The sequence below is a fragment of the Myodes glareolus genome, chromosome 23 (genome assembly GCF_982192425.1).
Source record: "Myodes glareolus chromosome 23, mMyoGla1.1, whole genome shotgun sequence".
NCBI lineage: Eukaryota > Metazoa > Chordata > Mammalia > Rodentia > Cricetidae > Myodes > Myodes glareolus.
Genome location: NC_142048.1, coordinates 32,172,475 through 32,233,422, shown reverse-complemented (window position 1 = coordinate 32,233,422; position 60,948 = coordinate 32,172,475). Strand labels below are relative to the sequence as shown.

General features: G+C 41.6%; 1 pseudogene; it reads right to left on the bottom strand.

Annotated features, from left to right (window-relative positions):
• Positions 1–22,631: 22,631 nt before the first annotated feature.
• LOC148118330 (CKLF-like MARVEL transmembrane domain-containing protein 6 pseudogene) lies at positions 22,632–28,009 on the bottom strand (annotated as a pseudogene).
• Between the last annotated feature and the right edge of the window lie 32,939 nt (positions 28,010–60,948).

Below are 60,948 nucleotides of genomic sequence, written 5' to 3'. Positions count from 1 at the left end.
ACAAAGACAGGATCACATATCAACACCTAGAAATCACAAGCATCCCAAGCCCGGATGCCTAGACACCAGCCCCAAAATACAAACATTAATAACCAAGACAATATGCCACCACCAGAACCTAGTGCCCCACTTCAGTAGACCCTTAGAAATGCAAAATAGCTGAAGTATAAGACAAAGACTTCAACATAGCAATCATGAATATGTTTAGGGATATCCCTACAGAGGATATGATTACATATATTAATGAAGTCTGTGAAAATGTAAGCAGTGGAATGAAATAATGAAAGCGGCTCAAGATATGGAAGTAGAAATGGAATCACCTAGGAAAACCCAAACAGAAGCCTTAGAGAGAAGCCTCACCAACAGAATCCAAGACAAGGAAGAGGAATATCAGCCAGTGAAGACAATGTGAGGAAATAGATACCCCAGTCAAAGAAAATGTTAAATCAAAAAAAAAAATCTCAGGCACAAAACATTCAGGAATCTGAGATTCTATGAAAAGTCCTACAGATAATAGAAAGAAATTAAAGACTTTATTGACTCCCCATGGGAGCCTTTACCCACTGGGAAGAGTAGATGGGAGGAGGAGGCAAGGGGAGGCATGAGGAAGGGTGGGAGAACTGTGGCTGGAGTGTAAGATGAAATAAAAAAATAAAAAATAAGAAAAGAATTGAAATTATTTTTACTTGTAGATGATATGATATATACATAAAGGAGCCTAAAAGTTCCACCAGGAAATTTCTACAGATGTTAAATTCTTTCAGTAAAATAGCAGGCTACATAAATCAGTAGCTATCCCCCACACAAATGGCATACTGAGACTAACAGTCTGCTACAGGACTTAGAGGACTGGGAAAGAGACTGGAGATATTGTAACGGAGGGCAGGAAGGACAGCGGAAATCATCTACTGGAGTACAGGTCCAGTGGGGCCTTTAGGGGTCCCTGACGGATGCAAAGGGATGGGAGCGGCGAGGACAGCTGGCTCTGCTGCAAGGTTTGGAAGAGTCCCCAAGGAACGGAGGTAGGCGGGGAGGAGAGGGACCTGTAATAGGTCTGGGGGACAGGGCTGGGGATGACATCCCAAAGGACTTCTCAGTCTCCCACTTTTAAATCCCTGAGCCCCACATCTGTCCTCCCCCCAGGCTTCTGCCTCTCAGTAAATGGCAACCATAGTGAACCTGTGGATCGAAGAGCCAGAAAACTCACCATGTCTCCTGTTTCTTATACTCCACAGCAACACATGATGTTGGGGATATTTGAACACCACCTCTTCTCACCATACTCACCCCATTCTCCCCGCTCAGGCAGTTGCTTCCCTGGACTATTGAAATAGTTTGTTAACTAACCTCCCATTTAATCAGCCCAGCTCCCTGAAACTTACTCTTCACTGAGTAGCCACGGTAGAATTTAAAGATGAACAAACGTGAGATAGGTAATGTTTTTTTATTCGCTTAAAATTCTTTAATGTTTTTCCAGATTGCAGTAAAGGCCCTTATATGTTGCTATGGCTAAACTATGTCTTAATCATCTTGCTCCTCAACACTTCTCTGGTCTGAAGTCCCATTGTGTCTCCATTTCCAAATGCAGCCCTCAGAGATGTTAGGCAAGATGCGCTTCTGCCCCAGGGCCTGTGCCTTTACCATGTCTTTTGTTTAGAGAGCTTTCCGCTAGCCATCAGTGCGACTCAGTGTCCTCTCTCTTTATCCAGGTCACAGCTTAATTATTCCCTTAAAGTGAGAGGGGTCATTCTTGACCTCTTGCAGGAATTGACCCTCTTCTTCCACCATGTGGTTCTGGGGACTGAGCTCAGGCCCTCGGGTTTGGTAGCAGGTACCCTTTTAGTTGTCCCACCAGCTCCCAGTGCATTGCTTTGATTTTATGTATGCGCTCCCTATTTTGAAGAAGAATTCAGCCATGTCCAACAAAGGTTTTTATACAAACTAAAACTGGCTTGATTAGGACTCGTTTTAGTTATTGCTGGAGACACACGAGAATGCAATAATTAGGATCATTTCATGTAGCTTTGGGCAAGAAAGTTGAGTTAAAATCAGATCCAAAGGAAAGAAAGAACCTATAGCTTTGAATTCTCTAGTTTGAATATTCTTTGTGCTGGATGATAAACTTTCTACACAGCTAAACCTTTTCTGTCTTGTTGGAAGTTGAATATGAAATTAACCTCAGCTTGGTATTAGAAGTTGGGTAAATCCTAGCTGACAAACATGAAGGAGTAAATGTCAACTATTCTGGTTTACTATTGATGCACTATATCATGCAGTACCAGGATAATACTGAATTTCTGGTCCTTCTACCTTTACCTCCAGAGTACCGTGATTATGGGCATGTGCCAGTACACCCCATTTACGAAGTTCTGAGAATCACATCTGGGTTTTTTTACATACTAGGAAGGACTGTACCAACTACATCCTCAATTCCAAATATTCCATTTTAGAGGTATAGATGGGAGTTTAAGTATTTCTCATACATTCCCAACCAAGGGTTGAGTCAATGGATGTTTAGAATAAGGACAAAGGATATGGCAGATATATCCTTAGTTATTTAGGGAAACTGGAACATTCATAAGTTATATCTTGTAACCACTCTTCCCTTATAATTCAAGTATTATAAGATCTTAGAGTTATCTCATGATGTACTTTGATATCCAAATATATACAAAAACATCATAAATTTCCCCAATATCATTTACTTTTTCAATCTCTTGTAGTCTTGTGTGTGTGTGTGTGTGTGTGTGTGTGTGTGTGTGTGACATATATGCAGCTAGGTGATCTCTTCAAAGTGACTATTTAGGCAAACCACGCAGGTCTGATTTTTTGCATCTTTCCATAATTACTTCAAGTCATTTGACTCTTACTGTTTTTCTGCTTCCTCAATGTATTTTAATTCTTGTGCCGGTTCCCCTTCTTCCACCAGTGGGTTCTGAGAGCTAAGTCTTACACTGTACGGAGTCCCTCATTTCTTCCTGAGGTTTCTGCTTCTCTTCCCGGAGGGACTAGGCGCCTTTTCTTTTTTTTTTTTCTTTTTTTTTATCTGTTTATTTATTTATTATGTATACAATATTCTATCTACATGTATGTCTGCAGGCCAGAAGAGGGCACCAGACCTCATTACAGATGGTTGTGAGCCACCATGTGGTTGCCGGGAATTGAACTCAGGACCTTTGGAAGAGCAGGCAATGCTCTTAACCACTGAGCCATCTCTCCAGCCCCAAGGCGCCTTTTCTTAGCACCCACCTACTTCAGCTGCTTCTCTTTTGGCTGTCAGTGCACGTAGTAAATCCTGTTTTACTTTCTTATAACAGTTCCGTGTCTCTTCTGCCATTATACCTTTACAAGGACCCTCCTTCTATTACATAAAGGTGTTTTATAACATTCCCCGCAGAGATATTAGTTTACTAGGCTGGATCTTATTTTTATTGCCTCTCTCCATTTCTAATCCGATCGTATGACTTGGTTTCGTTTCTCGGCTCTGAATGTTAACAGTGTGGTACAGATGGATGTTTTGATTTGCCTGCAGAAGTTATTAAGATATTATTTGCTTCTCATCCCCACAGTCATTAATAAAGACCGGGAAAGTGAGTTCAAAAGTATTCCCTGGATCATAGGAAATCTCCCTCGTCCCCAAACAAATTTAGTATGCCATTACTTAACCTTTCCTTCTGTTTTCAGTCATTCCATCCGTCAAAGCCCTTTCACCATGCTCGAGGCGAAAAGAAACGCGGCACCATGTTGCGAGTTGAATCCAATGAGCTTCCCTCTGCGCTGAAGTCAGAATTCAGGGTATTTTCTCTTTATGAATTAGCATTAACTGCTTCAAAAGAGCTTAATGAGATTCACCTGGCCCGCCTTGTGTGGCGATTACTTTCTCATAATTTACTGAAAAAGAAAAGCCCCTTGATTTGTTCCGGCTTTAAAGAGGGGAGAACAGCAGCTGGAAGAGGATGTTGACGAGGGTCACAGTGTGGCAAGGCATGGTGGAGTTCCTTTGTAACAGACTGGTCGGGAATGACTTTGCGTCCAAGTTTTACTGGTGTCAGCAGACTAGATGAGACCGCACACCGAAACACCGAATGGCCAGGCAAGGACTGGTCTCATCCAGTTAATAGCTGAGTGCCTAGCAACGTGTTCCTGAATTGTCACAGCTGACATCGCCTCTGTGGTGGAAGTGCCCTGCCCTCGCCTTCCCAGACCGGACAACGGAGGAATGCCTTCGATGCAGAGACAGGTATCTTCTCTATTTCAGGTTTCCAACACCTGAGCAACCAGTGATGAGCGGGCATAAGAGTCCAAGTTAGCACTCTCAATCTGGGGGTTGCATATCAGATATTTACATTATGATTCTTAACAGTAGCAAATTACAGTTATGAAGTAGTAACGGGATAGTTGTATGGGTTGGGGGGGTCACTACAACATGAGGAACTGTATGTATCAAAGGGTTGCAGCATTAGGAAGCGTGAGAATGGTCTAAGACAAAGGCTTGTTCCTTTCCTAAATTCTCTATTTTAATAATTTCCACTCTGCTCTTCCCGAGGACTGGGGTTTGATTTTCAGCGGGCCCAGGATGACTCACAACTCTCTGTAACTGCAATTCCAGTGGATACTTTTGGCATCCTCGGGAAACCAGGGCACAGGGTGTACAGGTAAAACACCCATTTATGTGAAAATAAGGTAAAAATGCTACTGTTCCCGAATCTTCCTTACTTAATGCAGGTGTCAGTACCTGGACTACCAATGGCAACATTGCCCTTCCCTCTTTTGATTACCTAGGTGCACAGTACCTATGAATCATCACTTGAAATTCTCCTGTTTTTAAGAAGATAATAGTTTTGACTTCGTTTACTTGTTAATATATCCTGTAATAAATACAGAAGGAGAAAGACAGAATAACACAGAAGTGGAGTTCAGAGCCATGGAAGCAAGGTCCAAACCAAAGACCCACATGGTCTTCAGCTACCCACTGTTTTGGGGACTCCAGCACTTGGCAAGCCTTGGGCACTAGTCCTGTCTCCATCTCATGAGCGTTGTGGTTCTCTCTGTACTCACAACGATGCCCAGCAAGTGTGAACTGCTGACAGCAAGCCTCTGATTTCAAACATTTGCCAATGTCGTTTGGATCCTCTTGACATGTCTGTTTATGAGACAGGGGTTCAGCAATGAAAGCCCTTTCTTAAAAACACATTTGGGTGATAACTGAATACCAGTCACTCATGTGACACTTCTTGTCACCTCAGTGTTGCCGGCCAAATAAAAAAATACCTTTTGAGGCATACTTGTGGCAATGCAACTGTTCACCATACTAACTGTGATGGTGAATGTATTTTGGTGATAAAGACGTGTAGCATCCAATATGAGCCCATGTGCATCCACACACAAATATTTGCACTTGCACACACAGGAGGGTTAATTCATTTCTTTGTTAACAGTTATGCTTTCTCTGGTTTTAGTTCCCACCACCCATGTTGAGAAGCTCCTGCTTACAACTGCCTTCAGCGTCATCTCCTGGGGATCTGACACTTCTGGCCTCCCTGGGTACCCACAGTGATGTGTGCATACCCACCTCACTACATACACACAGAATTGAAAATAATAAAAATTAAAAAAAAATACAACGTGTTATTCTAAGGTCATTGCTTGTCATGTGACTGTGAGCTTGTGTATGTATGTGTGAGATCTCGGAAGGCCACACATTAATTCTTAGTTTTCCGTGAGATAACCTCCCCCACACAAAACATTGGATTCTTACAGTATATTCACTTGGGTAGCATCTGGGGTGGGAAGCATTTGCTTTTTGAGGAGAGAGAGAGATAGTGAAAAACATCTGTCCCCTTAAGCTGCTGGACATGGCTGGGTGAGACAGAATCTACTAGGCCACAAACTGCACATTGTTGAAAAGCATCAGGGTTGCCTTCCCCCACCCCTGTGGCTACTAGCTGGCTCTGAAAAGGCAAGAAACATTAGCATTTATGATATTCATGGAATATTGCCATTCATTGTGAAGCCAGTGGCTGGTTTGATTTCCCTGTATACCCACTGCTCCTGACATTTTGGTTGAACATTTACTATATTCCTAGTGATGAAGGTGATGTGAGGTTCAAGAGTGTACCTCCAAAATATGTCACCTTGGGGATGGAGTGAAACTGGAGCAAATGGTAGGGAGTAGGCAACTTTTTAACTGGCTCCTACCTCTCTGTCTTGGTACCTGGAGTTAGGAAATAACTTGATTGCTGAAGACTATGACGGAAGGTTTTGTTAAATGCATTTCCACCCTAATTTATCATCAGACCATATACCCTATATTAGTTATTTTCTTTTTTCTGTAACATGGTATTTGAAAAAAAGCATCTTAAAGGAAGGATTCGTCTGTGTTCAAAGTCTGAGGGTATAATTTGCTATATGAGAAAATTATGGGAACAGGAACTTGCGGTGGCTGGTCATATTGTGTCCACAGTCAGAAAGCAGAGAGAGATGAATGCTGGTGCTCAGTTCACGTTCTCCTTTTTATTCAGACTGGTACTCCATGGGATGGTGCCACTCATATGAAGAGCAAGTCTTCCCTATTCCAGAATTATTCTTAGGTAAATCCTGTGGCCTGTTTCTAGGGCAATTCTAATTCAGTTGCCAATCAAGATTAACTGCAACACCCACTTTGTCCAGTTATATGTTTCTATGCCTGTCTATCTTCATCAAAACTGAAAGTAAAAATGGATGTGTTTCCCTTTCTCTGGTTCTCATTTCATTATGAAGCCTCCTATGCTATATAGGATAAAACAGTATGATTGCCTCTTATTAATCTTGTGATAAGCATTTGGACCTAGAAATAGGTGAGGCAAAGAAATCCTCCCTCCCCTGTGGAGGGATTAAGCATGTTGTGGCTATCTCAGCATCAGACAATTCCATTTTGTATGTCTTATTTACATCTGTGCTTAATTACTGATGGACATACTCACTGTTCTGACCCATTTCATTGAAAGAGTTGTATTTAATGCGTCTTCCCCCACCCCAGAGTCATGTCTTTATTGATTATTTGGGGATTTCATACAATACATTCCAGTTACATTCATGGCCCACTCCTCCCAGGCCTGCCCTCCTATCCATGTGTCCTCTCCCACAAAAGAAAAAAAAATACACCAAGGCCAATTTGTGCTGCTTATTTACTCACGGGAACATGGTCAAACTCCCAGTGGCTAGCCCTTAAAGATAGCTGCATTCATCACCCCAGAATTCACGACTGTGAAGGCCTGCACCTCAGTATCCCTATTACAGCCTTTTAGAACTCTCTTCCGTGGCTTCCTGCCTAGACTCCCCCCCCCCCCCCGTTTGTTACAAAATTCTCCAAAGTCTCCCATTCTCAACTTTGAATCATCTAGATTACTGCGAAAGAAGCTTCCATGCTCATAGCAGCCAGCCCAGCACAGATCGTGGACTTTCACATGGTTTCCATGGACCACATCAACATGGCCTGCGGCAGTAACAAGGACCACGTACATCAATGTGCCCACCTACAGCATCACGAATCATGGATATCCTCAGCCTTTGGTGGCAACACAAACCACAGGCATCAACAGGGTCCGCAGTGGCAGTGTGAACCATGGAGGTCTTTCTAGGAGGCTTAATCCAGAAAATGAACCACTCTTTATCTCAGAGATCTTGCTGTTGCTCAAAATCAGGATGATCTTGTCACTGGGCAGTGAGTTCGGGGCCAGAGCCTGTGAGCTCTGGGCTGCTGTACACCTCCCTGCTGGCCCTGCTCCACAATGACATGCTCCTTTGTCCACTGCAGCCATGCAGTAGACAAACCTGTAGCGGTGGCATCTCCAGTGCTGCCTCTCTCCACCGTGAGCCTGCGGCTCTGTTCAGCCATCTTTCCTACCTCTCCATCGCACATTCATCCATCAAAGTGACATTGCAAACTGCTGTGTGCCACCAAGTTCACATGTATATGCCCAAACAGCTTTACATGCAAATATTGCATGAGTCATTACTGCAATTATTATTGCAGTCATTATTGCAATGAGTCATTACTCTCGTTTGGTTTCTGGTTTCTGAAACACCATCAATATTGGACTATTGCTGAGACTCATCTTGGATGTACTGCTGTTACCCAGAGTTCAGGGTGATCTTGTGGATGGGGAGTGCTTCCAGGGTATCGGATCCGAGAGAGCTCCAGGCTGCTACACACCTCCATGTCTCGGCGCTGCTCACGGATATGACCTTTGTCTCGCTGGCACAACCATGGTGCTTGCCACTATGCTTGCTGTCTGTGGGCAGAGTCACGACCCCCGAGCTCTTCTCCCCACCATAGGGTGAGCAGCCGCTACTGCAGTACTGTCTGCTCCATGCTTTCCGCTGCCCAGGATGAACGTACTTGGCAATGGCTATGCTCCCATACCTGTTGCTGCCTTGCTTCTACCATTTTTTTTCCAATTTCATGAATCTTTTGTAGTTGTTCCAGAGATACTGCATGCTCAGCAGACTCATCCTCCACTATCTCATATCTCTTCAAAATCTCCGTGGGTCTCGCAGGTTCCTTGGAGCAGCTGGGTGCTGGCAGCCACCTCTATCTTGACTCATAACTGGGCTGTTAAATGCATCTTGCCTGTGTATCTGCAGGGCTATGTCTAATAGGTGAGTTTGAGACTGCAGTACAGTGGTCCAGAGCTTCTGATCCTGAAGACAATGAACAGAACCCATAAGAGGAGCTGATAGGGAATTTGGGAGGACACTTGCCCTGGACTCTCTGGGGAGATTTTTTTTTTTTTAGTTCATAGCATATGCTAAGTTCTTTATCTCTACCATGAGAAAATGTAGTCTCCTTTTTCTTGCTCAAGGGTATATATAAACAAGTTCTGTGCTTCCTCAAAGCTTAATCATGGTTTTATACCATGGTGAAGACATCAGGGTATTATCCAGAATTTTATGTGTTGTGAGACTCATTGAACCTGTAGACGCTAGGAATCTAAATCTTAGACACATAGCATCCTGGGGATTATTAAAAAGTTTCATTCTGGGCATAGAGATTATGAGCTATGATAGAGTTACTGAACATCTATATTGTTTCTGTAGCCTTTTACCCGAACACTGATGTTTTGTAAGGTTTCAAAGTGATTTTATCTTTTGTGTTTACTGATGGAAGAATCGTCTCCTTGGTATCCTAATGAATCGTTTGAAGCTACAATTTAACCATTGGCATTAGTTGCTTTCTTATTGCTGTTATGAAACATGGCCAAGGCAACTTACAGAAAGAATTTTGCAGAGTTAGAGTCTTTTAGTGGAGTTGGAGTGATGTCACAGTGGCTGGAGTTGGAAACTGAAAGTTTGCATATTGAACTATAAGCAGGAAACAGAGGGACCAAGCAAGAACTGGTGTGTATCTTTAAACTTTCAAAAACCCATTTTCCCCAGCAAGGTCACACCTCTGAACCTGAACCTACCCAAACCTACCAAAACAATACCAACTGGGGACTAATATTCAAATGCCTAAGCTTGTGGGGGACATTGCTGGTTCAAATCACTGTGCCATTCACCGAGGTCTAATAAAAATATAAAAATGTTCATAAAAATGAACAATTTCTTGCTATGAACTTTGTAGGTATAAAAGAAAAGCAATCCTTAATAGAAGTATTGGGTTTGTATTTGTTACACAGAAAGGGGAGGCTGATTTCCAGAAAGGGGATGAGGAAACATCAGATAACTGCATTTGTTAAGAAAGAGAAAACCAAATAATTGAAGTAGAAAATTATAATTCTTACGGCTCATATTTCTTTAGTGTTGGTTTTGTTCTTTGTGAGGGGGCTGAGATCTAGCTTCACCACAAATGTTTCCTCATACTTACTCTCCCAGAGAGCCTTGTAATGACGAAAAAATCAGAACTGGTCCCTCCTTGCTATGTTTTGTTGTCTTGTAAACACAATCTTGGATTCCATCCGTTGGAATTTGTAAAGCTTGTGTTCAGATAAAGCTTATGAGATGAAACAGGCTGTCTTTCCAATTTGCCTCACCAGATATCAAGATGAAATCAGCCAGAGCAGATACAAAGCTTGCTGCTCACACGAGAAAGAAAGCATTGTTTTCTGGCAAATGAATAGAAGCTGACGAAAGATGCGTCCCCAGAACCAACTTTTTATCTTGAGTTCCTGGGAGAGTCATGGTGCTAAGAGATGTTATCCACCCTTCTCCCAGATAGTTTAAGATCTCTGGGTCTCCCATGTGCTGGGAGGTGAGAGGGGATTTAGAGTCTTTTTGAAAATGATTCCTCACATTACTGTGGTTTTCTATTACTAATACAAATTCTTTCTCAACATCTGTGACACAGTTTTTTTTTCTTTTCCCTTTTTCTTCTTCAAGGTAATAACACAAGGTAACCCCTCTCAAGAAACAGATTAGTGAAGCATAAGGTAAATATGTTTACCTTTATAGATATGAGGTATGTATGCTTACACTTAGTTCTAAGAAATGTGATTATCTACATTCAGTTTTAAGGGATTAAATTATTTATCTTCTGATTTCCTCTTTGGTGTATTTATTAAGACTAGGAGCATGGTGTGGTGAGGCCTGCCTATAGTCTTAGCACTGGAAAGGCAGAGGCAGGAGGACAGAACGTTTGAAGCCAGCCTGGTCTACATAGGATGTCTGAGGCTAGCTTGCTACATAGTGAAACTTTTTCTTAAAAAGAGGGTCTTTTGCTTTCCAAGACTGGACATATTAGGGTTGGAGAAAGAACCGGACATGTGCACAGCTGCTGCCTGTGTTATTGGTTAGAAGCAGGAGCTTTAGGTATCACTCTCAGGCATCTATCTGTGTAGGGGGCACCACTGCCCCTCTTGATGCTGTGGGTGAAGAAACACCCGCTGAGTTCCAGGTTCCTGTGGTGGAAGAAGGCCTCTAAAGCCTGGGATGTAAACTGGATGCGAGGTTTTCTCTTTGTCTGTTATTTGTTGCTCTGTTCTGACAGTAACATAATGCTTGGTACAAAGTAGCATCCAGTAACTCCTGAAATGAAGTTAAACAGGATTATGGGTGCTTGACTGCCATTGATGTTTACATAGAGAGAAATACTCCTGGTGTTTGGCTTTACTGCCCTTCTATTCCCGTCCTGGGGAGATCTCATCTTACTTTCTTCTAGGCTAAGTAACTGAGGGAACAGAACTCTGTGCCCCAGGTTGCCAAATGCTACCTTCTTCTAAGGGATTACAGTTGAGAATGCAAAGGATCTGGGGTTGCAGCATCCACCCTGCAAAGAAATGCCCATCAGCAAGAGTATTCTCAGCGCCATATGGCTTGTCGGGCTGGGTGGGTCCTCGCCAGGTGTGGAAACCTTTTGGAGACTCAAACACTTCTTACTTTCATGATTTAATTTTCAAATGCTGCGGACTTGGTCAACAGAGGATAAAGGAGCGAGGAGGCATGATGTTGGAGAATTCTTATTTCATCAACCCCCCCCCCCCGCCCCTGCGTATGTGAAGATGGGCTGGAATGTGTAAAGAAAAGCTAAGAAAGCGGATTGGCGATAACCCCGGCATGTGGCTTGTGCACCCAGCGCTGAATTACAGACTGAAGGGGAAGACGCCGACAGCTCCTTCTTTCTTAGCTCTGATTGCTAGGGCTTTGTTTCTCCCCTTTAGTATATCATTTTTGAGCCAGTGTTAAGATGAGGACGTTCTTTAAGGAATTATGTTTGATGTGGAGCGTACTCTTTCTCTTGTTACCCGCTCCACTGATAAGGACAGATTTCCAGAGGTCTTAGGCTTTCTCAGGGCAGATTTCTCACACCAGGGTAGTTGGAGGCAACGACCACGATTTTGGGCTTAATAGTTTATGACAGGTAGACCAAAATAATTCCTTTTCAGCAAAGGAGTTGCTATAAATCTGTTTAGTTGGTCATCCAACGTGATGACATTTAAGATATAGTTGATACGCTGTTTATCTTAAAGAAACATTTTGAAATTAATTCTTCAGCGCTACGCAATATTTTATCTTTTCAGTTTAATAATATCCAAATGTGCTTTTGTGAAGCAAAAAAAACCCCACATGCGTGTTTCTTCATAAATCAGCCAGTTAGTTTTGAAAATAGAACACATTTCAAATCTGTAGCACATTATGGAAGCATTAGGGGGAGAAGGGGATGACTTTCCTGCAGTTTTGGATTTTTTTTTTAACAGACTTCACTGTTACAGTGTTGCACAGTGAAGACAGAAATACACCACAGAAGTCTCTGGTTAGGAGCCAGCGTCTTCCCTTTTGTATTATTTTCGATTCCATTGTTTTTTTTTTTATCTGATATCCAGAATGGAACGGACTCAGTCCATACTCTCATGTTAAAGATGTTAGAAAATGCGATAGACAAGCTTACCCTTTTGATATTTTAGGTGGCTCTGCCGGCAGCAGAACAGGCACTTCTAAGCTGACTCTGCAAGAATCGCTCATGCACCTCCGATGAAGATATTGCACTTTGTGTTCTTTGTGTAGGATTTATGAGAAAATTATGTGAGACCTTTACATTTGTGGAAATAAAACATGCAGCTTGGAAGTTATTTCAAAACGTGCATCAAATTCATCACTTTGTCCTGACAACTTTATCTTTAATAATTCTCATATTTCTTCATTTATTTTCGTTCTTATCTCCAGTTCAGATCACTACCATTCCTTCTTTTCTGACTAGTGGAATATCATCCCACCCCCTGCCGAGGAGCAGTTCATGACACAGGAAACACTCCATACAAGAAAATGAAGATTCGCTACATATACAGACAGGTCTTGACTAAGACACTCTAAAATGTGGACACTGGTCGAACCGCCACTTTTCAGCCATACTTTTAAATGTTTCCCAAATGTTCTATAACAAGCACGACTTTCCCATTTCTTTTTAAAGTAGTAGAAAAGTTAAAATGAGAACAAATGTTGAAAATATATTTTACAAATTATTTTATTTTATGTATATTGGCATATGTAGGTCTGTGCCCTGCATGTGTGCAGTGCCCATAGGGGCCGAGAGGGTTGTGAGCTGCCGTGTGGGTGCTGGGGAACAAACTCAGATCTTCTAAAGGAACGGCAAATGCTCTGAACCACCGAGTTAGTCCTCCAACCTCTAAATAGTTTTTTAGGGTCACAACTTTTTTTCTCTTTTTTCAGTATACAAAGACTTGGACAGTTGCTTTCATTGGATAGATGGTCTTGAATAATGTATTCAGGAAAGGCTGATTACTCCAATGTGGCCTATATTATGGGGATACCAACAGAAACACTGCCCTCATATGTGTAGTTGGTCTTTCCCATCAGACTACGATAGCTTAAGCAGGTGAGGCCAAAGAGAGAACCCTGGCCACATTTCCATGGGTGACCTAGTAGAACTGCTTGCTGATACTTGCTTGCCTTCGGACATCCAGTGAGTGACAAGGCCAAATACATTTTTTAAAAGTATTTAATTATGTGTCTGTGGGGGTGTGTAAACATGAGTGGAGGTTAAAAGAGTCCAGGGAACCTTCTGGAACTATGGTTACAGTCAGTTGTGAGACCCTGCGAGTTCAGGTAACACACTAGGGTCCTCTGTAAGAGCACTAGGCACCTTTAACCACTGAGCCCTCTCTCCAGCCTCCACACCTAACATCTATCCACTCAGACACACATACACAAACTCTGTGATGGGTTGTAGGAGGAGGCCGCCTGTTGGTTCCTGGCCACCCAGAACCGAAATAATCACGCAAATCTCTATAGCAAATCTCCTTTTAAATATAAGCAAACATTTATAGACAATATTTGGGAATATGGGCATAGTTATCTCCACGCTGCTTCCTGCTGATTGTTGGGCAAAGTAATTTTTGGGGTGTTCACAGTGACATTTTGGGGGATCTTGGTTCATCAAACCACATTAGCCTACATTTAATCCACAGGTTCTCATCTTCTACGGAAATAAAAGAAGAACCTCTTTTCCAATGCAATATATACTTAAACTCAAATTCTGAAATCAAGATACTGTTAAAATATATATGCTGGTTACTTACCTCTTTCATAGTCAAAAATTCAATGACAACATAATATACATAATCTAGTCTCTATGTGTATTTTCCATCTTTATGTGGCTTATTTTTACTCTATTACTTTTTAATATTTATTTTATTATCCTTTAATATATGACTGTCTGTACTGTCTCTTTAAAGGCTTTGCTTTTGTTTTTTAAAAAAACCATTTTTTTATAACTCTCTGTACTATTTTTCTTCTTTCTCCCAAGTCTATGTACATTTATTCAACACTGTGGTCCAATTAGAGGTCTTTTATATCTGAATCTGTCCTATTGTGTATCTATCTGTAATCTTTACTGTCCAGGAGCAATTCTTAAAATGCTAAACCCTTCTTATGAACTTAAGCAGCTGCATTACTAGGGGAAATACAGTACTTCCTGCTTGCCCCACCCAGTCCAGCATGGTGGAGCTGTTTGCTGCCTCTGAGAGCCACGCTTATAGCCCCCCTTTTAGACACACAGTCACTTTATGTCACCATTAAGCAAACTGTAGCAATCTGTTCACAGACCCCACTCAAATGCTCTGCAGCTGAACCTCCAGAAAGAGTCAGAGTTCGCTCTGGCAGCACAGCCCAGAAAGCCAGCATTTCAAAATGATGCAGCGTTTTTTTGTTTTTTTTTTTTTTTCTGCTACCACCGAATCAGGAAAACTTCTCTTAAAGGAGCCACTGCCATTTGGCTGTGGCTTACTGGGTAAAGTTCTGTCTGGCTCCAGCAGGTCTACATGGCTTCTCTCTGACTCCATGCTTCTTTCTCCTATCATTCAGTCCAGCCCTCTTCGCCCTGCTCTGCCATAGGCTCAAAGCAGTTCTTTATTCTTTAATGGTAATCATATCATGCAGAGGGAAATCCCACATCAATGGGAAGCTCAGCAGCTAGAGAGTCAGGCAAAAATAAAATGAATGTGGGATCAAACTATACATATTTAAAGGATTATAATTATATTAATTTAAAATTTTACCAAAAAACACTAAAGTCTTGCTCACTATGCAAATGCTCTGCCATTGCAACAGAGTTGCTGTACAAACAGAGATTTCCCCCACTGTGTATTTAGACCCACACTGCACCTGGCTCCTTTATTTTTTTTCTCTCTACTTTGCTCCAGTCATGTTTGGGACTTTCAAGAAAATAGCTGCCCCAGTGGTTTAGGGATAATAAGGCTTTTCAGGGGCCGGGTGACAGAAAGAATGCCCTTTCTGCTTGGAGATGGGTTCGTCTGTGTAGAATCATGACAATTTCCTACTCAGTTGTCCTGGAGATAATGCACATGCTGTCACCAGCCAATGAGCAGGTTGGTGTGTCTCTGCTTGGCTGGGCTAGTTACTAAACATCTTGAATTTATTCCAGAAACTTTTCTGAAGGAATAGATTTTTTTTAAAAAAAGAATAAAGTCTTAACTGTTTAAATTGTAAAGGCAACTGTAAAAAAACACAGAGAGTGATATAATTTTGAATGTAGTGTCCTGGGGGCTTATAGGTCAAAAAGTGAAAGCAGAGACATGGAGAACTGGCTAGCACCTAGTCATATTACAGCTACAATGGCCACTTATCAATCTGGGTTTAACTCTCCTTTTCTCTTTTTGCCCAGTACACATTTCTTCCTCACTATAATCAATTATATTGTCTTTATCTCAGCTGCATATTAAATTATTAGTAAATAGTTATTCAATATTTATATCTACTTTATATATTGGGAACTTTTCAGATCATCAATATTATACAATATTGTAAAATACAACATTACAAAAAATGAAATACACAATTGATTTTATGCCTTTCCAACCCATTTCCCATCCAATACTCAATAATAAAATATTAAAAAACAAACATGAATGTATCAGTCCACCCTTGTTTTGACCTGATTTGAATGCTTAAAATTACACATGTTTAAGTCCTCATGCTGGGTATCCATGACTGTGAATTTTTTGGAAATAGAATCTATTTGAAAATTAATGTAGTCAAGGTAAAATGAGGTTAACCTGGACTATGGTGGGCCATAATCCCACAACTGGTGGTTTTATAAAGAGGCATTTGGATTAAGAGACAGAGAGGAATGACAAGAAGGTGTATAGTGAAATCAGAGACTGGAGTTCATCTGCCGAGAGTACCAGGGATGGCCAACAAGCAGCAACAGCTAGGAGAAATATGGAGCACCTAACCCTCAGGTTTCTAAATGTGTGCCTCTTCTGGCTTCTACATCATAAGAGCATGGATTTCTGTTGCCTTACATGCTCGGTTTGAACTCCTTTGTCATGGTGGCTTCAGGAAACAGATGTACAGCTAAGCAGATGGACCAGTGAGAGCTAACACAGACCAGAGAAAATAAGACCCAAGTGTTTCCAGGACAAGTCGCAAGTGAGCTGAAAGACATCACTAAACAAATAATCCTTTCCTTATAATAAGTCCAAAACCAAAGATCATTAGTATGGATAATTATGTCTTTTTGATCTCTTCCTGTTTGCTAGCTTCATGTTGCTTCTGTGGTTTTCACTGGTCTTCTTTTAGCTTGCTGGAGGAGACTAGCTCTTGTCTGACTCAGAGGTTTCGTATACCCCAGCTCCTTTTTTTTTCACAAACTGTTCCCCTGGCATTTCATTTGAATAACTTCTTCTGATCTGTCATGTCTAGTGAGAGATTGCATCCTTCCTGGTCTTCATGATAGTTTACATCAATGAAATCTTAAGCTATGATTCTCAGCTGGATCTCAAGTACTTCATTTGCTCCATTGCATTTATCACAGATTATGAAATAATATGTATGTTATTTATATGATCATCATTATATGTCTTTCCCTCTAGATTACATGTCCCATCATGCAGTGAGCATGTATTTTTGTCTTTCCCTAGATATCAGCATAACATTTTCGAATGAGTTATAAAACGTATTTCTAGACTTTTGAAGGGCAGTGATGGACACAAAAATTAAACCATACATTTTTTCAAATTATTTTTGTAACAGGGTCAGAGAATTTGATAGACTGTTTCAATAACTTTTATTTAAGTAAATATTGTCAGATTAGTTTTGAATGCCATGGTATTAAAAAAGCAGTTACCCTTCATTTGTTTTGAGTCACATTAAAATTTTTAAAATATACTTTTAAAAAGACTTATTTATTTTTATTTTGTAAGCAATTGTTTGCATGGGCATTTATATGCCATGTGCATATAAATGTCCCTTGTAACCACGGAGACCGAAAGATATTGTCATATCCCCTGGAACCAGAGTTATGGATGGGTGTGAGCCACCATGCGGAAACCAGGAAACCAATCCTGGGTCCTCTGAAAGAACAGCAAATGCTCTTAACCACAGATCCATCTCTCCAGACCCTTAATATAATTTTAGGTAATTTTTGAGAATGTCACACATGTATAAAATGTATTTTGATCATATTCATTCCCATTACTGCTCCACCTCCTTCCAGATCTGCCTCCATTACAGACCCCTCCCAACTTTGGTCCTCATTTTAAAAAATAACTCACAGATTCCACTTCGTGTTGCTCATATACTCACAGGTATGGGGATCGTACTCTGGATAGGGTTGACCTACTATTAGGGCTCGTGCCCTTAAAGAAAAACCGAGTTTCCCTCCTCCGGAAGTCATCAACTGTCAATCACTCCTCGGCTCAGAGTCACATTTTGAAACGCATACATTTCAAATACTTCTTGTCAGTATAACCAGCTTTCTTTAACCAGTTGCTCATAACAAGTGATATTTGGACATTGGATGACTAAGTGGATCTGGTGTCCAAATTCAGTAGTCGGTTCCTTCTAAGGTAATAGAAACACACACTGACAAAATTATAAGCCATGTGCCCGAAACCAGTTAACATAAACTTCTTGTCATTTTGTGTTTAATCGTAGATAACTCAAGATTATCTGGGATTTTTCCACATAACAGTTCTTAAACATTTTTTTTTCTAGCTTATGACTTCTCAGACCCGCATCATGGAATTCTCCACCTGCCTTAGCTTGGCAGAAGGCCAGCTTATTGACCCTTAGAGCAGACTGCAAATTCGTCTTCTAAATTATGTATATTTCCTGACTGCTTGCTTGGTACTTGTGCCCTGAGAAAGTTAAATCATGAAGAGACAGTCTATAAATCCAAACATGTCACAGATGAGTGTGGCTCCAAGACCTGAGGAATTTGGACAGGATATAACAGAAGAAACGGTTGCTACATTTGGCACTGGCCTCTCACTTTTAAAATTACCCACTCGGGCTTATCTCACTTAGGAGGCAAAAGCACAGAGGAAATCTACGCGTGTCTTTGCTGAAAGGCACTGTAATCTGTTCTTTATGGAATATTGTATATGGTCTTTGTGTCTGTAGAACACGGATGACCTGATGGTGCTACATGTTTTCCAAATGCAGGAACCATTAGATATTGCATTTTCATCGAGCACAATTTCTGATTGTGATACAGAATGATACCAGCCAGATCCCACACTTCATTCATATTCACAAAAACTTCATCTGGGAGCTCCTCACATTTAGGAATACTTTGGCAAGACCCCTGAAACCTGGAAGTAACCCCGAGTCGCCAATGTGGGACACAGAATGGAATAGGAAATACAAGAAAGTGGCAAGAGAAACTATTTCTTTTTGATGGGATTACTGGTCAGTTTCCAAGTTGGCTTGAAGTTATGGAGAAAATACTTCCCTAGGGACTGCAGTTTCTATGGGGAGGAGGGCCAGGGTGGGGCAGAGAGAGAACCGCAGGTGCGTACATATCCACCTTCTCCCGTGTCCTGAGATACTTTGTAGAAGCTCATAATACCCTCATTTCATGGTGAAGGGGATGTGGCATTGGTTAGACCTCCTGGGTTAAGTATATGAAAGCACAGAGAAAGAACCCACAAGACCGGAAAGAACAGAAGATCTTGATGGTGGCTGTCTGCGTTGATACGCCAGCACTGGGGTGCAATCAGAGGTACTAGCTCACAACACTTGCAAAGCTGGAATGTCTTGTTCAGAAGCGTTGTGAAATTCTTTATGGTTTGAATCTCTGGTTGCCCGTCTCCAGGTCTAACTCTAGAACCCTACCTGGAATAATGTTAAAGATAGGAGACGATCGCGGTAGTGTATTTTAGGAAAAGAGAAAGGACCAGCCATGTCACAGCAGAAGTATCCACATCAATTATTCAGTTCAAAGCCCACTCTCCCTAGCTGAGACAGTTTTTTTTTACTATTTTATTTTTGAGTATTTATATATTATTGAGGTTTTTTTTTTTTAGTATTTATTATTTGGATTTTCATCACGTTTGATCTTCCCTTTCCCTTCCAGCTCATCCCATGTTCCTCCTACGTCCTCTGTCTTGGTCAGTGTTCTATTGCTGTGACAAGGTATCATGACCAAGTCAAAGAAAGCATTTAATTGGGGCTGGCTTACAGTTTCAGGGTTTAGTCTGTTTTTCTTTTTATCATGGCAGGAAGCATGGCAGCACACAGGTGGATATGGTGTTGGACAAATAGTTGAGAGTTCTACATCTGGATCTATAGGTAGTCAGAAGAGCAAGCCTGTTGTGGTCTGGTGCCAGCCTGGACCATAAATTATTTCTCTGGACCAGAGGGGAGGCATGGGAATAATTAAGACAACTTGCATGGCTTTATTTGGAGGGAGATTCTCAGTGAACCTCCTATGTGGCAGGTGCAAACTATGGCCTGGAAGTCTGGCTGCCATTCCATGTAGAAATATGGGCCTACACAAGCCACTGGGCCTAGACTGACTTTTGAAAACTGCAAATCCCAGCCCTAGTAACAGACTTTCTCCAACTAGGCCACACCTACTCCAACAAGGTTACAACTTCTTTTTTTAAATTTAATTTTGTTTATTGTTTTTAACTGAGCTATACATTTCCCTCTCTCCCCTTCCACCCTCCCTCCCTGCCCACCATGCTCCCAATTTACTAAAGAGATCTTGTCTTTTTCTCTTTCCTAGGTGGATCCATGTATGTCTTTCTTAGAGTCTTTGTTGTCTAGGTTCTCTGGGTTTGTGGACTGTAGGCTGGTTATACTTTGCTTGATGTCTAAAAGTCACTTATGAATGAGTAAATACTATGTTTGTCTTTCTGGGCCTTGGTTTCCCCACGAAGGATGCTTTTTTTTTTCTAGTGCCATCCATGTGACTGCAAATTTCAATATGTCATATTTTACTGCTGAGTAATACTCCATTGTGTAAATGTACCACATTTTTCTTACCCATTCTTCACCCGAGGGGCATCTAGTTGCTTCCAGGTTATGGCTTTTACAAATAATGCTACTATGATCGTAGTTGAGCAGGTGTTCATGATTTTGTGGCCTTTCTGCTATTACTGTTGTTGAAGCCATAGTGATCTGATAAGACAGGGGGTTATTCCATTTTTTTGGTATCTGTTGAGATTCTCTTTGTTATTGAGTATGTGGTTAGTTTTGGAGAATGATCCATGAGGTGCTGGCAAGAAGGTATATTCTTTTGTGTTTGGGTGAAATGTTCTGTAGATGTTTGCTAAGTCCATTTGATTCAGAATATTTGTTAGTTCTCTTATTTCTCTGTTAAGTTTCTGATGTGAGATTCCCCTCTGCATGCTGTGATTGTCATTAATGAACAAAGAAACTGCTTTGAACCTATAGCATGGTAGAACTTAGCTAGACAGGGAAAACTAAGCTGAATGCTAGGAGGAAGAAGGGCAGAGTCAGAGAGAAGCCATGGAGCCACCAGAGATAGACGCTGCAAATTTTACCCACATGGCAATACACAAATTACTAGCAATTAGTTAAATTAATATAAGAGTTAGTCAATAAGAAGCTAGAGCTAATGGGACAAGCAGTGATTTAATTCATACAGTTTCCGTGCGATTATTTTGGGTCTAAGCTAGTCAGGTAGCCGGGAACCAACAAGTGACCCCCTCCAAATTTCTGTCTGGTTGATCTGTTCATTGTGGAAAGTGGGATGTTGAAGTCTCCTACTATTAGTGTGTGGGATTTAATGTAAGATTGAAGCTTTAGTAATGTTTCTTTTACAAATGAGGGTGCCTTGTATTTGGGGCATAGGTGTTCAGAACTGAGACTTCATCTTGATGGATTTTTCCTGTGAAGAATATGAAATGATCTTCTTCATCTCTTTTGAATGATTTTAGTTTGAAGTCTATTTTGTTAGACAATAGGATAGTTACACCAACTTGTTTCTTGGTCTATTTGATTGGAAAATCTTTTTCCAACCCTTTACTCTGAAGTAATGTCTGTCTTGGAGATTGAGGTGTGTTTATTATTATTATTATTTTAAAGAAAACAAACTATTTTTTTTCATAATACATACCAATCTAAGTTCCCACTCCCTTCCCTCCTCCCATTCCCTCCACATACCCTTCTATTCCACCTCAATCCAATCCTCAGAGAGGGTAAGGCACATTGCTTGGAGGAAGGTCCCTTACTATATATAGGCTGAGCAAGGTATCATCCAAAGAGAATAGGTTCCCAAAAAGCCAGTACATTAAGTAGGGATAAATCCTGGTGCCACTGCCAGTGGCCTCCCTAGTCTGCTCTAGCCATGCAACCACATTGAGAGGGACTAATTTATTCCTGTGCTTGTTCCTGGAGTTGGTGAGCTTCCATTAGCTCAGGTATACTGTTTCAGTGAGTGTACCCATCATGGTTTTGACCTCTTTGCTCATATTCTCATTCTTCCCACTCTTCAACTGAACTTTGAGAGCTCAGACCAGTGCTTCAATGCAGGTCTCTGCCTCTGTCTCCATCAGTTGCTGGAAGAAGGTTCTATGGTGATATTTAAGATATTCATCAGTCTGACTACAGGGTAAGTCAAGATTGGGTCCCCTCTCCTCTATTGCTTAGGGTCTTAGCTGGGGTCATCCTTGTGGATTCCTGGGAATTTCTCTAAAGCTAGGTTTATTGTTAACTGTATAATGGCTCCCTCAATCAAGATATTTCTTTCCTTACTGTTTTTGATATTAGCCATTCTGACTGGTACAAGATGGTATCTCAGAGCTGTTTTGATTTGCACTTCCCTGATGACTAAGGATGTTGAATTTGTCCTTAAATATCTTTTGGCCATTTGAGATTCTTCTGTTGAGAATTCTCTGTTTAGTTCTGTACACCATTTTTCAATCAGGTTATTTAGACTTTTGATGTCTAATTTCTTGTGTTCTTTATCTATTTTGGAGATCAGTCCTTTGTCTGATGTGGGGTTGGTGAAGATCTTTTCTCATTCAGTAGGCTGCCTTTTTGTCTTATTGACTGTGTCCTTTGCTTTACAGAAGCTTCTCAGCTTCAGGAGGTTCCATTTATTTATTGTGCTAAATTCTTTTTCTTCAAAGACAACAAGGACTGTTGAAATAACAAATAACAAATAAACAAATAACAAAACCTTTGCCATTTGAGACAAGTTCCAACCTTTACTAAAAGCCCTCTTAGCTAACTGGCGGGGCTGCCACGCAATCTAGTACTGAGAAGCTTCCTTCCTGCCCCTTCCTTCTCTCCAAAAGAAGAGGTGCACACATGACACAGGTCACATGGAAGAAGAGCCGTCTTCTGGTCTGCAGCACCTGCTCCGTCTTTAAACGTTCAGTGGCCCAGTGAGGTTTTCTCAGCTGGCCCTCCTGCCCTCTCTTCTATAGCATGTCGACAAAGTCAGTTAGGAACAGACTCGCCATAAACGCAAACACAATTGCAGCAATTTCAGATGAGGTCCCAGCATGGGTAGAAACAAAAATGATAGACGTCAACAGAAACACGCGCCCTGTTCCCAGGGTGACGTAAAAATCCGACGACTTGACGTTTCCAGCATCCACTCTGCCATGCACTCCTGTGCAGTACACGATCAGCAGGAGCAGGCTCAGGAGAAAGGCGCTGCGGCTCACAAACTCAAAGAAGCGCAAGCCTCCACATAATGACACAGCCTCTTCACAGATGAAGGCCAGCAAAGACTGCAGCAGCTGCAAGCCTTTGAGAATGTGCTGAGACCACGGGAACCGGCTCAGGAATGGAGTAGGCGGCCAGACTGCTGCGCACACCACCGCCTCAGTGGTGGGGCTAAACCGCTGGGTTCTCCATCGTTGCTCGGGAGATTATTCTCAATGGTGGATTTTTAGTGAGCATAGTGGCCAATGTCATCCGTTCTGGTCAGCAACTCCACCTAACCTCAGGGTCATTCTTGAAAACCTCACCTGGTGAACTCAGATAGGTGTACCAGGTGACCAGGCACACACCCTAGAGTTTAACCTGATTTCAGGTGACTGCTGTATCTATTTAGTAGCAAAACTTGGATGCAGACTAAGTCAGTAGTCTTACAAGGCAGCAGAGCCCAGCCAGCTGTCCCATCTGAAGTCAGAGCAGAGGCACTAAGTATTCCAGCCATCTAGATAAATAAAAAGAAGGTTCCACCTGCCCATGGTTCTTACCAGTTAGGCCCTTCAGAACCACAGGCTTGAGCCAGCAGTGAGGGTCTATCCCTTCTCTGCTGAAGAGAAACCAACACAAGGACTAAGGGATTACAGAACTCAGGGAATCATGACACTTCCCAAAGCAGCTAACAAAGGTCCAACAACAGACACCAAACTACGGGAGATCTATGAAATGGGAAAGAATTCACAAGAATTCCCTCAAAGGAGTTTAGGGGGCTACAAGAACATGAAAGAAATGAGAAGCCTGGCAAAGAGAGGCAGTGAATGCTCAGGAGAAGCCCGTCGGTCTGCTGGAAGCAATGTCTCCAGGTGGCGGTGGGCCAGCACTAGAACTCATGTCTTCAGCCAGTCGGGAAGTCCAGTGCTCCTGCTTTGACTCCGCTGTCTCTGACAGATACCTTGTGTCTCAGGCTCCTACGAGAAGGCCAAATACAACCGACAAAACCCTTTCCTATTTAGAGACAGGTGGGTCCTATAAGTACTATTTGCTTTCAGCTTGTCTTTGAAGCATAGTAGATCATCTCTGGCAGGAGTAAGGTTCTTGAGATCTCTCTCTCTCTTTCTCTCTCTCTCTCTCTCTCTCTCTCTCTCTCTCTCTCTCTCTCTCTCTCTCTTTCTCTCTCTGTTCATGTTCATGAACATATGGGTGGGGGCCAGAAAGTGATCTCAAGTATGATCCCGCCCCATGTCCCATCTACCTTGTTTTTCTCCGGAAGCTATTACAGGGTCTCTCACTATTTGGGGACTCATGATTAAGGTTAGCTTGGTCATGGCCAGCATGCCTCCAGGGAGTCTGCAAGTCTCCCCCTCCTCAGTTTTAGAATTACAGGTGCAGAATTCTTCAGCACCCCCAACTTGTTCATGCAAACACTTGTTTGTGTTTGAACTTCAATCAAACATAGGTCTCTAGTATCACTCAACTCCCAGGTTTTAAATGCGGGTTCTGGGGATCCAGCTCAGGTATTCGTGATTCTGCAGCTAGCACTCCACCGTTTGTCTGTGTTACCTCCCCAGCCCAAGACAGTCTCTTTTTATCAACTTAATGGAGGTGGAATTTATGTAAAATAAAATGCATTAGTTTAAAAGTGGCAATTTTAACAAATGTTTGCGTTCCCTTAGCTAAGATATGAAGCATGGTTGTCACTCCATAAAGCTTCATAAAGCTTGCTCTTGTTTCTTGTCAGTCAACCTCGCCTCCTCCATCATTGCCAGCTCAGGAAACCATTGATCTGGTTTCTGTCACTACAGATTCATTTTGCTTAAATTGGAAACTTATATGAAAAGAGTCACATAACGTGAGCTAATGGTAAAGTGTAGCAGAGTTTGTTTTTTATTTTTATTCTTATTTTTTTTTTAGGGAGGGCTATTTCATTTACTGCATCCGCGAAATGCCAACTAACTGTTTTACTTTGCAAATAGTTTGAAAGCTGTCTCTAGTTGGCCTTCCCTAAGCCAGCTCTGACATGGTCCCTGCTGCTCCCTGCTGCTGTGCTGTAGGTTGTTACTGGAGTGAGAAGTCTAGAGGTTAAGGTCAACGCAGGACTTAAAAGGGTACTCTCTCCAGAGAACATCCCTACCCTTCTCATACGTGATGACGTCACAACTCCTGCAGCTCCAACTCTCTGAACAGCTAACATCCCATCCTTTTGTGCCTACTGGTCGCACTGAAATTTCCCAGGATGCCTTTGTCAACTTTGATGCTTTCGGTATGCCTAAAGTGGTCTCCCTAGGGAGATTCAAAACTGAAAAGTTGAGAAAATAGGTTTCAGCACTTCTCAATATTCTTGTTGGCTTACTTCCTTTTTATGATATCCATGTGGGCCCCTCAGTTGCCAGCAATCTCTTATTGTCACTTCTGACCAAGTGTGTCCTCTTTATCCTCTCTTGTTGATAAGATCCTTGTAATGTATTTATATTCCAGACAAGGCTGATAGCCCACTCCCATTTTTGACATGATCATTAGATCTTATCCATCTTAAGTTGTCCAGGCAGCGTTGTGTGGAGCACCATGCTAGGTTCTGAGGGTAAATAGCCTGCAGCCAAATCCCCAGTGAGTTCACAGCGGGTAGAGGATGTCCAGGTGACAACTCTAATCCAAAAATTCTCCTTTCTCTTCCGATGAGGGAGACCCTGTGTGTATTTGGGAACGAGAGGAAATGCAGGACACCATGTTTGAACTATTGTCTCAGTTATTTCCCTATATCACCTGCTCTGGAATGCATGGCCATGAGTCAGCGTTCACTGCACCGGTAGCTGTGATATGGCACTTGGCGTGGGACCTTTCCACAGTCATTGTTTCTGTGCTTCCTGAAAGGGGGTAGTGTTAAAATCAATATGGGGGGGGGACAGATCCCAATTCTTCTGGCAGACCTCAGCATCCATGTCTCAGAGTGGCAGTACAGAAGGGAGAGCTTAAAAACCGTCCCCTGGTTACAAGGTATCTTACTACCCAAGAAAATGTAACTAGGAGGTTAAATAAATAGTAAGGGTATACTTTTAATTGTCTAAAGAGTATTGCTAACTGAAGCTGTTATTCCTTAGGACCGCTTGTTAATATACATGGCTTGCTCAGAAGGTCTTTGAAGACCACGGGTCACCGTGTTCTGCTATCAATTGAACCCAAAGTGGTTTTCCACAAACTTAACTTTAAAACCAGCTTTCATAGACAGTTGTTTTAAAGGTAGCTTTCTGAAATTATAAAAGGTTTATTAGACAGCAAAACCAAAACCAAACTCAAGACAGTAACTTTTATTTCCAAGTTCTGAAAATTAATATAAGACTGCTATTGCCAATCAAAATCGGAGCAGGCGAAAGGCTATGGGCTAGAGCCAGAGTTCAAGTGATCTGAAATTACCTTGATATGATTTTAAGCTCACAGGATAGGAAGAGAGATTTGGAACTTAAGGATATATAGGGATATATTAACCTTTCCTCAGAGGTTACACAGCAGACGAGGAGTGTGTTGAAGAAGCCTCTGCCTTCAAAGCAGCGCGCAGACAAATCCCACCTCCGACAAAAGGTACCTGAGCAAATAGATAGGCCAGGAAATTAAGGCTGAAAATGAACAGCGCTGGAAATGATGGATTTGGAAAATGAATGTGTTTTCACAGAGATGTGAAGTGGGGTGGGGGAGGAGAAGGGAATGTGATTTATGAAGATTTAGTGGCCTAGTTCTAAGCAGTGTGGCCTGGTACCAGCGATTCAGCCTCTGGATAGATACTGTCGTATCATGATTTACCGCCCGGGATCTGGGAGGGGATGAAGGATGCTATTTGCATTGATCATGCAGTCTTATTTCATCAGAGTTTAGAGCTCCAGAATAAATGGGAGGCACTTGATAATATTTGTATAGTAAATGGCTGAGAATTGATTGTCAGTGATAAATAAAACGGGCTTGAAAACAAACGGACTGAAAAAAGACTTAAAAATTATAATTGCCTATGAATGTAAAATTGGTTTACTCAGCTCTGGATCCAGGCTCTATTTTCTTATGGGTTGACAGGCAATTTAAACCACAAAATTAAACAGTAAAGGATATGGTTTTAAAATAAATGAATCTGGAGTCTAGTCCTTTTTTATTTTTTATTTTTAATCTCAGAAGAAATCGAAACTTTCTGTGAAGTGCACTCTCTTGTCCCATCTTCCCTTTTCCTTAAACAAAGCTCCTGTTTGCAGCGGCTCTGTGGATTTATGGTCAGGGGCTGCCCCTGTAGGACAGCTTTCGTGAGATAGCTCATTATTTTAGTTTCAGATTTTTCCATCAGAAAGTTGTTCAACAGATTCCCTTGCAAAACCCACTTTAGGATTTGCATGTGTGGTATTAGATTTTTATTTGTGCGTTTGGAAAGAGCCACCGATTTTTTTCTCACCCGTGCCCAGTCTCCCAGAAGCAAACGAAAGGTGGATGGCCAGAATGTTTTCTTAATGATCACGAGAAGATTCCCTGGTGAGAAAGGTAAGATATACTTTTTTTTTTTTGTCACCAACCTGAGAGGCAGGATTGGTTTAGTTTTGTGGCTAGGACCTGGGGACTCACTCAGAACTAAGTACTTAGATGGGCCCCCTCAACTTGACTTAAAGTTCTGCAGTTGTGGCTGTATCTTCATCTTGTTTGGGGTCTCACACATGATCTAGTCTTTGACAGCTAAGTCCGTATCTGACATTTATTGTGTTCTTATTGTGTACCAGACATTGTTTTAAGCATGCCACCATAATTAATATTTGCACTAGTTACAGAGTTAGTTGTTTTGGGGTCCCACTTCACAGATGAGAAACTGAGCCAGACAGAGCCATCAGGCAACATCAGAAACTGATGGAACAGATCCGACCTGTATCCCTGGCGTCTGGAGCTCTAGCTCCCCGTCTGTAACTCTGCGATCCCTGCCTCCTTCCGTTACTTCCCTTGCTAGGCCTCATTCCGATTTCTTATTGGTTGTTAGTGGTATGGTCAATGGGAAAAACTTATGAACAGCTGTAACAGGCCTGCTTACTGAGAATGTGCTTGACAAACGCAAACATACGACCGGAAGTTGAGACGAAGTGCCTTAATTTCATTTAAATTAACTCACCGTGACTTCAGGCAACATTTTGACGCAATGGAAGAAAGAAGGGAAAGTGGTCCAGGAAACTGGACGCAGGATTCGCAGCCACAGGGGGTCCTGGATGCCAGCCTGTGTGGAGGGAAAAGACATGTTGGTCAGCTGGGCAGTCTGACAGATGAACGCAGAAAGGAGTACAAGCCTTGTCGCAATTTGATTGTGGCAGATGCTGGGGAACCAAATGTCTGAGGTTTAATTTGGTTTAGGGGAACTGAGTGGGAACAACTTCTTTTCTGATTTGCAGGTGGCGGAGATGATGGCTGGGGGGGAAGGGAGGGGGAGGGTGTGTGTGGCAGGAGACGGCTAACGCAGGACAAATGTTGAGCGGTGCTGCAAGACACTTGCGTGCAGGTGGGCAGGGTGAGGGGTTTACAAACTAATTGGTTTCAGACTCCTCAGGGAGGCCTTTGGGCTGCCACCTCCCTCAATTATCTAGCATACGGTGTATGCTGGACACTTGGTATTTGTGAGTAAAGAAGGAATCAAGCCATCGTCTACTCTATTTCAGTCAGGCTCAGTTGCTAAGACCTCTTTGTCTGCTTAGCAAATTTTAAGACACATTCAGTGCTACCCTTACAGCTTTTGATACCCAGAGCAGGGCTAAGACCCTGTGTCTTAGAATACTGTGAATTAGAATACTTAGAATACTTAGAATACTGTGTCTTAGATGGTGTTTCATCTCCAGTGCTCAACATAATGAATAAATGATTGAATGTTGTTAGCATGGGATAAAAGTCATACCCAATTCTTCAGGTCCTCATGTCCTTACTTGCCCTCATAAGCTAAATATGGAGTCTCTGTTCATTAAATTTTGATATCCTGATGCACTGTGCTCATTACTGATGGACTCAGTTGATGGCCTCTTACCTTCAATTCGCTGTAGTGCTGAATATTGATGTGATATGTGACATAAAAGTAAATATGTATTTGGTCTTCAGTTGTGTTTCCTAACATGGATATAAAACCCTTGTAATTTCTTGACTGATGGAATGAGAGGAACATCTTTATTTGTGATAAATCATTCTGAGCTGCACCTGCATCTAGGCTTAGATGTCTGTTTTGAACCCCTAGACGTCTTCATGGTAGCAGCCGACTGACAAGAGGAACTAACCATGTCATTACAAGGTAGAGACTCCTGTCTCCAGTCCATGATGTTTCCAGGAGGAGAGTGGCTAGAAGTTGAGCTAAACACCATTGCTTAATAGTTAAGTCAATCATGCTTATGCAAAACCCATAAACTATGGGGTTTTAAGACCATCCAGCTTGATTAATGCAGTCATGTGTGGGAAAAAAAACATCAATGCCATAGGGACACGCTTGTGCTCTGGATGCTTCTAGACCTTGCTCTATGTGTCTCTCATCTTATTGTTCATTTTTGTCTGTTGTTTTATCATTTATAATAAATCAGAAAAGTCAACCAACTGTTGTCCTGAGGTCTGCCAAATGAGTTTGTGAGAATTCTTGCTTTATAACTGTTTAGTTAGAAGTACGGGGAAACAGATTTGCAGTGGATGTCTGAAACAGAAGGCAGCCTTGTGGGACTGAACTGTTAGTCTGAGAATTTCTATTCAAATTTTGGGTAGTTAGTAGCAGAACTGATTGAACTGTCAGATATCTTGTTGATGTCTAGAGAGCCAGAATACTCGTTATTGGTGTGGGAAAAGCCATATACTTGGTATTGTAAGTGTTTAGCATACACATTAGGGTAGTAGCTGGTAATCTAGATGAGCAAACTTGCTCTGAAAAGGAATCAGCTAAGAGGATGATGGGAAGTAGCTACTTTACAGATAATGCCCTTCTTTGATGAGCAGCCCAGCTCCTGCCTCCATGTCATCAAATGCACAACTGAAAGAACTGGTGACCCTGATATTATTGTCAGCTCTAGGAAATTTCATTGATATCCCCAACATTTATATCATTGTTCTGGCCTCATGAAACACAGCACAGCATATTCAAGCCTGGCTGCTTCTGGGTTTGTGCACCATGTGCATGTCTGATGCCTGCAGAGGCTGGAAATAGACATCCGACCCCCTGGGACTGGAGCTACTGATGTCACCATGTGGGCCCTCCAGAAGAGCAGCCAGTGCTTTCATCTGCTGAGCCATCTCTCCAGCTCCTCTGAGTCTGTCATGGAGCAGTCTAGACATTTGCCTTCTCTCTGGAGATTTTACCTTTTTAAAAATATCAGATCTGTATTTATCAGCAGAGAGATACAGGACTATTGCCTCATTGGTGTGGTTGAAATGGGCCTTTTTCTACTCACCTCAATCATTTATAGCTGATGTAAGGGGAGTTTTATCATGTGTAAGAGATGTCACCCCTCATCTCTGTTTGGAAATGTTCTCAGAATTTTGGCACTAAGTTAAAAAGCATTACACACTAAATATGCAAGACAATGTCATTACATATTAAGCATTTTTGTTCTAAATTACACAAAATGACAGAATCGTTAGGTGGCTTAATTTAACATTATCTTGACAAGTCCTGTGTGCAGAGGTACTACAAACATCTGTTGGTAGCCCCATACACGCTGCTCATGACAGTGCCCAGCAAACAGGAAGAACTCAGGATTTGTTGACTGACTTCCTAGCAGGCTGGGCGTAGCCTTCTTCACCTTAGGTTTTGAAGGAAATCCTAACAACTGGTAGTGGAAAGTCATACATTATAACTCACACCTTCTCTTGAGCAATTGAAGGAGAGATAGTTTAATCTTGTAGATGGAAGATCAGAGGATGTGAGAGGGTTAACAACCATCACCGTCCTTGTTCTCTCTGTCCCCTGCTCAGTAAGTTCTAGTGGGAGGCCCAGGAAGGGGCATTTCCACCGGGAATCTCTAAGAAGAAAGAGGGCAGGCACCGTGCGGAGTTGCACACGGCTTGTCTTCTCTAGCTCCTTATCAGCTTTGCCTAATTAAGCATCAGAGGTCAGCACGTGTGTGAAAGCAGCCTAGGAACACCGTGCAAATAAAAGATGTAGGTCTGCCATCCACGAAGGAGTTTGGCAGGGGAGTGCTCCAGGCAGGAAAAGACTCTTTATTCCTCTGATAATGCTTCCTCTAAGAAGACTCAACAGGCTCTGCCCTCATCTGTTCAGCTGTTAGCCAGTCGCGTAGTCTTAGAAGGCAGTAAACCATTTATTAGTGGCCAGGTGCACAGATGTCCATGTTAGGGTGTTAGGGCACTGGGAGGCAAAGCCCTGCAGCCCATCCCAGGTCTAAGGATCTGCTGTCCCTGTAGGTCGCCAAGAATGTTACAAGTGATCCTTCACTTCCGCAGGCATGCTAGCAATGGAGAAACCCTTCCGAGAGATTCCAGACTCGGTATGTGTTTGAAATTGCCTTCTAAGTTACTTCTTCTAAACTCATGTTGCCTGTAAGCCACAGGCTTTGAAATGAAACACATTTTACAAATGCTGCTTTCCCAGCACCTCTTTCAGAGAAGCAGCTGTCCTATTTCCTCCAATAAGGTAATAAACCAGAAAACGCAATGTAAGCCTTTAGGGTATATGATTAGAGAGACTTGCCCACACAGACCAAACGAGTGTCCCAGAGCAATGCGGGGACCTGCCCTCCAATCCACACAGTTCTTTCCCTAGAAGTGTGGAAGGGGCGTTGGTGAACTCCCTTGTTTGGTTTATGCTGATAAAAAGAAACAGGGAGATGAGGTGCGGCATATGTTGACTTCCTAGCAGAAAACCAGACTTCGTGGTACCGTCTTAGGCATGTGACACTTGCGTCTGAACAAACAGCAAATTCTAGGATGGAACTGTAGAAACAGCGCTAAACTTCTGAACAGAATGGGCTCACCGATTCTGTCTATCTATGGATGGGAGGGGCGAAGAAATTCTCCGAGAGAGAGAGGGAGAGAGAGAGAGAGAGAGAGAGAGAGAGAGAGAGAGAGAAAGTACAAAGAGTCAGTATGAGGAAGGGTAGAAGAGAAGCGGGCTCTGAAGGAAGGCTCATTTCTCTGAGCCCCAACTTCTGCTATTATTCAGAAAAAATACAGCATAGAGTAGGATATTCTACCAACTACAGGATTTTGCACTTGTATCCTGCTTGGTTTGATTCATAGTTACCCATGGAAGATCTTTTGTGACAAGCTTTATTTTTGGTGATTGGGTGTGGTGAAAACAATTAACATGAGAACCACAACATTTAATTAGTAAGGGTTTTAGTTAGCGCGTATCCTATGTGCTCTTATCCTGTCCTCATCACTTTCATCTGAAATATGAAAAAGAGGAGGCGGAGGGGAGGCAGAGCACCTGGTCTAAGATTATACAGCTAGTAAGTGACAGAGCCATGGTCCAAACTTTGGTCAGTCAGCTCGCAAGCTTGATCTCATAACCACTGACTTCCAATATAAAATATAAAATAAAGATGGGAAAGCCTTACATAATATCAGGTTTATATCAAGGGAAAATATCCCTCAGTGACTGATTTTTCTCTCCCTCTTCTCCTCTATGACCCATTTAGAATTACTGATATTGTACCCAAGACATTAAAAAAGAGTTTCATGTCTACTGTCTAACTTCTCCCAGCAACTCTATCCCTGATAGCTGTTTTATTTCCTTCAATAATGGAGTTAGTTCTCGAATGAACCATAAATCATCAAGAAATATAATTAAGGTAAGATTGCTAAAAAGAATTCAGGACATCAATTAAATTTGAATTTCAGGCAAACGACAAATAATTTTCACACATATAAGTATGTACCACATACCAACTAGTGTATGTAGCATGTTTATACTAAAACGTTATTTATTGTTTTTTGAAGTCCAAATTTAACTAGGTATTCTATTTTTTATTTGCTAAGTTTGGCAAACGTAAGTTAAAACAACAACAACAAAAACCCCTTAGGTCTACGTATAGACTGAAACTTGGATTTATTGTTTCTTGCCTTTTCCCAGAAGGTGAAAAAAACCTCATAAAACGAGGAAATGACATAAAATTCTTGGATCTTCTTGGGTTTTATGGCTAGTCTTCTCATAAAATCTGGTTATCATTGTATGTTGCTGTTAGCCATTGGTATCTTATGTAATTCTTTGACAATCTGAACTATCACAGAGGAGACCTCACGTTTACAAATGCTCTAGGGAAGCTTGCTCAAGGCAAGCCGCTGACTTCAGACCTTGTTTTAATATTTTCATCTCTTAACTTTTCATCTGAATGAAGCATGGGGCCTTTGAGGTCGTGTGGAAAACACGCTGTCCCATCAGCAGTAACAGGAACTTGTTTAATTCAGATCACGAGGTTTGCCTTCAGAAGCTGCCCCATGGAGAGCCAAGGTTGGTCCCTTATGCACTGATCCCGGGTGGTTGACTGGACACAGCTATTTCTCTTACGAGCATTGATACCAAACTGGGTATGCTGCCTTTTAAAAAAAATGGAATAAAACCATTAGTGCTCCAGGGATGTCTGGCTTTCAGGGCAAGGGAAGCTTCTTAGCTGATGCTATTTATCAGAATTCACTGTGGTGGTAGTCATGGTGGGAGCCAGGTATTAGTATGTGTGTGCAGGGGTGGGGTATGGGAGAAGGGATGTGTTACGCTGGTTGAACGGTTTTTGACAAAAGAAACTACTTGGTCCTAGGGAGTTGCTTGCATATTTTTGCAATATATCTGTTTGTTGAGGACTGCGTGTTTTAAGCAACAAATCAGCCCACAGAACTGCACCGCAGCAGCCTCTATTAAGAGCAAGACGCACATGGTATGCAGTGAAACATTAGTGGGACTCCGTGAGATGAAAGAAATAAAAACGTTTCAGTTTCGGACAGTATTTATAGGTTTGTGAGGCAGGCCCGATTGCCAGTTGCTTTCGGGTTGCTTTTTCTCTGACTGATGATATGTCCCAGATATGGTGACCCTCCATGTTAATTTCAGATGCTTTTCAGTGGGTGAATATGGATTGATAATATGCAGCAAAGTAAGAACACACAGGAGAATTTTAATATATGGCGAGACGGTCTCAGCTGTAAGTGATCCGAGAGCACAGACCCGTTACTCGCTGTTTTATTTAACAACTCCCGGTCTATTAAGGGTTCGCTTCACTCAACGATTTCATGTTAATCATCTTTTGTTTTATAGCCCTTTATTTTCTTGCTGGAATCAATATCCCATCAACTTCACCCGCCATCTACCCCGTGATCTATGAGAAGGTTCTGGTACAGGGCTGAATTTATACCTCGGCAATTTGCTGTGAATGTTGCCGTTCTTTATCCAAAACATTGCTTCCACTTTATTCTCAGAATTTTACTACTTCTTGCCCAGCCGGCTCCCCGTTTCTTAGAGAATAAAGGGTGACATGTAAAATGGAAAATGTCTATATCGAGGGTATAAAAGTTTGGACTCAAGTGTGCAGAAGCTAAATCCGTGCAGTGACATTGGTTAATAGGAGAAGAACTGGCCGTTCCACACCATGTGGCTTCTGCAAGACAGGCTTGATGAATTTGTCTCCACCTTACTGGAAAACTGGATCATTTCAGGAAGACCATATTTTCAGGCAGCTTTGGATCTTGATGGTGTGTTTAGATTGCCTTGACTCAAGAAAAATCCATCACATTTGGGGTCCTGGTAGTCTCGGGCCCTATTCCTTCTCTGCATTTCGCCCTCGTTTGACTGGGTGGCAGCTGTCCTCCCGATCATTAGTATAAATCCAAGTTGCAGACCACAGGGGGCTCTGAGTTGTTTGCAAAGATTAATTTAGAAATTAAAAGTGCATTATCCCCCTCTAAAAATAAATTATCCAGATTGTGGTGCCAGCGTTTGTAATAAAATGAATGATTAAGTTACCTCCCTTAATCTTATCACACAGATGTAATTGTTTGGGGTCTCTTGGAAGTGATTGGTAAATTTGTGTTTGATGCCTGCCTGTTGTGAAAGATCTGAGAGCTCCGTCCTCTGACCGCCTTTTTATTATTTTTTTAAAATTTAACAGTTCCCATCTGGTAAGTCTACAAAAGCGTTGTATCTCACAAAGGAATTTTTTTGGTAATGATGCTGTACTTTTTGACAAATATATTTGTTTAGTCACTTGTGAGTGTGTATGTGTGTGTGTGTGTGAGTGTGTATGTGTGTCTGTGTGTGTAGATCGGAGAACAACTTGAAGGAATCATCCAGTTCTCTCCTTTTATCCTGTGTGGTTGTCAGGCTTGATGGAGGTGCTTTTACCTGCAGAGATACCTTGTAGACAATCATATTTGTTTTTAGAAGCTATTATCTTGGAGGCTGGGGAGATGGCTTAATAGGTGAAAGTGTTTGCCATGAAAGCCTTATGATCTGAGTTTGGATCCGTGGACCTCATGTAAAACTTGCATGCAGTCACCCAGGTGTCGATAATCCCAAGGCTTGCCTACAGGAAATGGGAAGCAAGGACAGGAGACCCTCCTGGAGTTCAGGCCAGTATAGATGAATTTTTCTTTGGGATGCCAGCTCACAAATAATGGCACAGAGACTTCTTATTAATTATGAAAGCTTGGCTTTAGCTTAGGACTTTTCCCAACTAGCTCTTAAAATTTAATTAACCCACATTTTTAAATCTACATTTTGCCATGTGGCTTGGTTATATCGGATCTGTACCGTATGTCCAACTTCTTTATGGTCTCATTGACGTCCTGCCTTTCTTCTTCCTAGAGTGCTCTCTGTCCCCGGGAATCCTGCCTAACCTCTCCTTGCCTAGCTATCGGCCATTCAGCCCTTTATTAAACCAATTACACCAATGTATCTTCACACAATGTACAAATATTCCACAACAGTTAGGGGGCATGGACAGACACTGTCTCATAGAAGGAAAGGTGAGTACTAACACCTGTAGATTGTCTTCTGGCCTCCGCTCATGCTCTGTGACCCATGTGTACCTGCACACATGAACACACACACACACTGTTCTATTTCTCCTTGAAAGTGTTCTTCAGAGAGGAACACACCTCTTTGTTATCTAATACCACATGGTCAGCCCTAAAAACATATACATATGAAGAACATTATATCGAATGAGCAGTTTGTCTTTAGGAATGCATACGTGCGTGCATGTGTGTGTGTGTGTGTGTGTGTGTGTGTGTAAAAGCAATTAATAAAAAAAGAAGTCACGTATCCCCAAAAGGCTAAATGAAGTTTCTAGATCACTTACTGCCGGCCTTCACTAATTCATATAGATTTCATTGAGGTGAACATGATATAGGAACTGGTTAACAGTAATGGCCCATGCTTGCGTGTCTCCACCAGTTGAGGCCCGTGACTAGTGTGACTCCAGGTGACAGGTGACAGGTGACAGGTGAAATCAGAATGACTGTACTACACAACTGAGAGAAGGGCAGGGGAACTGTGCCAAGAAGCTGCTGAGCCCCGTGTGTTACACGTGGGAAAAGTAAAGTGAGGAAGTGGTTGAAATGAATGAAAAATAGCTAATATGTTGATTACATAAGAAAATAATAATAGTTTGGATTTAACAGAGTAAATATATTGTCAAGCCCTTTAAAAAAAATCAAAGAAAAAAGAGGCCATGAATTTGAAAAAGAGCGGGGAGAGGTAGATGGGAGGTTTAGAGGAAGGAAAGGGAGTGGAGAAACGTTGTAATTATAATCCCCAAAACAGAAGAAAAAATAATTTCATCATGGGAAGGTGTCCACCTGCCTGCCAAATATTTTCATTTTTTCCAACATGTCTTTCTGCATTGCGTCTTTAGTCCTGTTTAAATGATAAAGCAAAGTAGAAAGGCAAACTCCGAACGTGTGCAAATTTACCTTGCTTCTGCAATTGCTGAAGTTTGGTTTAGAAGACGCCTCCGCTAGCTGGTTTTTTTTTTTTTTTTATGCCATCTTGACAAAAGATGAAGTCGTTTGGGAGGAAACCTTCAACTGAGAAAATGCCCCCACCAGCCTGGCTTGTATGCAAGTCTGTGGTGCAGCGTTTTCTTGGTTGATGATTGCTGTGGGTGGTGCTGCACCTGGGCTGGAGGTCCTCAGTGTTGTTAGAAAGCAGGCTGAGCAAGCCATTGGGAGCAGCCCAGTTGGCAGCACTACTCTGTGGCCTCTGTATCAGCTCCCGCCTGCAGGTTCCTTCCCCCAGTTTCTGTTTTGGCTTCCCAGAGTGGCAGAGAATGACCTGACAGTTTGAAGCTGGAATAAGCCTGTTCTTCCCCAAGTTGTTCTTGGTCATCATGGTTTGTTTGTTTGTTTATTCATTCATTATTTATTTATTTATTTGTTTATTTTTATTGAGCTCTACATTTTTCTCTGCTCCATTCCCTGCCTCTCTCCTCCCCTTCAACCCTCTTCCGAGGTCCCCATGCTTTTACTTTTACTTACTCAGGAGATCTTGTCTTTTTCTACTTCTCAGGTAGATTAGATTTATGTATGTCTATCTTAGGGTCCTCATTGTTGTCTAGGTTCTCTGGGATTGTGATTTGTAGGCTGGTTTTCTTTGCTTTATGTTTAATAACCATTTATGAGTACATGTGATAATTGTCTTTCTGTATCTGGGTTACTTCACTCAAAATGATGTTTTCTAGCTCCATCTATTTGCCTGCAAAATTTAAGATGTTGTTATTTTTTCTGCTGTGCAGTACTCCACTATGTAAATGTACCACATTTTCCTCATCCATTCTTTGGTTGAGGGGTATTTAGGTTGTTTCCAGGTTCCTGCTATGACAAACAATGCTGCTATGAACATAGTTGAGCACATGTCCTTGGTGGCACGATTGAGCATCCTTTGGATATATACCAAAAAGTGGTATTGCTGGGTCTTGAGAAAGGTTATTTCCTAATTTTCTGAGAAATCGCCACATTGACATCCAAAGGGGCTCAACCAGCTTGCTTGCCCACCAGCAATGCAGGAGTGTTCCCTTTTCCCCAATCATGATGTTTTATCAAAGCAATAGAAACACTAAGGCAGTGGTGCCTCAATGACAAATAGATCCAGAGGCTGAAATCCACGATTTATGGTTTTAGCTTTCTTTTTGAAATAAGAAAAGTAATTTTTGTTCTGGGGCTCTTTCAAAGCTGTATGGGGAATATATAAAGTTAGTATTAAAAGTCCCGAGGATCACATGGAACAGAATACATGACAACGTATGAGGAGGCCAGTTACGTTGTAAAGATTACATGATCGTTAATCACACTTTTACTAATATAATGGAACTTCAATCCTATCTTTTTATTTTACCTGTAGCTCTTTATTTTTGTGGTGATCTCTTTATTTTTTTTTTTAAAGTCTGTCACTCTCTTAACTTCAGAATTTGAAGCAGTCATTTCCAGCTTGTTATGCCTGACTGCCACAAAGGTATTGCTGGGGGAGTAGGGGACTCCAAACTTTTATAAGCCCCTTAGTTCTCTTGGTGATGGTCGTGACCACATCCAGGATAATCCCTTCCTGGGGACAAGGAAGACAAGCTACTTCATATGAAGGAAGCTTTCCCATGGAGCATCCCTGGAGTTAGAGCAGGCTCAGACGGCAGATTCTTTGCTAAAATTAATTCAGCTTTGGCGTTTTTACCCGACAAAGCCTTCACAAAAGTATCCCGAGAATGGAAACTACATTCAAAATGAATCTGTTTGGCAAGAGTTTTGTATCTTCACTAATACAGAATAGAAACTGGAAGTTATAACTACTTATGGGGTAGCAAAGATCCAAGGGTAGTGTCATGCGTTTAGAGGAAATTTCTTGTAAATCTAAAGGAAATAGATTTACTTGCATCTAGAACAAATTTATCATTAATTAGAAATACTTTCTTCCATTCCTATTATCTCTGTTTGTAGTAAAGAATTGAACACACCAATGAGATATTATTAGGAGGTGTTTTATCTTGACTAGTAAGAAGATATTTAAGGCATGTGATAAAATGATATCATTTAATAATGTCTGTCTTTGACATTATTAAATGTCAATGAGAATGTATTTCTCTCATTGAAGGCAAAAATTTTATTATGGATGTGATCTACCGCATAAATGTGATTTTTTCCTATGAAATGCGTATGCACATGTGGACCATGTTAGCTACTTTTCTCATTGTTGTGATACTGTATCCAACAGAAAGAATTTAAGAGAGGTAATGGTTATTTTGGTTCAGAATTTTAGTACATCGTGGCAGGGAAGTTATAAAGGAACCATTCGGTTCATGGCTGTGGGAGTGTGTGGTTGAGGCTGTTTATATCATTGTGTGCCAAAAAGAAGTGAGGGAAGGAAAAAGGGAGGGGAGGAGATAGATAGATAGATAGAGAGAAAGAGAGTAAAAAAAAGACAACTTAAGCTGGTCTTGTGACATCGTTAACCAACAAAATATATACAAATTGATAGTGTAGGATTTCTAGGCTAGGCATTAAGAGGGCTTCACTTCCTGTCTGTTGCAATGCTTGCTCTTGCGACTCATTCTTGGAAAAGAGTTGTTATATTGTGAGATGCCCAAGTCACTGGAAGATAACTGAAACACTTTTGGAAATTCATCAGATGACAGCTAGCACCAATGCCAACCTTGTAAATGAACCACTTTGGATATTCTGCTCCTGTTGAGCTCCAGATGCCTTCAGTCTCAGCTGTTGTCACACGGAGTTGACAAGCCACCCAACAACATCATGGCAACCATGGAAGATTCTGGAGAATTGCTTCTATCAAAGGGAACCCTTTTTCATTCCCTGAGAGCCCTTGTACACTGTGGCTGACCGTAGGTGTCTGAATGGATTATATTAGAAATGATCTCATTGGGTGCAGAATGTTTGTTGCCCTGTTCTTTATTGTAATAGACCAGCATTTTAAGTGATGGAGACCATGATGTATTAGAGAGGATGCCAGTGAGGCTATGATGGATAAAGTCAGAAGGTTTGAAAGTTGCCAATTGGAGAGAGGTATCTCCTCAACTCCTTGGAGGATGATGTTGGTTGTGGAACACTTTTATGTAAAAGCCATTATAGAGTTCTAAGGCAGCCTTGATCATTGGCTAAGCAGGACTGTAGTGCTTTCAAGAGCTAACCCACATTTCGTTTTTTTTTTTTTAAAGTAAATTTTATTAAATTATAAAAGTTTCCATTTCCGCCCCTCTTCCCAACCCCCTCCCACTCCCCCCACTCCTTCTCCTCCTCCCTCTTCGACCCTTAGGGCAGTCAGGGTTTCCTGCCCTGTGGGAAGATCAAGTTCCTCCCCCCTCCCTCCAGGTCCAGTAGGTGAGTGTCCAAACTGACTTGATCCCCAAAATCCAGTATATGTAGAGGAAACAGGTCCCAGTGTCATAGTCAATGGCTTTTCAGAAAGACTTCAGGCCAGCCACATTCAGAGAATCCGGTCAAATTCCGAGAATCTGGTAAGATCACTTCCTCGTTCAGTCCCAGTCCAACTGGCCTTGGTAAACTCTCATTAGATCCGTTCCATTGTATCAGTGGGTGATAGCATCCCTCGCAGTACTGATTTCGTTTTTCATGTTCTTCCTCCTTCTGTTCCTCATTTGGACCTCGGGGGGCTCAGTCTGGTGCTCCAATGTGGGTCTCCGACTTTATCCCCGTCCTTCGCCAGATGAAGGATCTATGGTGACAAGCAAAATATACATCAGTATGGTTATGGGCCACGGCCGATTCAGGCACCCTCTCCTCTGTCCAGAGAACAATCTGGGGGATCTCTCCTTGGACCTGGGATCCCATATATAATCAAGTCTCCTGTAAACCCTAAAATGACTCCCTTAACCACATTTCGTTTTTTAAATTTTTTAATTAATTAATTTATTTATTAAAAATTTCCACCTCCTCCCCGCTTCCCTTTTCCCTCCCCTTCCATACCTCTCCCTCCCTCTCTAGTTCTGAGAGCAGTCAGGTTCCCTGCCCTGTGGGAAGTCCAAGGTCCTCCCCTCTTTCATCCAGGTCTATGAAGGTGAGCATCCAAACAAACCAGGCTACCACAAAGTCAGTCCATGCAGTAGAATCTAAACCCAATGCTGTTGTCCTTGGCTTCTCAGTCAGCCTTCATTGCCAGCCACATTCAAAGTGTCCAGTTTGATCACATGCTCCATCACTCCCAGTTCTGCTGGCCTTGGTGAGCTCCCATTAGAACAGTCCCACTGTCTCAGTGAGTGGACACACCCCTTGTGGTCCTGACTTCCTTGCTCATGTTCTCCCTCCTTCTACTCCTCATTTGGACTTTGGGAGCTAAGTCCAGTACTCCAATGTGCTAACCCACATTTATAAGGAACATAGCTTTGACCAATAGCTACTTACACATTCATACTTTGTGTTAGTTTTATGGTTTAGCTTTTAAAACATTATGATTTATTCTTGTTTTCTAAGGGACAATGCATTTGTCCGGTGTCTTTTGGGAAATGACCTCACCGTAGCCCACAGGAAATGTGGACTATGTTGTCCTGTCACAATGTTACGTTACAAGAACTCCCTTCCCTCACATAGTCACCCATCACTTTTAATTCCTGAGATTGTATCATAACAGTTTCATTAAATTGAAGTGAATATTCTTGTTAACACATGAGATTTACTGTAGTAAGACATCTTTATTAAAATAGTAAATTCAACAAATATATAAAAATGAAAAATGTCAAACTCTTCTTTTGAAAACTCACACCCACAGGTAACCTGGATAAAGGCGGGGGAAAATCTCACCAACATTTGAGTGTGAGAGGTATTTTAAACTCCTGAAGCGGCGTTCTAAAATTTTATAGGGCTGAGAATGGAGAGTTATTTTCTTTTCTATTTAGAGCAAACCATGGTACTCATGACTAGAAATAAATGTCTGGTCTTGTTTACACTAACAACCATCATAATCCTATGAAGAAAGAGGTTTGGCCCTATTTTGATAACTAGTTTTCCAGCAATGCTAGTGAACTTAAATTACTTTAGTACAAAGAGAACTTTTTCTATTATTACACTCTATGTGCGTAACTCTGTTCATGGAATATTTGAGATTAGTTGGACATGTAGGTCCTGTCTATAATCTATTACTTAAAAAGTGAAGTCAGGAGGATAGTCATGGGTTTGAGAGCAGCCTCATACATTGTGAGATCCAAGCTAATTTGGTCCATGGAATAAGTCTCGGTTTTGTTTTTTTATTCAACTGAAAAGATGGCTTAGTAATTAAGGCAGTGGTTCTCAACCTTCCTAATGCTGTGACCCTTCAATATAGTTAGATTGTGGTGACCTCCAACCATAAAATTATTTTCATTGCTACTCCATAACCATAATTTTGCTATTGTTACAAACTATAATGTAAACACCTGTGTCTTTCAATGGTGGACCTCCAAAGGGTCGAGACAAACAGGTTGAGAACTGCTGGGTTAATGGCACTAATGCACGAGTGTCTTTTGCAGAGAACCTGGGTTCAGTTCCCAGCACACACATGGCATCGTACAACCATCTGTAGCTCCAGTTCCAGGGGAATCTGAAACCCTCTTCGGGCCCTCATGGGCACAGCATGTACACACATACATGTAGACAAAACACCCATGAACACAACACTACAAAACAACAAAACAGAACCACATTTTGCCTTTTTAAATGACACATTTAAATATTCATAATTTTACTAGTTTTTTTCCTCTGATCAAATTAAGGCTTACTCTTTCAAGTAGAAATCTGTGGTCTGTCTTTCAAATGCCCCATTACCACTTTAGCTCCCAGTTCTTCTTGTTAGTAATTATCTGAAAGCATCATGACACTTATCTTATTGGTTGGCAGTCTAATTTTTTTCCAAGAAAGCATAAGTCTTAATAAATCCATCAAGTTGTTCAACATATCCAAGGGAAGAAAGAGAAATTAAAAAATTAAATCTATTAATAGTTTCATCCTTAGAAGTCCTGTAAATAAGAACAATACTCAGGACACCTGTATACTCTGCTTAGATGAACCTACTATTAACATTTTCTTTGCCCGGCTACCTTCCTCTTTTCAAATTTAAATTTATTTCCTAACTGATATATAAGACATAAAACTTGTGTGTGTTTATGTGGTACTATTTGATATTTCAAGAACATATACATGGCACAATTAATCAAGGCCAATGTATCTTCTCCTCAAACAGTCTCTATTCCTTCATGGTAAAAGATCTGAAAATTCTTTTTCTTAGCTTTTGGAAATACAGAGCAGATAGCCGTTTTCAGCCGTCTGTAGTCATCTCCTGTGTAATGTGTATCAGGATGTCTTAATCCTGTGATAACTTAGTAACCATTGATCAGCTTTTCCATGCCTCCCTTTTTCTTGATTCTCTCTCCTCAGCCTCCAGTAACCAATTTATGTTCAGTTTCTAGACGTCAGCTCTTTAATGTCCTTTACACCAGTCAGATCACATGGTGCTTGTTAAATCTGGTTTTCAAAACTTATCCCAGTGACCTTTAACTTCACCCAAGTTGTCACACGTGACAGGGCTTCATCTCTTTCAATGACCAACTGTGTGTAGTTGCTGCTTTTTCTCTACCCATTCACCAGCTGCTAGAAGCTTAGGTTGTTTCTATGTTTGACTATTGTGGGTGATGCTATAAGGAACAGTGGGGGGTAGGGCAGTTTTCCAGCTGATTTTCCTTTCAGTCAGATTTCCTTTCCTTTTGATATGTACCCAGCGGTAGAATTCCTAGATCAAATGATAATTCACTTTTCTGAATCCTTTGAGGAGCCTCCATATTATTTTCTCTGCTATATTAATTTACATTTCACCAACAGTGTTTTAAGATTCCATTTTCTTCATAGTCTTACTCTCATTTGTTATCTCTAGTCTTTGTTTGTTTTTAGTTTTTAAAAATAGATTCTCATGTGTCCTGGGATGGTCTCCAGCATACTGTGTAGCTAAGGACACCTTGAACTTTTGTTTATTCTGTTTCAACTGCCCAAGTGCTGCAATTGTAAACATACAAACCATGCTTAGTTTATGTGTTTCTGGAGATTGTACCCAGAGCCTTGCACACAACACACTAGGCAAATATTCTATCAACTAAGCTACATGTCCAGTCATAATAGCCATTTTTTTCTGTAGTGAGGTAATATCTCCTTGTGATCTTGGACTCTGTAATGATTAATGATGTTAAACATTATTTTTTTTATTGCCTAAGGCTGGAGTGTTGCCTTCAGGGATCCAGTTTTTCTCTGAAGGGCAGGGTCAGTGCAGAGTTTTAGTGACTCATGATCAAAGGAGCTATCTCTTACGTAATATTAATTTAAGATATGTTACATTTGTTTATGCTGTGGAATATTTGTTTAAGGATGCAAAGATGTGCTACATTATTTTATGCTGCTTTTGTTTAACACTGTGAGGCTGTGTTGCTGCGCTTGTCTAAAACACCTGATTGGTCTAATAAAAAGCTGAATGGTCAATAGTAAAACAGCAGAAAGGACAGGAGGGGCTGGCAGGCAGAGAGAATAAATAGGAAGAGAAATCTGGTAAGAAAAAACCAAGTAGAGAGAAAAGAGGGGGCCAGCCACTTAGCCATATAGCTAGACACAGAATAAGAAGGAAAGATAAGATATACAGAAGTAGAGAAAGGTAAAGCCTAGATAGATGCTTTACCTAGAAAGGTAGAGCAAAAGGTAGATGGGACAATTTTAGTTAAGGAACACTGACTAAGGCTGGGAATTTATAATTTGGGAGCTAGGTGGCAGGCCCCGAAAAGTCAAAGAGTTAAACAAACCAACCAAAAAACAAACAGACAAAGAAACCAAAACCACCACCACCACCACCAGAAGCAACAATAACAACAACAAAAATCCCAACTTCTGGTGCTACTCTTAGCTGTTGCATTGGGGACCCCTGATGCAATCGAGCATCCTGGTCTTTCAATAGAGGGAGAGATTAAAAAGAGACTGCACCTACTTTGTGAGCAATGCTTGCACTATCAGAAAACTGCTCAGTGGAAGAGTGAAAGCTCAACAGAAGGGCTAATGAAATTTCCTAAACACAGCAAAGGGGGATTCTAACCGTAACTTGGCTGCAAGGATCTTATTAGCTGGGCTGGGATGGACTAAGAGTAGGGAGGACCAGGCTACCAAGAGCCTATTGTCATGATGGAAGCCAGGGATCAACCCATGACATGTTCATAGACACTGTTGTTGAATACTCTGCTGTAACCATGACAGTAACTTCCCTGTCAATCTGAATTGCTACCATAGTAGGAGCCACAGCAGCTAAGACTAACTCTGTTGGCAGCCTCACTCGTGCCAGATAGGAGTTCATGAAGACTTGTGAGTTCCGTTTCCCACCCTTTTTGACGGCCCCTTTGGACAGAGACTTGTTGGTGAATCTGGGATGACAAAATAACCTTTACTACTAGAGGAACAGCAAGCCTCACCTTGGGTAATTAAAGGGGCACTTTAATTATAACTGTGCCTGTCATTAGCCAGAGAAGAGGAATGTCTCCTATATCTCCCAGGAGAAAAGTAAATTGATATAACACATTTGCTAAGAAGTTTCCCATTGTCTGGGCTGAAAAGGGGCCCAGGGGCTTGGCCTGAAATCATGCACCTCTTATAGTATACATGAAAATAGTGCTCTTCCTGTGTGTCAGAGACAATATCCAGTGCCCTGAGAAGTACATTCGAGGGTTTGGGACAACATTCAGTGACTGCTGCTGGGTACAGGGGATCTGGTAGGATGTCAATCGCCTTAGAACAGTCCTTTCCTCCAAGTCAAAATGTGTCAATTGGTCCAGGACTTCGGGGTTATCAACAATGCTATAGTTACCAATCATCTTGTGGTCCGGCATCCTTTATTTTCTTAAGTCTTTTGCCTGTACAGGTGAGCTGGCTTACCTGCCCTGAGTTCAAGGATTCTCTCCTGTACCCCTGACTGTCTTCAACAAGCCATTTACTATTTGCTTTCCACTACTTGTGGGAGTACCCACACGTGGGAAGGAAAAAACACTGTTAACCTGCACCAGGTTTCTACAAAGAGTTTAAGAATTTTCCTAACTTACCCACTGAGGCATTGGCTAGGGACTTTCTGACCATTCCCAGAGAGATTTTAAATGATACCCTCCTAACTCTTCCTGAGAGGATTGTTGGAATGGGACAAAAGTCTTTCTGGCTTTGCTGTCTATCAGACACTACAAGGTATCCTGGAGGAAGGATCAAATTAGCAGGGAAAAAGTCAAGTACCGTAGCTTTGTCATCTCTAAAGGACACAGGACACTTGGACATGAAGGAAAACAAGATATCTATGTAACACTCTGGCCAAACACCAAGACAGAGGCCAAGAATTTCTTGGGGCTGCAGAATTTGTGGAATATTTTAAGAATAGTTGAGTTCTTATATGTAACCACATCAGGGCCAGCAAAGTTTCCCCTGGACTAGGGGTCTGAACAAGGAAAGTCTTCAGAGAATAAAGCGACATTCACCAGTTCCCTGGTGCCAGGGCTGCTTGGCGTCAGCCAAGACTTCAAACTTTGTTGGTGAAAAGCAGCGAGTTGTTGTAAAGTTGTCTGAAATGCTAGATCCAGTAGCAGCCGGATGCCTACCATGCTCCTGAGCCCTGGCAGCCACAGTGACTTTGATCAGGAAGTAGACAAGATTACACTTGCAAGAAAAATTGTCCCTCATGCTGTTGTCACACACTTGAATAGTCAAGGACATAAATGGACGACTGATATTAGGATGACACACTGTCTACGATTCTGTGAAAACCCGCAGCTCTGCCTTGAGACTGTGTGTATGTTAAATTCAGCCACATTCCTGCCTGCTCAAGTAGGACCTGTTGGCCGTGACCGTGAAGGGACTAAAGATGAGGTAAAGTCAAGCAGACTAGCCCTGGCGGACATGCCTCTCTAAAACACTGGGTTAGAACTGTTTACTGATGAAAGCAGCAGATAAGCAATAACCGCTTGAGACAAGGTGGTAGCATAGCCCCTGCCGTAAGGTTGGTCAGCCAACAGACAGAACTCTGGATGCTCAGTCAAATCTTAAAGCAGTCAATATTACACAGACTCAAAGCAAGCCTTTGGCACCTCGTGTGTCTCTGAGGCCCTTTATAAGAAAAGGGAGATATTCACAGCAGGGAGAAAAGAAATTAAAAAAAAAATTCTAATCGCTAAAGATGGAATTGGAAGCCATGCCAGGGAGCAGTGATGGACTGAAAAGATTACAAGAAGGGAATTGACTTGGTTTGTAAGGGAAACTTGTTGGCTGATCAGCCAGCAATAGAAGCTGCCAGTGGGACAGGTTTCTAAGCTTTTCTGGCACTAGAATTATCCTTTCCCCCTGACTCTGCCAAGGAGGAGGATGAATGGGCCGCACATGAAGGTGGAATTGAGGAAAATGGAAGTTGATAAAATCTGGCAGACCAGTTTCTAAGGTGACATTGGCTTATCTTATGACCCAGGGTCATAAGATGACACATTTGAGAAAGACTGCCATAGGAAATTGCTAAGTTAATATCGTTTCATATCCAAGCTTTCCACTTGTAAGCCCAAATGAGTGCTAGATGTGCAACTTAGGCATCAAAGAATGCCAACCAAGGACCCTAGCCCAATCCTAGGGTTCAGACAACAGGAACCTCTGTCTGTTCTTCTGTAATAACCCCACCACCCCACACAGCAAGCCAAGCGCTAGGAGGTTGACAAGATTTTCCCTTGTTACAGAGATAGAAAGGGATACTGGTTGAAAGAAATAAAGGCTAAATAATAACTGAGTTTTCTGGACCAGATTTGTCCAATCTGTTGGAATAAAGACAACCCAGAAGACTGGAACACACCTAGGCCTAAACCAGTCCAAGCTCATGAATTACACACCTACTGGTACCAGGTTCCAAATGAAACTCACTGTCTTCTTAATGACACCAATCCCTAACTAGCAAGAGGTTGCAGTTCTGTATATTCCTAGGTTGCCTTTGGCACTTAGCTATACCAGTGTCAATCTAGGACATGACTACAGTGGATATGTCACCATGCTGCACGACAGGAAGGTTTAGTATAAAGAAACTTGAGTTATCTTGGAAGACTCCACTATGGATTGCTAAAATGAGAGAATCCAGTCCCCTAGGAGATCCACTTGGCAATCAAAGTAACTGAATCCATTAAGGTTCATGGCCCAAGCAAAGATAACATGGTACCATTCCCACCTGGGATTTTTCTTCATACGTGGTTTATGCTGACCATAAGATTGAACAGGAACAAGTCCTCTGGTCTTTTTCAGGTCTTAAATAGACATAGTTACCAATAATTCTAATTGGTTTTTTTGTGTGCATATACCTGACCAAGGGGGGCTATCCAAATTATAACTTTATTGATTAGACTAGGGATCATTGCTCAAATAGGTACAGGTAGAGAAATTGTCTCATTAAACAATTATCATCAAGTGTCTAAAGATCTAACAGAAGATATAGAAACAGTTTCAAAATCAGTTGTGGTCATATAAGAGCAACTGGATTCCTTGGATGAAATGGTTTTACAAACTAGAAGAGATTTCAACTTGAGTATTACAGAGAAGGGTGACATTTGTCTCTTTTGGATGAGAATTGTTTTTTAATGTTCATCAATCAAGGATAGTCAGAGAGAAGGCCCAGTAACTCAAAAGGTGAATCACGAAGCAAAGGCAAGAACTAGCTGATTCTTGGGATTTTTGGTGTAACCTTCGAAGCTGGGCATCCTTGTTTCTCCCATTCTCTGGTCCCCTACCCATACTGTTCACACCATTTTTCTTTAATCACGTACCTTCAATCTTCATGTCCAATTTGTTTTGTCCCAAGAATATAAATATGCCCCACCGTGCCTAGATAAGTTGATATCCACAATAAGATTTTTAGGTGTACTTTAAGCCCCAATTGTTAGTGTTTGGAGAAACAGATGCATTTTCAAAATTTTGTTAGGGATCATTAGCAAATCTGTGACCCGATTTGATGACAGAGTTTTATTCTAAGCCAATGGCAGAAAGAAGAGACAAATATGACATTAGAAAAACCCACGCTTGTAGATGTCGAGAGCCTTTGCTTCATGATTGGTGGATCACAGCATGTTAAGGGAGAGAGAGGTAGGCAAAACAGAGGTAAGAGACACAAAACAGAGGTAACTCCGCTCTGGGCTGACTCCCATAGGAGTCGTTCATTAACTCTGCCTTGCTTTCCTTTCTGACTTTGGTAGGGAGACCAAAGTACAGGGCAGTGCTTAGATAACATGGGAATGATGTCAGTGTAAAGGTAGTATAGTTTGGTACAAGGCAGTCTGACTTAGCGCTGGGTCCCTAAATGCCATCTCAGAAAAATCAATGGTCACTATTTTCATTAGTACTTCAATTAGTACTTTCAAAGTATCAATCTATACTTTCATTAGTATCGAAGACTGAGCTTTTAGTGGCCATCACGGTAAATGGCAGTGACCTTACTATTCATGCCATAGAGTAACTAGTGTTCCAGAAGACATACGGTGGCCATGGAAGAAACTAGAGGGTGTGTGTGGTAGGTCAAAGGTCAATGGCTACATCAAGCACTGAGAAAAGATAACACATCCCAGGTCCATCAGACAGGTGTTAGTAGAAATGACAAGGTTTCTGTGAACCCGGACTGCTGATGGTTTTATGATAGAAACAGTAAAGATTCAAGGGACCGCTGCAGACCCAAAGTTCTTTCCTTACCATCATTCTTTGTAGGCCACCACCACAGGCAGCCAAAAAACTGAAGTTATCTCAGAGACGTAGTCAGGACATATTCGATCCACAAATCAGAGAGACTGTCAAATGCAAAGTTGAAAGTGTGTGGCCTCAACTCCTCTGGAGTAGTATGGCTGGGATTTGTGAGAAAAGTTCAGCTAGCCATGGAAAATGAGGAGACTCAATTTTATCAGCTTGCCTGAAAGTGTAGATGGCTTTTTATTCCATTACAGACTCTGGCAGAAGGAGAGCAGAGACTTCCAGAATCCTGGCAGGCAGATTTTCTCGCTGCGTGCTCTCCCCACCTTCTACTCTTGGGGCTGGCTGCTGCGACGAATTTTCGCAAGCTTGAACATTGGATCTTTATGCCTGTTGCCCACACTGTGCTATGCGGCTCCTTGGAAAGACCTATGTGTATATTTTGAGCTTTCTTGGCTAAGTTGTCCAGAGTATTCAGCTATGTGAAATAGACTTAGTCCCAAACCATTTGAACTCTGGGGAAATTAACTGTGATTGGTCTGGGAGATAAAATTTGTTTCCTTAGGAGCTTATGATTTTTGAAAGAACACTTTATGTTTTCATTCTGGAGCAGATAGGCACGCGAAAATAGGTAAACGGCGTGGTATCTTTGCTGCTGACAATAGAACGCAGATGTCGGATCTGGCTAATAGTTCCAGGTTTCTGGCCAGTCTCGTGGGGTTAATGATGACCATGGACATTTGGATGGGGCTTTAAAGTCTTCCTCGCACCTCCACGTGCCTTCATCACATTAGATAGTGGTGCTGGTCACGAATGATCTGTGACTTCCCCCGCTGACCCGAACACCCTGCCAACGGGATTCTGTTTCTTCCTTGGGATTTCCTCATGAGGCTGATTTAGCTACTCAAAGCTTGTTAAAAATAAGGTAAAAGTGAATAAAAGGAGAGACTTTGGCTTTTCCTAGCCTGGAAGTCCTGAGTTCGTTGTGTTTGATGGCAGAAGATAAGCTTCAGGGGGCATTAAGAAGCGTTTTCCCTCTGGCCCTATTATCTTGACAACGGCTCCTTTTTGGGATATGCAAAAGGCAAATACTGTTGCCTCAGTAAATATAAACATATCCCTAAGCACGGAAAAGATTAGACAGAGCTAAGGTCACTTCTTAAGATTAAACAATTGGGACAATGTTTTGGGCTCACCTTTCCAAATTCGCTGGCTGGCGCTCGTTTAGAAGACAGTCGTGGAAAGGATTGACTCAGGCGATGGCCTCTGCTTTCAGAGTTGGCTAAAATTGGTCAGTGTTTGGAAGGAGACATATCAATCAAATCTATTTTTAGAATTAAATTAGCTTAAGGTTTTATAAACTCCCATTTTCATTCCTATAAAAACCACTGAGCGCTGTCATAAAAATATGGCCAGGATTTACTGTCTCTCCACAAGATCTAGCATTAAGCCAGAAGGATACCCGGTTCCTTAAACCTAACTCAGATGCTGCTGCCTCTGAAACTTGACTCTGTAATTTGGTAAGTGTTTTAAAAAATACAACTAAATGGCTACCACATGGTAGAAAATTAGCAATCTGGGACTGAACCTTTTGTGTGGGCATTAAACCCACATATGGAAAAAATTAAATATCATCCTCAATGCCCTCCATGTGTTCAGTTGTATTAAATGAAATGCTTATAAAGTGTGACATTATTTAACTTTTATAGTGTTTGTCACATCTAGTAAAACTTATTATTGTTCTTTTGAAAAACTTCATACAGGTACCGCTGAGTTCACATCAGTCTGGAAACTCTATACTGTAATATAATTATATATACATATAATATATAATATGTATACATATATAATTATAATATAATATAACATACTCTATAAGGTACATATAATTTGTTCCTGGGTATAGTACTAGGAAATCAGCAGAATTCAAAACAGGATGACTTATGGCAACACCAACCCCAGTAACTGGCAATAAGCAATACTATTTATAACAATACTTCCATTTTCATAATATCAATTTTATAAAACCTGCAGGTAAAGTGTGAATAATCAGTTGTTTGGGCAACAGTCACCTCTTTGAAATAAATACCTCTGAGTATCTTATATTTCCCGAAGTTGAACATCAGACCACGTGGCCACCACAGTGTACATCTGCGAATGTGGCTGTTGAGGAAATTCTGTAATTAAGTTCATAGCTCTGAAGTCAATAGAAATTCTCCGGGAATTTGTCAGCCTGACTGGTCTACACTGACAGAGAAAGTTACCTGTTCTGAAAGTCTCCTCCAGTCCTGCTTGCTAGGCAGTGATAAGAAGGCTAGATGCTTTGGCCTGAGCTGTTCCAAGGAACCCGGGACATCATCTCTCTCTGTCTCAACAAGTACAGTGTGTCATCCACTGGTTTCAGTATTGCCTGCAACACTGTGAGGTGAGAGACTTGGTGTCCTTTATAGACCATTGCATCTGCTCACTCTGAAGTTCACTAGACAAGATGCATCCTTTCTGAGGTGGAGCCACTCGGACACGCCAAAGCCCAGAGTTTATTCATTTAATTTTATTTTATGTGCACTGGTGTTTTGTCTGTGTGAGGGTTTCAGGTCCTCGGAACTGGAGCTATAGACAATTGTGAGCTGCCATGTGGGTGATGGGACTAGAACCCAGTTCCTCCGGAAGAGCAGCCAGTGCTCTTGACTGCTTAGCCATCTCGCCAGTCCCTAGACTTTATGGCAACACTAAATAAAGTCTGGGAATTTGAGTGCATGATTACCTGTACATAGATCCAGAATGTAACATTATGGATTTCCCTGCTAGTTCCCAAGGTTCTAAACTGTGGATGGCATAGAATTTCAGTCACTTGATTGGGTGGGACAAGGGGAATTGCTAATCCATTGGAAAACCTGTTGTCACTGGCATTTTGTGTGGGGATGAACAACCTCCATGCAGTTGTCCTGTGGACCGTGGACCCGGAGACTTGGCTTTGCTGAGATTTGATCCACACAGGTCTCAAATTCACCATAAAATTTATGAAGTGCCCTGATATTACCTGAATATAGACATTTGAATCGCAGTTTGGGACTTAAAAAAAAAACCAAAAAACAAAAAACCAACACTATAGACAAAAGAAGTGTGATAGATCAAATTTCCGGGCAGTTTAAAAGGTGTGCATAGTTTCATGCAGAGCATAGCAAAATTTACCAAACTCAGTTCTTCCCTGTAAAGACAGGGCCTGAAGTCCGCTTTATTACCACACACTGTGAGACAGTGTCCGCAGGGCAAACGTTTCAGGTTCTGGTGGAGTGATTTTGCTTCACAAGAAGCGCCTGGGCTAACGTTTCACCTTGAGAAGAGCTGGACAGAGGCAATGGCTTGTCTACAGGAAGACAAATGACGCCGTGGTAAGGATCATTCTGTGTACCTCAGGCACAATTATCCCATCACCCCGCGCTGCCGTATTCTGGGGATAACGCCACAGTGGCTTATGTTATCGCGTCTGTGGTTCTCTGGGCCGAGGTTTTCTCATGGTCTCCCAGACTGCTGGAGGCAGCTGGTCGATGATCGAAGGCTCTCAGGGCTGCTAAAAACGAGCCGTAAACGTCAGTTGTTTTCACGTAATTGTTTCTGTCCCTCAGATACCCATTTCATGCCACGCATTAATGTTCCTTGGGAGCTGGCGAAATAGGGTGTGAGGAGAGCTCTCCTGCCGTTACGGAGTCCTTATTCTATGGGATTTCTTTTCCATAGCGTCTGTGAGGGGCGATTTCAACCCACACTTCGTCTCTTTATTGTTACCGTCTGTAATATTTCTTCCGGTCATCTCATGAGGAGTGACTGCTAACTGCTCGCGTCTCACTCTCTTAGAAGTTTCTACAGAATCACCAGGATTGGGAAGCAAACCTTTTTTCCCCCCTTTTTTTCAGCAGCGTGGGCAGTTTTACAGCATATAAATATTGCTAGTCACTTTCTGCTGCTATTGACAACATATGAACACTTACCCGGCAGCAGCCAAAAGTCAATAGTTTTCAAAGGGATTTACAAAATACATGATTCCTTTGTTTATTTATATTTCTGGTTGAGAGTGCAGATGGGAAACTCGGATTCTGGAGCCAGCTACATTTGCTAATGAAATGTGCAGCTCCCATTGCCAGGAATGAAAGTGTCAAACATCTAGTTTGGAGTGTTGCAGCTGGCCCTTGATAGCGTGGAGTCAGCGAAGGGGAAGTTAGAGGCATTTGGTTCCACTGGAGCGGGCTAGGGCACCTTGCAATCGGGATCCGGGCATGCTTAGCCTTGGTTCTCCTATACAAGCACAGAGTGAATGCCGAGCATGGGAAGCTGTTGCATTCTCTGCTTTCTGACTGCCTCAGGCACCCAAGGAGCCACACTCCCTGTCCCCCTGGCTCCAATGAAGGCTAAAGAATGAGTATACCGAGAAAGAACCTCATCCCATAGCTGGGGTAAGATCTCCGAGGGTCACTGACCATTTGTGGCACTTGAATGGAAGCAAAGTCAGAAACTATACACCTAGTCTTCCCCTGGTAATCTGAATACTAATTAGGAAATTAACAAAGTGGCATTACTAATTAGAAAATAATGAAACATTTAAGAAGTTAATCAGAACATAACCGTTTGAGATTTAAAATGCATATGGGTTTCTGTGAGCGTATATGTATACATACATACATACATATATATAAATGTATGTTACACACACATGTATTATTTGAACCTAAAATGTACACATCTTTTTGTTTCATAGTAATTTTTTGATTACCAGTCCAAAGTCTTTCTGTTTTTGTGGTGATGCCATCCAACCCAGGGCCTTACACACACCAGAGAAGAGACATATCACTGAGTTACATCCTAGCCACGGAGGCCTTTTAAAAATTGTGAGTTGTCTGATTATAATCTTAATGATCTTTCTTCCAGAAAGGACCACCGGGATGAACCATTCCTTCCTTTCAAATGGAGTGAGAGCTCAAACATCCTCACAGAGCATCTTGAAGGCAGAGTCCTCATGGAATTTAACACAACTCTACTGAACTGTTTGAAAACAACCATTTGGGTTTTTAGAAATAGGAACAATAATTCTCTTTTTTGCATTCTTCACTGATTTCAATAATAGTTCTTTAATTTAGGTAATTACAATCTTAGCTTACATAAACGGGCTTGGGTTCAAACTCGATGAACTTTTGGTCCCCTAACAGCTCCTGGGATGGGAGGAGAGGAAGGCAGGCATGCTAACGTTCTGCACCCAGAAGTGGATTATTTTTCATCATGTCGGATGGGAGAAATGGAAAACAGTGCTAAATCCAGGGCACTGAACTAAGCAAATGCTAGCTCCGAGAGCTTGTGTTGTATTAAGTGGCGGACACTGGTTTCTATTATCTGTCTCTTAGCCACAGACCCGCAACGTAGAACGTGTTGAGCCAAAGCAGGGGCGTAGGTACCTATGTGCTGTGATATCTGATTCTGCTGTGACTCCTGTCTTAGGCAGCCCTGGGAATGATTCTAGTGATAATTTACTCTGTGCGTCAACCCTGAGCACACAACCTGTTGTTCTTCCTCTGACTAGCATAGGTGGCCAGTTCTAAGAACACTAGGGTGTGGCTGAGTCAGGGCTAATATTTTCAGACTTTATCCTTCCACATCTTAGAGTACATACAGTATACCATTGCCTTTCTATAAGTGGAAAAAAAAACAAAACAAAACAGGAGACATGAGAGCCATATTAAAAAAAGAGATTGTAGTTGCAAAAGAGAGCTGGTCTACATCTGGATTTGGTAAAACTTGGCCTCTGTGTTCAATTTTACAACTCAGCTAGCTGAAGTATTACAGGGTCATGACTTACCTAGGGTCAGTTCGTCAGTCAATAGCTGGTTGCTATATGATCCCCAACCCTTGTAACTTTTAGCTCTATATTTTAATCATTAAGCCATGTGACCCACTTCGGGACATGCCACAAAGCATCCCAGATGTGCGCCAGGAGAACTCCTTCCATGACCATGCTAGCATCCAGCCCCCTTAGGATTTGGCGTTTATTAAATATTCCCGTACAGTGTAAGCGCATTAACCTGAGTGTTATGAGGATTTCCTCACATGACAACGTTATAAGATTTTCTTATGAGGTCACTTCCTAGGGAGGCAGGGATTTAAAAGCCGACAGGCAATGGAGCAGGCAACATGTGGCTTTGCTTCCAGTCTGTCATGTTAAGTCCTGGAGAATTTACACGAATCCAGTTTCGGACACAGCTGATGTAGCTCCTTTGTTTGTTCATGTGGCTTAGCTTCACCTTGAAAGCATCTCTGGATACCCAGTGTGCTCTTTATCCCTGAACCGTGTATTAACTCGCGGTATTTCTGACTTCTGGTCATGAGGATTTCAAAACCAATTGCATACAGCAGCCAGGCTTAGCAGCCAGGCTTTTCACTTTTTAATGCGTCCTGGAGAAGGTCGGCTTTCTCTCTCTTTTTTTTTTGTGTGTGTGTGATCTTTATCCTATCAACCATTGCTAGCCCTGATGGAAACCATCCCTGCTGAAAAAAGAAACAATGTCCTAAGTCACTTCTTCCTGCTTCAAGAACGCGCTCACATTGTGAAGGTAAACCCTGCAGAGTCAAAATAGGATGGCAGATGGCAGATAGTTCCCTCAAACTATTACTCAAGCCAGGATTTTATTCTTTTGGAGGTTAGTTTATGACGCTAGCTTTGCGTTCCAATGATGTGACTCAGTCCAAGGATTTCTTTAGCCTTATCATAGAACTTTATGGATGTTCTTTTGTTAAATCTAATAAACCCAGCACCTACTTTGTTAATTTTTTTCAGTGATGTTTATGAATAGATTTTGAGTCCTCTTTCCCCCCAATAAAGCTCATAAACTATTGGAGTTTTTTTTTTCCTGGAAGCAGCTTCACACTCCCCAAACCCTCCAACCCTGTAAACGATCCTGTGAAACATATTTTTACTGAGTTTGTTTATCAAAGGGCTACAACCTAAATCGAATTGCCCTGCCTGTTTTCTTTTCCACATGTGTTTGCTAAATCTGTGTAATTTGGTAGTTTGTCCCTGTGAGCCCACTGGTAGTAAGCAGTAAGCAGCTACTGAAGCCCTAGCTGGTATGCAGAGGCGAGCAAGGCCACAAGGAAGGCAGGAAGCCAGGCAACAGACTGGGATGGGCCACATGGACCAGAGACCTCAGAACTGGCAGTTCCGGCATGGGCTCGCCTACTCCCAAAGTGGTTCTGAGCAATTCGGGATGCCAAAGGCAACGTCCTTTCCAAATAGGATTTTTCATGGTGGTGTTTTGGGTAATCTGCCCAGCTTCCTGTTACTATTCTGGTTTGGGACTTTGGGAACCACTTCAGTGTCTGTGTCTGTCCTGTTCTGGAAAGCTCACACGTGCTGACATGGTAGAAGTCAAGTAAGTTTTATAGAAGTAGTTTGAGCCAGCCCAACTTGATGATATCACATTCACTGGTCCTTCATCCTTTCCTTAAAACACTGTCAACTGATTGACTGCATGGGAGGCATCGGGTACAGAGGAAACAAGACAGCAACTGTCTTTTAAACAAGATTTACTTTTAAGTGTTTCTGTGGCATGTTAAATGTATGTGGGTATCAATGGACTCCAGAAGAAGACATTGGAGTCTCTGGAACTGAAATCACAGAGAGCTGTGAGCTGCTGTGTGTGGGTAATGGAACTAAATTTAGGTCTTCTGCAAGAGCAAGAAGTGCTTTTCATCCCTAGCTGCCTCTGACAACCCTCAGGTGTCATTTTACACATTGTGTAATATGAATCTTTAAATGGCGAGTGCATTAATTAATCAGAGGAACTCATCTGGTAGCCATATTTGATTAAACAGTGCACCAAAATATACAATTTAAGGTTTCTATTTCAATCAACCTTAGGTAACAAAAGAACCAGATATGATGGTATATAGCTATAGTCGTGTGGTTGGGAGACTGGGGAAGGAAAACTATGAGGTCGAGGCTTAGACTATATAGTAATATAGTAAGTCACAGCCTTTCAAAAAGCCCTCTACATATGTGTGACAGTTGTGTAGTGTGGTCTCTCCTAACCATGGGAGCAGGGGCTGTCCTTCATGCTTTGGCTGGCTCTTGAGAACCTATTCCTCATATTGGATTGCCTTGACCAGCCTAAAAATGGGGAGAAGCTTAGTCCTATCTCAACTTGATATGCCATGCTTTGCAGATACCCATTGGATGCCTGCCCCTTTCTGAACAGAAACAGAGGAGGAGTGAATTGGGGGGCAGGTAAAACTGTGGTCAGGATGTAAAATAAATAAATAAATAAATAAATAAATAAATAAATAAATAAATAAATAAATAAGATAAAAAACCTAGTAAGAAATAGTAAAGGATACTTTCAAGTGTTGGTCCAACTTAGTCCTCAAAATGTGTTTATTGAATTAAAGGGATAGCCATGGAATCGAGAAGAATTTATTGGAGAGTCTTTAAAAGGGAATGTCACACAAGAATTTCCTTCTTATATGACTACTTAGAAATCATGGAAGAATAAAAGGATTTTGTAAAATACAGAAAGGACAATCACACTACCCTTGTTATTCTCCCCTCCTGCCCCCTAGGCAGTCCACAACTCATAGCAATTCTACTTACACTACTTTTTGAGCATGGTGAAAAAGCAATATGCCATCTACTTTTAGTATTAGTCTGTTGAATTAGTATGTTGAATTTCAGTGTCTTTCCAGGCTAGTGATATTTAGTATCATAGGCTCTCACAATGTCACGGTGAAGCACCGCCCCTTCTAGTCAGCCTAAGATCACAAGGATCAGCAACTTCCACTACAGGGCACAGTGTTGTCAAAGTGTGAGGTTTGGTAGGTTAGGTTGATTACATATATTTTTTTCACAATATTTTTATTTTTCAGCATATTTGAGAAGGAATTTCATCATCATAGCTCAAGGAGCATTATTTTTCCTGGTACATGTGTGTGTAAAAAGGAAAAGGTAGAAGAAATATCTATATTGATTTCTCTATTAATATGTATCTATACAATCTAAAGCAAAGTTGGGATCATCCAATGTAATAGATTTTAAGTCTCTTCTAACAATTGAACATACCATGAGAATTTCCCTCTGTGAATGAAGTTTTACAGACATCATTTTTAATGGGTTGCAGAGTACCATATTATATGGGTAATCATGATCTAATGTTTTAATTTTAAACCTTAAGGTTATTTTGAAATTCTAACAACCACAAATAGCTTCCAATTGAGTTTTTGTATATGCACATTCTTTGCATATGCTTTTGCTTAGTACTAGGAAAAGGTCAGACAGAATGAACTCTGAAGTTACCGAGCCAAAAGAGATTATTTTTGAAGGCTCCTAATTTCCCATCACAATTTTTAAATTAGCAGTGGATGAGAATAATTGCATCCTACATCTTTTTAAATTGGTTATCAAAGTTTAAAATGACTGCTTTGGGTTAAAAAAAAAAGACCTTTAAGGCAAAAACTGTATTCAGACCATGAAAATATTATCTGTGTTCTCAGAGAATTTATATAGACTGGGATTACTCACTTAAATCTTGAAATATTCAGTTAGGTTTACCAAGTGTTACCCACTTTATTAGTTACAGTAGTGGTCACACAAACTTGCCACCGAGATATGAAGACTAGCTTTGAAAGTCAAAGATGATGCAGGTTGATGTAACAAAATAAAAACTCCCTGCTGCAACAATTCCTGGGAAAGGTTGTTTGGCTTCTGTTTGAAGCCTTCCAGGTACTAGACACTGCAACCCCACCAGGCAACTTGAGAGCTCACTTCTGTAGGTGAAGTTTGGGCAGCTAGCCTACCTTTCTGTCCTGGAGGGCCAACTAGAGAGACTTAGCAGCACATGTACCTCAAAGTTGACTTGTATTTCTTACAATTTGTGTGTGGCACACATTATCTTTGTTCCCTATTTTAAAATTTGCAACGAACTAGGAGTAATCCTAAAAGAATTCAACAAAATATCGGCTGTAGCCATAAGTCAGTGCCAAGCTACCTAATTATGGTTTTATACATATGCATACCGTGCTAGACTAATTGTGTTGTGACTGCTTAGAAGCAGGAACTTCTTATTAAAGGGGTGTATTCCTTTACCATGGCATTCCCTGCAACACAAACCTGCAACAGAAACATTGGGGGTTGCATACACAGCTTTCTAGTATGTGTAAAACCTCAAGGCCTACCCGGAATGACCCACTTCCTTCAGTCAGGGTTTCCTTGTTAAAGGTTCTACAATCTCCCCAAATAGTCACACCAGCTGGGGACCAAGTGCTCAAACACATGAACCTATGGGGGCTTGGTTTCCTTTTCAAATCCCAGGTTTTAGTCAGGTTCTCCAGAGGAGAAACACCAACTTGAAGGATAAACAGGTTAAATGTTTTGGCTACAGTTACTCAGTTAATCAACTGCAACTGATATCTATATTTCTAATTTTAAATTTTAGGCTCTTTTACCTCATAATTTAATAGAGTATGTTACAGGGTCCATTGTTTTAAAATGAGTGCTTATTGATTTTACTTGATGCTTTGAGGCAAACATTTGAGAGTTTTTAAAAAAACTACACATGTATATGTGAGTGTATGTGCATGCGCACGCACACGTGTGCATGATATGAGTGTGTGGGTTCATGTGTGGAGGTCAGAGAACAGATCTGTGAAGGAGTCCTTTCTCTTTCCAGCTTTGCGTGGATCTGTGGATTGCTTGTGGATTGCTTTACTTATGAACCATCTCAGTAGCCTCCAAGAGTATTGTGGGTTTCTTCTAGTTCAAAGGCTGAGTTAAAACATCCTGTAGACTTGACTTAGAATGCTTTTAAAAGAAAAGGAGTCTGCACTGTGCTGTGGAATGATCTTTTTGTACATTGTAAAGATTTGTCTCTGTGATTGGTTGAATAACGAAGCTGACTGGCCAATAGCTGGGCCAGATAAGGCAAGGTGGAAGAACCAGACTAAGGACACTGGGAAGAAGTAGGGTGCAGTCAGAAGGGTAACCAGGAAACAAGACATGCTCAGGGCAGGTAAAGTCACAAACTATGTGGCAATACAGAGATTAATAGAAATGGGTTAGTTTAGCCAGGCGGTGGTGGTGCACGTTTTTAATTCCAGCACTTGGGAGGCAGAGGCAGGTAGATCTCTGTGAGTTTGAGGAGTGTGGTCTACAGAGTGAGTTCCCGGACAGGCTCCAAAGCCACAGAGAAACCTTGTCTCAATAAATGAAAAGAAAAAGAGAGAAAAAGAAATGGGTTAATTTAAGGTATAAGAGCTAGTTAGTAATAAGTTAATAAGTCTGAGGTATCGACCGAGCATTTGTAATTAACAAGTTTCCATGTGGTTATTTCTGTAACATGACGGCCGGCTTGTTGGGGTTTCTGCCCTGCCCAGTACCCC